This window comes from Rhinatrema bivittatum, chromosome 9 (genome assembly GCF_901001135.1).
Source record: "Rhinatrema bivittatum chromosome 9, aRhiBiv1.1, whole genome shotgun sequence".
NCBI classification, from domain to species: Eukaryota; Metazoa; Chordata; class Amphibia; order Gymnophiona; family Rhinatrematidae; genus Rhinatrema; species Rhinatrema bivittatum.
Window position 1 is genome coordinate 187,612,783 of NC_042623.1, and position 71,656 is coordinate 187,684,438.

Below are 71,656 nucleotides of genomic sequence, written 5' to 3' on the forward strand. Positions count from 1 at the left end.
CCAGATAAGTACTGACTTATCCGTCTATCTGGCACAGGTCACTGCTACTTACCCGGATAAAGTAGTTATGACCCACGCAAAATAGACAAATAAGTACTAACTTCTCTGGCTATCTGGCAGCTGCTTTCTGCTGCCAGATAGAGGGATAAATTGGTATTTTTTATGGCTAAGATAAAACCATAGCTGTCAGAGACAATGCCCCCCCCCCCCCTTCCTGTTTTAAAATGTGCATTCAGCCTGTGCCAAACACACATTTTAAAGTTTTTGAGCATTTTTTTGCATAAATGCATTTGCATAACATTAGCTTACTGCAATGGGGCTTAGAAAAAACATTTTACCTGAACATTAAAAATGTGCACTGGAAACCAGCATAGTTTTTTTTCTTAACACTTAGCTTATTGCATCGGCCTGTTAGTCAGTACAGTATTTATTTTTAGAGAGGTAGCAAAGAAGTCATCTATATTTAATTGCTTATCTGAGTCAGCGATCATTAATAGTTTTTCAGTTTTCTAAGATCAGAATCAGTCAGTGATAGCTCCTTATATTGCCATGCCAAAATCTTCTGGGGTACACCCTGGTTGTTGCACCAGGAAGTGGACCCTTGGCCTTGTGCAGGATTGTTAGGCTCCCTGGTCGGACTCAGAGAGCACCTGCTACCAGGAGGCGGAGCACAGGAGGAGACAGAGGCTAGCTGCAGCTTCACCAATAGCAACCCGGGGTTCCCTCAGGTTGAGTCCTTGGTTACCCAGGCCATCTGGTCTTAGGTGGGCCTCGCAGGGTCTCCAACAGATAAAGTTCAGAAGTGTGCCCACCACGAACAAGAGTGCTCAGTCGATGTTCAAGTCAGGTCAGGGAGTCCAGGAGCCAGAGAAGGCCAGAACAGATTCTCAGAATGAAGAGCGAGGATCAAGGCCAGAGTCAAGGATAGTGTGGTCAGCTAAAGCAGGGGTCAATACCAGTGCTCAGTCCATGGATGGTCAGTCAGGCAAAGGTCAGGTTCCAGGCGGCGGTCAGACATGGTCAGTGGACAGGCAGAGGTCAGTTCCAGGCAGCAAACAATAAGGTCACGACTGGCAGAGGTCAATATCAATAAAGGTCAGCTGAGGACAGTGAAAAACGGAGCCGAGGGGAAACTCACCCACGGAGGAAGGGAGAAGTTGCTAAGGTGACTCCTGAGGGCCAGGAGCTGCCTTATATAGCTATCTGGGGCTAACATCATGTGGAGGAGCCAGCAGTCCTGTCGTGCCGCGGGCTCTTTAAGAGGAGGGCAAGAGCATCCTGCCCTGGGAGAATCAGTGGAGGTGTCTCTGCCGTGAAGGAAAGGCCTGTAGCAGGAGGGCCGGTTGGACGCACCTGGAGGCTCTCTGAAGCGCCTCCCCCTTCCTGCTCTGGAGCAGGGCTAGCTCCGGAACGGCGCGGGAGGGGAGGTAAGACGGGCCGGTCGCGAGTCCTGCGACCGGCCATCGCAACAGTACCCCCTCCTCAAGGGCCCTCTCTGGAGGGTTTGAGAAGACTGGATGCACATCAAGTTGGGGTTCTTGTATATATGGAAAGTGATCCTGCTTGGAGTGCTGAGTTACATCCCTCTCAGAGTGGTCATGAGGAATGACTGGAGTCCCTGGCAGTTCTGAAGGGGCTGTGGAGACGCGTCTCTTCTGTCCCTCCAAATGTAACCGAGTATGCAGATTCAGGTTCTCCTCTTCCTTATAAGCAAGGAGAGACACAAAGCCTTTTATGGTCTACTTGTGTCCCCTTTCGAGCATTTCAATCTCGGATGTCTTTTGAGTTAGTTGCTCCCTCAAATGGTTGAAGACTGTGCCTAAGACATTCCTTTGAGGGGAGGAAGGTCGGGCTTGAGTCTCCTGCGACCTTTTTCCGGGAAGGAGTGGATTTGGAAGAACTGTAGCCATGGTTAAGGTCTGGGATGGTACCACCAGCTTCAAACAAGACTCCGAACATTGCAGTCCCCAAAGAACCGGACTACCGGTGATCCAGTCAAAGTACGGTTGATGTTTCTGCAGCTAAGGTAAGCCCAGAATTACAGGGCTTACTGCTGTAGGTAGGACGTGGAAGGAGATATGCTCCGTGTGATCCGGTCCTTAGTAAGAGGAGTCATAATCTGAGTCACCAAACCCGGAAGAACTTCCCCATGAACCAAGGAGAGTGTTACTGGTGAAGTCAGCGGACATGTAGGGATCACGTACCAATCAACGAGATCTTGCTGGATAAAGTTTGCACCAGCACCAGAGTCCACTAGCACTTGAGTGGAAAAGCTGGTAGTGGGAAGTTCCAAGGAAGCGGTTAGTTGGAGCAAGGATGTTGTCGGTGTAGTAAGACCAAGCATTACCTTCGTGGGCATTCTCTGAGGCAAAATTCATTCTTTCCTCTTGGGGCACTGGGACAAGAAGTGTGTGGAGTTCCCACAATACAGACACAGACCACCCTGAAGGCGACAAGATCTCTCAGCTGCCATGAGACAGCCATAGTCAAGTTGCATTGGTTCCTCCACGGCTAAATTGGTCTCATCCTTCAGGAAGAGTAGTTCCTTGGCGTGGCTCCACTGGGAGGGACCCCTCTCCCTGGCTCGCTCTTGAAGCCGGCGATCAATCTTCCCAGTGAGGTCAATAAGCCCTTCCAGGGAGGTAGGCAGCTCTCGGGCTGCTAGCTCATCCTTTATTCGAGACGCGAGCCCCTCCAAAAAAATGGTGTTCAAACTTGCCCCCTGCCAGTTTAGCTCTGATGCCAGGGTTTGAAACTCTATAAAGTAATTGTTCAGGGCCTGGGAACCTTGATGCAGGTGGAGGAGGTCGGCACCCATGATAAGAGATCTTCCTGGTTCCTTGAAAACTTGCTTGAAGGCGTACGAACTGTGGAAGGTTTGACAATAGAGGATCGGTGTGCTCCCACAGGGGGGGAGGCCCATGCCAGGCCCTTGCCATCCAATAGGGATAGGATAAATGTCGTCTTGACGTGGTCGTCAGGAAAAAGTGCCGGGTGAAGTGCATTTGGCATTGGTTGAGAAAACCCCTGACATTGTTTAGGGTTTCCCGAATAGGAAGGCGGTGCTGGCAAAGGAATGACCGGCCGTACAGGGCCAGGAGCTGGGGGTATGGGCTCCGCCGATGTGGGTAGTGGATTGCTAAGCCGATGGAAGAAGTCTTGTCGGGTAGCAAGGCAGTTCATGTCCGTTACTATCTGTTCCAGAGTTGACTGGAGCTTCTGGATGGCCCTGGGGTAGGAATCCAGTTGACTTTGCAGATGCTCCAAGGAGGAGGCCAGGGCCTCAAGGCATCACTGCTGCTCTAGTATCTTGGATGCCAAACCAGGAATGGCCTGTAGCGGGGCGGACTCCGCTGAATCCATGGCTTTAGCAACCTGTTGCGCCAGGAGGTGGACCCTTGGCCTGGTGCAGGATTGGTAGGCTCCCTGGTCGGACCCAGAGAGCGCCTGCCACCAGGAGGCGGAGCACAGGAGGAGACAGAGGCTAGCTGGAGCTTCACCAATAGCAATCCAGGGTTCTCTCAGGTTGAGCCCTTGGTTACCCGGGCCACGTGGGCCTTGCAGGATCTCCAAGGTTGGGCCCACCACGAACAAGGGTGCGGAGTCGATGTTCAGGTCAGGGAGTCCAGGAGCCAGAGAAGGCCAGAACAGAGTCTCAGAATGAAGAGTGAGGATCAAGGCCAGAATCAAGGATAGCGTGGTCAGCCAAAGCAGGGGCCAATACCAGTGGTCAGTCCATGGATGGTCAGTCAGGCAAAGGTCAGGTTCCAGGCGGCGGTCAGAAGTGGTCAGTGGACAGGCAGAGGTCAGTTCCAGGCAGCAAACAATAAGGTCACGACTGGCAGAGGTCAATACCAATGAAGGTCAGCTGAGGACAGTGAAAAACGGAGCCGAGGGGCAACTCACCCACGGAGGAAGGGAGAAGTTGCTAAGGCGACTCCTGAGTGCCAGGAGCTACCTTATATAGTTATCTGGGGCTGACGTCATGTGGAAGAGCCAGTCCTGTCGCGCCGCGGGCCCTTTAAGAGGAGGGCAGGGGTGCACGTACCTAAGGGCCTGCCCCGGGAGAATCGGCGGCGTCTCTGCCGCAAGGGAAAGGCCTTTAGCAGGAGGGCCGGCCGGACGCGCCCGGAGGCTCTGCAAAGCGCCTCTTCCTGCCCCGGAGCAGGGCTAGCTCCAGAACGGCGCAGGAGGGAAGTCGGGCCGGTCGCGAGCCCTGCGACCGACCCTCGCAACACTGGCCAATCTAGTTTTCAAGCTCAGTATACGTGAAATACATTTGCGTACATAAGCCTGGTTCCTATAAATACATCTTACACACATTTATTACAGGCAGCCTCAAAGCCAGACTGAAAGCTGGATTCAGAATCATCGCCCTAGGGTTTTCACTTCTTGAATGAATTTTGCAATAGTTATTTTTAAAACAAGTGCCGGTACCTACTCATAAACCGTAAGCGAATCATTTTAGGAATGTGTAATCTAAGCTTTTCTGTGTGAATGATCGGCAGTCTCTGGAGAATTAATTATAATTTTAGACCTGTATGTAACTCGTTAAACTTGGGAAGAAGCCCCATGCAGTGAACAAGGACGACTCTATGTGTGGAACATTTGCTTGTGAGGCCAGGAGGTGGTGCTGTCGCCACACAGCGGTGAGGCGGGAGACGTGCAAGGGGAGACCACCTTAAATCAAATCGTGAGCCATGAAATTGCATTGACTTTCACCTTCTGATCACCCATCAAACCTCCCTCCTCTCACCACTCCACCCCTTCACCCTATCACTGGAATGCCTATTAGGGTTCACTTATTGCAGACGCACTGCTGTACATTTCCTGGCAAATGCCACGTTTTTGCTCACTTGAATTCTGTCCTGAAAAAGAGAACATTAACCCCTGAAAACTAGTCAGCAATGTATTAAGCTAGTCCAATAAAAAAAAAGTGACAACCTTAGATATTGGTTTTTTTGTTACCCTTTCTGTCTCTTTGCTGTGGTCTCTTAGCATTGCAAGCCCTGTGCCTTTTTTCTCTAGAGTCTGGTTCACAATAAATGAGGTTTTCAAGAAATCTCAAAGCTGTTCCCTAAACCACAAAAGTGAACTTAGAAGGGAGGGGCTTCTCCATTTTGGCTGGGAGCAAGAAGTCGGTTAACTGTGTCACCTTGTAATTTCGAGTTTTACTGCCGATTATACTTCTAAACACAAAAAGTGGAAAATAAATAACATAAATTAGCTCTGTTGAAATTACAAAAAAAAAAAAAAAACCTAAACAAAACTTCAAAAGAATGAACTGTGTGCTTAAAGAAGCAACCTACCCTATAACACCAAAGCCCCTCCTTTACCACTCAGGAGTTCCTTTTTTTTTTTCCCAGAGACTATTAAAGTTGCAGGGAGACGAGTCCTTTATTCCCAGAGACTTCTAGAGTTTGGGGGAAGGTAAGTCCTATATTCCCATCGCCTACTGGAGTCATTGGGAGATGACGCTCCTTTTTCTGGACTCTTCTAATATATTCCAAATCCATGAGCATTTGCCCCCACGTCCGAACAAACTGGAGCAAATATGGGTTTTTTTTTTTTTCTTCTTCTGCTTAAAGAAATTCCAGTCAAAGCAGGTCAAAGCTGACTCTGATTATCCAAGTAATTCTGAGGCAAGGATTTGATGATGTGCACCCCCCGAATGTGAACTGCTTGAGGCAAAGGACTCATCCTTCCCTCGTGCAGAATCAGTGCCCAGCTCCCTGGTGCAAGTAGTCACCAGGACGGAGAGCGTAGGACGGGGAGAGAGCACACAGAGGGAGGGCAAAGGGGGGGTCAATGTTCTGAGATCTTGCAAAAGGTCACCCACAGTTTTATATTATTTTAAATAATTATGCCTTTACAATTTCATGTAAGAGGGTTCCCCCTATGGAAGCAAATCCCCACCCCTCCAGACAGGAGATCTGTCCAGGTTTCCAGTTCCCGCCGTGAGACACAAGAGTCAGAGCTGAGCTCCTTCAGTACGAGGGAAGGAGTGGATAATCCTTCAATGCACAAAGTAAATAGGCAAAAATCAAAACATTTCATTCTGTTTTTAATTTTACTTTTTTGATACGTGTTGGGTGGTGTTTTTTTTTTTTTTTTTTTTGTTTGTTGCTTTTGTTTGATTGTCAGTGCCAGCCTCTTGGCTAGGTGAGCGCCTGGCACCAGTAGACGGAGGAGGCACGAGTCTTGGGAAAGCAGCTGCCAATAGTCTGTCTGGTTCTTTCCCAGCCTATTGCAGAGGAGTTGCATCTACCAGCTATGACCGCAGGCTTGCTAACTGCGCTCTCGTAAAGCCGCTGTATCCATCCATCTAGCTAGCAGGGCATCCCTGCGTTATGACAATGCAGAAGGAAACCTCAAGGATTTTTTTTATTGGACTAACTCAATACGTCTGTGACTAGCTTTTGGGAACTAGAATCCCTTCCTTGCCAGAGAGGCACCCTAAGCTTGTGCCAAGGATGTAAAAATTTGGGGGAAAGCAGGCTGCCTTGGAATCGGGAAAGGCAGGAAGCCGTGTTCTTGATTTGGGAACAACTGTCTTTTGTGGCACCGGCGTTTTGTCCTGACCCCCCCCCCTCCCTGCAGCATGAATCTGTCCATGAAAGAAAAACGAAAAGAGGAAGCAACTATCACTGATAAACCCGGTTCACTTTTGTTTAAAGGCAGTTTCTTCAAGAAGAAAAAAAAAAGAAATTGAGAGGAAGCACCCTGCTAATGTGTGACCCACTGGGAAATAGAATAAAATGCCAAAAATGCCTGGTGACTTTTCTGAGGAAAGGAGGGTAAAGCTTCCATGCTTTTGGAAGGGCCAAGATGCCTGGTGTCAGAGCGCTTAGTTTGCAGATCCAGCACCAATGTCTCTGAGGCAAACGGAGGCGCCAGTGATGTACAAGCTCACATAGACTCCTGGAAGCACAAGAAGTCTGTCCAAGGAGAGCCCGCACCTTCAGAAGTAATAGATTTTTTTGTAAACCTTTGCAGCAAAATGGAAGCAGCAATATCTGCAAATTGACGGTGTTTTTGCATTGCATACGGTGATGCATCACAACAGTAATAGGTCAATGGACTGCACGTGCGTCTTTCTGTTCTCTTCAGAAATAGCCAGAAAATCGTCGCGCGCCCGGAAAAAAAGACTGAAGAAAGTGTTTACTGTGTCGTAAAAGCACCGGAAACCACAGCCCTGGACGGCAGCAATCACGGTGCTGCCAAACCTGTTCCATTGGGAATATAATATTTTTGGCCAGAAAATGCTGGTTTAGCAGACTCCAGAGCGCCCCCCAGTGACACTGCAGATCCTTCACTGGCAAAGAACCCCGGGGAGCCTTGAACCCATGGGCCAGGTCTTCACCATGTGCAGCCACCATCTCCTCCACGTGCTCTTTATCTAAAGCTAAGCTATGGACGGGTTATCGTTTCTGTTGAGTATTAAACGGAAAAACCTGCTGCTCGTTATTTGTAGATGAGACCGTAAGAGTTAATGCAAGCTGCACTTGCTTTGTTAAATAAAAAAGAATATGCGCGCAAACCCGTTGCGTGAGCTCATTCCCTGGAAGGGTCCTCTTTCTGGAACATGGTAGAGCCGGCCGGTAGCTTTACAGGCAGGCATCCTCAAGCCCTGGCTGAAGTTGTACTATTCAAACGGGTGCAACTGTGCTGGGTCCTGAAGGGAGCGGAGCTCTTTGCTGGTCGCAGATGTGCAATAGAAAAAGGTCTCTCCTACAGCTTGTTTATTGCCCCTTATTTCTACTTAATGAAACAAACAATTCATTAGAGCCTGTTTTTTTTTCCACAGTTCTCTAAGTTCCCTATGACAAGGTGTTGATTAATGCCTTGCGGGCATGTATCCAGAGATGTTAGAAAAACCTTCGCCTGCCCCCAAGAAGCTTCTGTATTTCTTTCCTCTCCCTGATTGTTTTGTACAAGTTATACAAAACGCTGCCGCCAGAACTGAGACAGGCCAAAGCATGCAGGAATACATAACTCCCACGCTTGCTGCTTACCACTTTGTTATCGGACTGCGTTTAAGATCATGACGTGGGTACCCAGGATGCCCTCCTCCTTCCCGCCACCCTCCTTACAATGACACCCCAGCAAAAGACATACATACACACACACACACACACACACACACACAAATACACACACACACACACACCCACACAGTTCCTCTCGGGATCAAAAGGCCACAGCTTTATCAACAAGATGACAAGCCAACAAACATCTAGTTATACGTACCTGAGCTCGGAAAGCAAAGACTAGGCCGGGTGGTCATCCACCGACCCCTAGCAAGATGCAACCAGCCCACAGGCCTGTAGGCTCAATGACAGCACCAGCTGTCCCCAAAAAGCAGTCCCTGTCACAGCCCAGCAAGGACCCCCCCCCGTGACTGAACTCAGTTGCAGCAAAGAAGCCAAACATCATCTCTGACCAGCCAACCATCCCAGCTGCTTGCTCTGCAACCCAAGCTCAGATAACCCGCTCCCCACCAGCTGTGGCAACCCCATCTCCCCATATACAATAACAAAACAATCAGAGGGCAGAAAGCTGCCCTGCCGCCGATTGAAGCCCCCCCCAGAGGACCAATGGACAAACCTTACCCTCCCCCCTCACCTCACAAAACTAACACCTTCCTTCCCCTTTTTCACCTTCAAAATAACCCCCTATCAGGGCAGTCAGGGCAGTCAGGCTGGCAGCAAAAGGCGGCAAGTGGCCCCCATGCCACCCAGGCCAGTCACGGACTATGCCATGACTGATCTGCCCCATTCCCTGTGTGACTCACTCAAGTTTCTTTCACAGCTGAGTGAGTAGATGGTGCTGCTCATTCTTTTAAAGTATTTGAAAGTCTTTGCACGCGTTTTTAAAAAAAATAAAATGCTCCAAAATATGTGTAGTTGAAGCTTTTCTTTCAGAGATGATGTGACTAGAGTGCATCTTATCAATTGGCTTGCCAAAATCTGTTTTTAAATCGCTCCCTCTGGCAATGTCCCAGTTTAGCGCTGGGACAGTCAGATAGCCTTTGGATGGCTGCTATGAATTTACCTCTCACCCACACTTCAGTGGCAAGTTAAAATCCCTTTCCCATCCACTTTGTTTTTGAGATGATAATAATAATCTTACGTGCTAGAAGAAAGACATTTTGGGTAGTCAAAAGCAGAGTCCAGAACAAAATTCCTTTTTCCTCCTAAAACATAGTAACTAAAACATAGTAACATAATAATGACGACAAAAAAAGGACCAAATGGTCCATCCAGTCTGCCCAGCAAGTAGGGTAGCAACTGCCAGGGATGGGCATTCTAGAGAAACAAAATATGAAATTAGATGAAATTTCCTATTTCATTTCATTTCGTTATCAAAACGAAATGACTGAAAATTCAATGAAATTTCTTTGGTTTCCCAGAGGACGGTGTCAGTTGGCTTCAAGAGCCGAAGAAAGAAGAGGAGTGGTCCGAGGCCTGAGTTCCAAGGCCTGGGCTGAGGCACCGGTGTCAGGACCCGGTCTCTGGACTGGGTTGCAGTGTTGGGCCTGGACCCAGACCCCGGCCTAGTCCAAGTTCCAGACATTGGGGCCTGACCTCTTGAGTCGGGTCCCAGAGTCGGGCCAAGATCCCAGTGCTTCCTGGTCTCCAGAATGGGTTGCGGAGTCTGGCCTAGGCCCAGGCCTCAGGTCTAGGCCTTAAAGCTTGGATCTTGCACATGGCATAGGCTGAGGTTGAAGTGACTACCAAGGCCTAGGCCTACGCAAGACCGAGGCTTCAGCCTGGGCTTAGGCGTCGGGGACCAACGTAAGGCTTTCTTTGATTTTGGCATTTCTAGCAGCTTTTCTTCATTTTTTTCTCTGATCTCTGATGAGTTTTTCACTAAAATGTCAAATTCTCTTGCAGCTACAAAATTATTGGCCTCCTTTTCACATTCTGTAACCTTCAGTTTCAATGAAGCGGTGTAAGATGCTCTCTTTTTCTTCTCAGCGCTCATTTTCCTGCGAGCAAGATGCCATTATTCTTATGGCTGTCCCTGCTTTTTGAATCCTTCCTTCCCTCCCTCCCTCATGTCTGTCCCTACTTTCTGAATCCTTCCCTCCCTCCCTCATGTCTGTCCCTGCTGTCAGAATCCTTCCCTCCCTCCCTCATGGCTGTCTCCCCTGAATCCTTCCCCCCTCCGATTCCTTAACTCACCTGCTGCTGTCTGGACAAGATGGCACTTGCATTTTCTCAGGAATGTCCTTCCTCCTCCTCCGTGGTGTCCCAGTGTAGCAGTAGGTCAGCTTCTCCCCACAACGCCTCTGGATCCCTTAACTCGAACACTCACTGCTGCTATGAGGACGACAACGAACTTCCAGTCGGGTCCCAGTGGCAAGCTTTGAACCAAGTGGTTCTAACTACGTCAATCAGACCCTGGTTTGGGAGGAGGGAGGACATGCCTGAGCAGCTCCAAGTGCCAACGTTGTCCTCATAAGAACATAAGAAATTACCATACTGGGTCAGACCAAGGGTCCATTAAGCCCAACATCTTGTTTCCAACAGAGGCCAAACCAGGCCACAAGAACCTGGCAATTACCCAAACACTAAGAAGATCCCATGTTACTGATGCAATTAATAGCAGTGGCTATTCTCTAAGTAAAATTGATTAATAGCAGTTAATGGACTTCTCCTCCAAGAACTTATCCAAACCTTTTTTAAACCCAGCTACACTAACTGCACTAACCACATCCTCTGGCAACAAATTCCAGAGTTTGTGCGTTGAGTAAAAAAGAATTTTCTCTGATTAGTTTTAAATGTGCTACTTGCTAACTTCAAGGAGTGCCCCCTAGTCCTTGTATTATCCGAAAGAGTATATAATCGATTCACATTTACCTGTTCTAGACCTCTCATGATTTTAAACACCTCTATCACATCCCCCTCAGCCGTCTCTTCTCCAAGCTGAAAAGTCCTAACCTCTTTAGTCTTTCCTCATAGGGGAGTTGTTCCATTCCCTTTATCATTTTGGTTGCCCTTCTCTGTACCTTCTCCATTGCAACTATATCTTTTTTGAGATGCAGCGACCAGAATTGCACACAGTACTCAAGGTGCGATCTCACCATGGAGCGATAGAAAGGCATTATGACATTTTCCGTTTTATTCACCATTCCCTTCCTAATAATTCCCAACATTCTGTTTGCTTTTTTGACTGCTGCAGCACACTGAGCCGACGATTTCAGTGTACTATCCACTATGATGCCTGGATCTCTTTCTTGGGTGGCAACTCCTAATCTGGAACCTAACATTGTATAAGTATTGCAAGGGTTATTTTTCCCTATATACATCACCTTGCACTTATCGACATTAAATTTTATCTGCCATTTGGATGCCCAATCTTTCAGTCCTGTAAGGTCCTCCTGCTGTTTATCATAATCCACTTGTGATTTAACTACTCTGAACAATTTGGTATCATCTGCAAATTTGATTACCTCACTCACCTTATTTCTTTCCAGATCATTTATAAATATATTGAAAAGCACCTGGTGAGTTAAAGGATCGGGAGGAGGAGAGTGTGAATGATTCATTATGCATCTTGAATTATGGTACAAGAATTATATGTATTGACCCTGCGATTTTAAGGACCAGTTTTGAGGGTAACATTTTTCGACTTATACACGAGTATATGTGGCAAATGAACTGCCTGGTTCTTTCCAAAACCAATGTTGCAACCTTGTAATAGATGGCATGCAGAACGAGGTTGCTGATGATGATAAAAGTCTTGCTAACTTGATTTTCACTTGAAATACTCAGCGCCTTTGGGCTTTAAGGTTCTCGTGCTGAAATGCTCAAGGCAAAGTAGCTCGGTCCCACACTTAAAATGTAAATCTAATCCTCTGCCATCAGGTCACTGGAACCCAAGCGGGCTCATTTCTCTGGCTGGGATGTGGTCACTGGCCTCATCATTGATCCTCTGCTCCTCCTTCGCAGCCTTTCAATGGGGTTCCAACGTCTGTGGGATCAGTATACTAAGGGTGCATTCAAAGTAATGGGTGGCCGTGTCCGATGGTCCCCTCCATACACGCACTCAAACACACATTTTATAAAACTGGGCTATCCTCCTGTGCCAGCATATTAAATGTTAATGTTCTAATTAGTCATTAGTGCACTCTGCAGAACTGAGTACCAGAGCAGAGGCTAAATTTAGGGCCTGATGTACTAAGCATTGTTTTCATAGACACAGAAATGAGGAAAAGCCTTAGTGAATCAGGCCCTCAAAATGCTTTTTTTTTTTTAGCTCTTAACATGTACTTTCTGTCAGGAATAGAAGTTAACTGTTAGTGTGCTGGTCAGGCATCTGGCCTTACGAGGGGGGGGGGGGCTCAAAACGGAGGCCCCTGCTAGATGAGATCAGAACATCGCTGGATACCAGGCCGGTAGAGGTTTGGTATTAGGATAATTCAGGGAGAGGTCTTAGGGAGTTATTGAGGGAGGGGGAGTGAGTCACAGTGCATTTTCCTTAGTCTGCTATATTTGCATTTTGATAAACCCCTTATGAGAGGCAATGTCCTATTTTGGACTGGCGACAGGTTAAAAAAATGTAAGAACCAGAGAACAGCGGTAAATGGGTCACCATGGAGAGAGGTGGAGTGCTGCCGAGCTGAGTAAAGGGAAGAGAGGGGAAGAGAGGGGAAGTGAAACGTTCTCATTCACTCCCTTCCCTCCCTTTTACTGCCCTGCCTCCTCCTCTTCCTCCTCTCGGGGATTCCCCAACTCTCACGGGCACACCATTAAAACCGTGCCACTGGTTTCAGGCCTGAATGCGGGGTGAAGAGGCCATGGCAGGGGCGTTCGGGGGGGGGGGGGGGGAGCACACTTTGCCACGCCCCTAAAACTCGGCGCGAGGCGGCCTGAGGCAGCCGCCTCGCGCCGCCAAACATAGAGCCTGCCCCCCCCTGCACGACGCATTCTTCCTGGCTTCCCACGCCACCTGCTGAAAAGTAGTGGTGTCTTAGACCGCAAGGGGTGTCCTGCTGTGTGCAGGGGGGGGGGGGGAACGTGTATTGAGAAGACACGGGGAGGGGGCTTTTTGAGCTGCCCGAGTGGAGATTAAAGTCTGCGGACGTATTGTACACATAGACCGTGCAAGCTCGCATAAGTCGGTTTTGCATATCCTCGGGTCTAATTGGACGAGCGCATACGCAGAGGGCGTTAGACGTTTACACTTACAAGCAGGCTTTTTTTTTTTGGCACCATGTCTCTGTTCGGTGCACATAAAGGTGAATGGGTGAAACTGGGTTACGTGAGCCTTTTTTTTTTTTTTTACCAGCGCTGAGCCCGGGCCGATTCTAGAACAGCTGTTTACAAGCATAAAACTGGGCCTGCACGCCTGTGCGGGTACCGCAGAGGCCTTTGAAAGTGATTCCCTTTAACCTTTCCTGACAATGCAATAATCAGGACTGGTTGACTCAGCCCACACGGGTTACCTGGCACAGGGACGTTCAAACCCAGTCCTCAGCCGGGAGATGCACAGCAAACCCGCACGAGATGGATTCGCCCGCGCTGCCTCCGTTATATGCCAATCGTCTCGCGCATATTCATCACGAGGGCCCTGCAAACCGGACTGGGCCGAGAACCTCACTGAACCTATAGAATTCAGGCAGCTGGGCCTGTTTGAGCGATGGCAGCGAGGGGCTCCGGTGCTCATGTTTCTTTCCCGTGACCCTGTGGAGTCAGAGTATCTGATGCACAAGTCAGGCCCAGTTTTGAAAGCGGCTCGGTGCAGCCTCCAACGGAAGACCAACCTTCAGATAGGCTTTGGCTGGGCACCACTAGACCAGTTTCAGGATGTTCTGTGATGCTGCTGCTCTGCAGCCCTTAGCCACTATTTTCTGTTGAGCCGTAGCCTACGTATCGGGGGAATCTTCAGAGGGATGGTGTGGAGTAGCAGAAATGACAGGAGGTGAGTGGCACCTTATAGACTAAGCAATTTATCTAAGCACGAGCTTTTGAGCACTGGATTGTGGATAGTTATAGTTACTGCTCACTCATCTAAAGGCAATCACACCACTGCTAATTAACAAAGCACAGGCAGTAGTTTGGGGTTGGTTTTTTTTATTGGTTCAATGCTAAGCTATTTGGAGTACATGAGCTTTAGAGACCACGGATGTCCCTTCTGCAATTGCTCCTCTGTGGTCTCCGATGCTCATTGGCTAAGGCAGTTTAGGCTTTGGCCTAGCTGTCATGCAAAGCAAACAGAATCTGCAGACCCAAGGTTTCTCCAAGAACAAGAAGGCCACTAGAGCTCTTTGCTTCTTACTCATACAGCATACACAGAAAAAGGGGGCCAAGCAAAGGAAATTGGTTCTTACCTGCTAATTTTTGTTCCTGTAATAGCACAGAGCAGTCCAGACAAGTGGGTTTTGCATCCTTACCAGCAGACGGAGGCAGAGAACAAAACCTTTGAGGCACTGCTACATAACCAAGAGTGCCACCTGCAGTCCCTCGCTATTGACCTGTACCCAAGTCAAAAAGTAGACAACATTCCCCCTTTTCAGGGAAAACAGGGTTGGAACCCCCTGAACTGGAAAATAAAATACTTCTAGGCAAAAAGCTTGCTAATCGCTTAACCCAGCGAAAGAAATACAACTTTCAAACAGTGTAAAAAATAATCTGATTCAGTGTCTAAAATTCACCAGGAAATTCAGACTTTTGGCAGCAACAATGGGGCAGGTCTCTGGACTGATCTGTGGTATAAAAGGAATGAAAATTAGGGGGAACCAATTTTCCTTTCCTGAACATACCCACATTGGTCCAGACAAGTGGGATGTTTCCAAACATCCTAGACAGAGTGGGCACCTGAAAGACCCACTCTTAACACACTCTCACCAAAAGTTGCATCCTCCTGCACTCGAACATCCAAATGGTAATATTTTGTGGCCCTACATATCTCCTGGGGGAACACCAACTGACACTCCGCCCAAGAGGCTGCCTGTGCTCTAGTCTAATGCACCTTGAGACCCATTGGGATTTCGTGACCCTTACAAATATTGACTGAACAAATGGTCTTCAGCCATCTAGAAATCATAGCCTTAGAGGCTTTCTCCCCTTTCTTCACTCCACCGAACAAGACAAAGAGATGATCCGAGCGCCGAAAGCTATTAGTAATCTTCAAATAATGCAACAGAGTGCGACGCACATCCAGGAGATGCAGATCTCTATCCTGTGGAGACTCGCAAGACCATTCCGGAAAAGCTGGAAGGTCAACTGTCTGATTCACATGAAAAGAAGACATTACTTTCAGCCAAAAGGAGAGAGCCATACGCAATGTCACCCTGTCATCAGCAATACGCAAAAAAGAATCCTAACAAGAAAGAGCCTGAAGCTCGAAAATCCACCTAGCTGAACATATAGCAACCAGGAAAATAGTCTTCAACATCAAGTCCTTCAATGATGCTTGTTTTAAAAGCTTAATGGGTGTGCCACATAGAAACTCCCATCAACAGCAGTTTCAGTCTCTGTTGCAGACACCAGGCTTCAAACACCTTCAAAATCCTACCATACGCCAGAGACATTGAAGGCCTCCTAGCCTGAAGCATAGTGGAGATTACTGGTTCAGAATATCCCTTCCGTCGCAAACGCTGCCTTTCAAAAGCCAAGCCATGAGACAAAAGCGATCCTTCCGACCTGAAAATATGGGTCCTAGTCACAATAGACCTGGCAGGTGAGCCAAGCGAAGAGAGCCGTCTATCATCAGATACACCAGATCCATGACCCACGGACATCACGGCAACTCTGGACCACCAGCACCATTTTCCCGGGTTGCAATTCTATGCACTGCAACACTTGACCAATGAGTGACCACTGAGGAAACACAAACAGAAGAATCCTGGTTGGCACAGACACATCAAAGCATCTAGCCCCACTGAACCGGACTTTGCATTGGCCCATGTCGCCATGAGGTCCAATTGAGGAACACCCCATCTGGAACAAATGTGATTCCAGGCTTCCAGGGACAATTCCCACTCCCCGAGATCTAGCTGTTGCCTGCTGAGGAAATCTGCCTGCACGTTATCCACTCCCACGACATGTGAGGCTACAGTCTCCTAGAGATGACGCTCCACCCACACAAACAACAGCTGAGTCTCCCGAGCCACAGCGCAACTCCTCATCCCTCCTTGTCAATTGATGTACACCACCGTTGTCGCATTGTCTGAAAACACTCGAACCATCTGTCCCTGGGTCAATGCAGGAACACTTTCAGAGCTCTGGGTACTGCCCTCATCTTCAAGCAATTGATCGACCAGGACACCTCCACTGTTGACCAAAAGCCCTGGGCAGAACAACCCAGGCATATCGCCTCCCAGCCCTTGAGGCTGACATCTGTGGTCACTTCCACCTAGTCGATGCCTCCAGATCCACTCCCTTTTCCAGGTTGCACCTTGATAGCCACCATGAAAGACTGGACCTGGATTATCCTAAAAGAGGCAATGGCAGATGATACTCCTCCGACAATGGATGCCACCTGGACAAAAGCTCCTTTTGCAATGGATGTATGTGAGCAAAGGCCCACGGCACCAAATTCAATGTTGAGCCCATGGAGCCCAGTACCTGTAAGTAGATCCAGCCATTTGGCACTGATAGATACAAGAGCCGTGTCACCTACACTTGCAACTTTGTCAACCTGTCTGCAGTCAGAAACACCCTGCCCTTCTGGGGATCGAAGCGGGTGCCTAGATACTCAAATGACTGAGAGGGGACCAGGTGACTCTTTGCCACCCAACCCAGAGAACAGAGGGTGTTCAACACTCGTTGAACAAACTGACCACACTCCTCCTCTGACTTTGCCCGAATAAGCCAATCGTCCAGATATGGACGCACCTGGATCTCTTCCCATCTCAAGGCTGCTGCCACTATCACCATCACCTTTGTGAAGGTTTGGGAGCCATAGCCAACCCAAAGGGAAGAGTCCGAAACTGGAAGTGCCGTCCCAGCACCATGAAACTTCTGATGATCCTTTCGAATGGGAATATGGAGGTAGGCTTCAGTCAGATTCAAGGACTCTAGGAACTCTCCTTTGCGGACCGCTGGAAACGCTGTACGTGCAAAGCTACGTTTGCCTTTTGCAAAACCAAAATGGGATGGAAGATGCCCTCCTTTTTGGGCACCACAAAATAAATGAAATACCTCCCCAGTCCCTGCTCGCTCAGTGGAACCAGAATGATGGCTTCTAAACTTAGCAGCCTTTACAGAGTCCCCTCTACTGCATCCAGTTTGCTTCGAGATGAGCAGTGGGACTCCAGAAAGGTTTCCCTGACCAGATGCAAAACTTCTAAGGCGTAACCATCTCCAGAACCCACCAGTCTGAGATGACCTTGATTCACGCCTCATAAAAACAGGACAACCTGTCCCCTACTGCTTCCAGTGAGAAGTGGACGAGCCTGACTTCATTGAGCGGCCTTAACCCTCCGGTCCCCTGACTGGAACCGCCTCTGGAGGAGCTGCTGGTATCCCAAAAGGGCTGCTGATGTCCTGACAACTACATTGACCCGGAGAGGTTGTGGCCCCTCTTCTGCGACAAAACCTCCTTGAATCCCAAAAATGGGACTGGGGTTGGAAGATCTTCTTAGCGCTCTTCTTATCCTCTGGCAGTCTGTTTCCTTTGGATTCCGCTAGGGACTTTATCAGCTGATCCAGTTCCTCCCTGAATAGCAGTTTCCCCTTAAAAGGAAGATTGCACAGCTGGGCCTTGGATCACATGTCTGCCAACCAATTGCATAACCACAGAAGCCTGCGCACAGTCCCCGCCGAGGCCATACTCCTGGCAGACGTACGCATCAAATCATAGAATGCATCAGCCACATAGGCTACACCAGCCTCCAGCCAGGCCAACTGAACGGAGCTGGTTGACCCGATAGACACCTGCTCTTGAGCCTTCTGAACTCAGCACAAGCATCATGCTGGTACACACTGCGACTTGAAGGCTTAAGGCCGACACCTCAACCATGTGCTTCATCTGAATCTCCAACTTGCAGTCCTGACCATCCTTAAGCGCAGCCGAACCCTCAACCAGGAACGTGGTCTTCTTTATCACTACTGAGACTGCCGCATCCACCATAGGCGTATTCAGGCTATTCAAATGCTCCTCCATCCAAAGATACAGCTTTGCCATAGCCCTACCGACCTTCAAGCCCAGTTCTGGGAAATCCCACTCTTGGCTGATCAGCTTCTGTATCTTCTTACGCAATGGAAAGGCAGTAGGAGGACCCCGCAGTCCAACCAGGACTGGATTGACATCTTCATTAACTGACCCTTCCTGAGTCCACTTAGCCCCCAATTCCTCCAACACCTGAGGAATGAGAGGGTGCAGCTCCTCTTTCTTAAACAGCTGGATCACCCCAGGGTCATCTCCCTCAGGCACAGGACTCTCTTCGAGATCCAGATCATCTTTGTTTAAAACAGGCTCAGGAATTTGACCCCCCATCTGGATCCCCATCCGGGTTCGCCCCCTGCGGTGACGCAGGCTCCAGCATCTCATCTGAGTCATCCAGGACCCTGGGGTCTCCGTCCGCACCTGCACGACACAACCCCAGGCGCTTTAAGTAAATCCCCAGAACCACCCGCCGTTTCCATCCTAGGTCTTTTGGGCGAGACTAGCCGATGCTCCCTGGTTCTTTTTACTCCTGCACCCTTCCTAGCCAGGAAGGTTCTGTGTAACAGAAGGAAAATTCTGGATAAAACTCCTCTAGATCATTGGACCCCTGTGCGAGGAGACTGTCCCCTCGAGTCTGCTATCTCCTCTTGGCCATCCTCAGCATCCTGTACCTCAGGAGAGAGTGGAGGAGGAGAATCGCCGGAGTACCGGCCAGTAGCAATCCCCTGGCTGCGATCCTCCACAGGCCCAGCTGAAAGGGAGGTCTCCCCCTGTACCACCGGTGCAGCCCCCAAGTCATGGGAGGCCCTCCTGGCCTTTGCACCCCACGTGGATGATCCCTGTGCAGAGGAAGCAGGAATCAAGTCGGGCCGACCAGAGCCCGCAGGCCCTGCAAGCCGCCAAGTGCGGTTGCGCCGCCTCAAAGAAGGCCGCACTACAAGGGAAGCCCTCCGGCACCGCGTGACCACAAGTGGTACACAGGAAGTTGTGGCAAGCCGAGTGACACTTGCCAAAGAAAGAAATTCTAGCCGCACAGCGCAAGTTTCCACGCTGGGGAAAAACCAACACGCAGCACCCCTCCCCCTCCCCCTCTTGCCGACCCAGACAGCTCCTGCTGTCCGACCGCCCCAGTCACTCAGCCGCTGACCAAATCTCCTGGCTCACATCTACTGCCTGCTCTGTCTTAAAACAGAGGAAACAAAAGGGTACTTCCCTTTACCAAGACAGCAGCTGGCAAGAAGGGATTAAGGAGCCCAAGAGGGAGCCAGTCCCCTGGCTATCAAGGTCTCCAGCACCGCGTGCTCTGCAGTCAGGTATTTCCAACCACCCATTGGGATGGCCCACAAAGGAACCTAACGCCTTGGGGAGCTGACCCAAAGTCTCTTCTCCAAACACCAACTTTCAGTCAGACCTGCAGGTTTGCACCTCTTCCATCTGCTGGAGACAGACAAATACTGAGGGACTGCAGGTGACACTCTCGGCTATGTAGCAGTGCCTGAAAGATTTTGTTCTCTGCCTCCATCTAGTGGTAGGAATGCAAAACCCACTTGTCTGGACTGATCTGGGTATGTTCAGGAAAATGGTGCAACTGTTAATATAAAAAGAATATATATATATATATATATACATACATACACACACATACATACATATACACACTACACCACGGATGAGGGATTAACAAATGTATTTTGGATATCTACATGTGGCAGTGTTGATTATAAATAGTGACTTATACATCAAGCTATAGTATTGTTTAAGGGTTACACAGTATTATCATGTGGATACGTATATAAGTTATTTAACATAGTGTGGTGTTTTCTGATATAAAAGACCAACAACACTTAAAATCAGATGATCAGAAATGCAAAGTATTTCAGGGATAGATCGAGGTTAGGAGTAGAATAGTGTTGAGGGCTATTAACAGTTGGGTTAAGGGTGATATGGTTTTTGGAAAGTTGTTAAGGTGTTTGTATGAAATAACAAGCAATATATATCATCACAAGGGATTAACAAATATGATTGGCTTTATGTAAAAAATATTGGGAAAAAAGTTATTGTTTTAATGTATTTGCAATAAATACATTGATTTTAGTTAAAATACAAAATTAGATTTATGGTATGGTTTGCTTGAAAGCCCAAGTGCTTTTTTTCTTTTTTCTCCAATAATTTGTTTTAGGGGGATTCTTTTGTGTGTAATACGAGAAAGCACAAGTGAAATACATATACATTGCCTTTATTTTTTATATATTTTTATTTATATATTTTTTTTAAATGTAAAAAAAACTTGAGCCAAAAAGGTGTGTTCCTACACAAAACAAAACATGGTTCATAGACCATTCACATTTTGAGATATCAATGTAATCATTACACCTACCTTAGAAAACGAGGGGGGGGGGGGTTAAGAAACTTTTTAAATTCTTCAATACAAAAACAAAAAAAAAATAAAAAATCTTTCAAAAACTTTGTCTGCTTATTGATAACACAACAATAATTTTTGTTTTTCAGCCATTGCTGCTTGCATCTTACAGAGATATGGAAAATGCAGTCACCGATGACGACAGGGGTGGTTCTATCATTAGGGAGGGTGAGGAAGGAGGCAACCACCTCAGCAGGCAACATTTTAAAGCGGCAAAAAAAGTGTCCCCTAAAACACCTCTGCGGCAGTTGTCTTACCCTGTATTCAAATACAAAAGACCCGCAGGCAGAAAGAATGCACCAGCAGCTCGGAGGTACGGCACAGTCAGCAGCAATGACAGTGCATATTTATGATGTAACTGAGGGGATCCTAGGCCCCTGCAAGTAGGAAGAAGACGACCAACGGCATCGACATCGATTCATGACGTGCTCAAGGGGTTCCAGCCCCCGCACGAAGAAGGTAGCAGCGGAGGCGGCACAGATTTATGACGCGCCCGCAGGGATCCCAGGCCCCCATGGGAAGGAGACGACGGCAGCAGCAGCTGGACATGCCTGCGGAGATCCCGGGCCGGCGCTGGATTTTGACGTGCCTGCGGGGATCCCACATCCCACAGGGCAGGAAGAAAGAAGAGACCTGGTGTGGTGGGGTGTAAGGGAGGGGAGGGAGCAGGTGAGTGAGATGCAATGGGTGGGGAGAGTATGAGAGAGAGGGAATGGAAGGGAAAGGATTGAGTGTAAAGGGTGGAGAGAAGAGGGGGAGCAAAGGGAGAAGGTAAGGAGTGTTTGAGAAGAGGGAGAGAAGGAAAGAAAAGGGGGTGAAAGGGAACAGAAGGCATGAGTGAGAAGGGAAAAGGGAGCATGTGAGATACTCTGCATGTCAGCACGTGTGTGTGTCTGTGAGAATAAGCATGTGAGTGAGCTTATAAGAGTGTGTTTATGAGCAAGTTTGTATGTGAAAGACCATGTGAGTGAGTGTGTGAGGACATGTGAATATGAGTGAACTTCTGTGTGAGAATGAGCAAATGTGTTAGAAAGTGTGTGTATATGAGAGAGAATGGATAAAGTTGTGTGTAGTTCTCACCCCTTCCCCTGCTAATCCAGGACAATTTCAGGCTGACTGGAAATCAAAGCTCCCAGTTATGGAAAGCTGGACTTTTTTTTATTCTTATTAATTTTAATTATTATTGAATGTTATTTGATGTTTCTGTTGTTTTGACATATTTTATTGGTTTTTGGAACTTTTAAAATTTAATGAATTAATATGAATTTAATTTTAGAATGTTATTCTGTTTGTCAGCTGTCTTGAAATGTTGTTTTTTTTTTTATTAGTATGGTTTATTATTATGACCGATGTTTTATATTTCCTGATTTTGTTTTATGAGGAATGGTGATATTTCTGTTTTTCCATTGTTATTCTGCATGCAGGGTCTGAATTTTTGCAATTTCCAATTCAGTTTGTCTGCATATTTCTATTTTTACTTTATGGTCACTTTATTCTGTATTTGGTGAATGTCTGTGTTCTAATGCGTGATGGAAGGGTTGTATTCTGCTATTGTGTAATTTCTATTTAGGGATCTATAACAACCTGGATTGTTCTGTTTTCTTAATAGGGGATGTATTGGGTTTTTTAGGGCTAGGTGTAATATTTGAATTATTGCATTTTCATGGGTAGGGTTCTTACTTTTTGAGTGCTGGATGTTAGTGCAGTTTTGGTAAGGGAGGATTACTGTATTATAATTGTAATTCAGTTTATTCATGGCTTTCTTGAGGACTCAGCCCAAACCAAACACATTTTTACAATAGGCCTAATACCATATGGCCTTCAAGTGTCTTTTTTTGCAGCATCTCCTCACTGGCATCACAGCAGTGCCATGTTGTTATAAATGATATTTTTACATCAGAAGACTGTACTTTGAAAGTCTTTTTTTTCATGCAAAAATCTGTTATCATGGATAGTTTTTAATTGTGTGTGGCGAGAGCTTGGGGTGGGACAGAGCAGGGCTGTAAGGTTCACCTAATACTTTTGCATTGGCCATGAGAGAGAGAGTGCACCATGCATAGACCCTGACCAGTCATCCATCTCTCCCACTTCCCCAGGGTGCACAATGCTGGGAAGTGCGGCAGGATTGCCAGCTTCTTAGAAATATCCCCCGACACTCCTATCTGCCACACCCCATCCGGGAACTCTCATCCCTGCCTGTGCACTTCCCCACCATCGAGAGGACGGGACACCACCTCCTTGCTATCTCAGTGGTTTAAACCTGCCCTGCACCGTGCTTCTGGGTGGGGGGTGAGCGCCCTCTCTGCCCCTCGCCTCAGGCATCAGATTGCCTTGAGCCGGCCCTGGCTGATGAGCTCCTGGCTCCTCTCCAGTCACCGGCAGCACATAGCTTAACTCTCTTCCTATAACATCTGTTGCTTTCTAGTGCTCGGCGGAGACAAATGGGGCCTCTTTCCATCCTCTTGGCTGTGTGCCATATAAAAAAAACTTGGCCTCTACCATGGGCTGGCATCTTCTGATCAAACCTGTAATCTGCATCTCAGCCCTGCAGGTTAGAAAGTGAGGATTTGATAAGTAGGCGACTTCCTTCTCTGTCGGTTTCTGCGTGCAATGCAGCATTTTACTTGCTGTATTGGTCACGGAGAAACACTGGAAGTTACAATACCTTGTATTAAAGTCATCTTAAAAAATAAATACAAGGATGAGGTTGTGTGTGTGAGTTTTCAAGAGCACCTGGTTTCCTTGTGCAAGCAGCATCCACGAGGGGAGCCTCCAGAATACCATCTATTTATAAATCGCATGCCGAACACAAAGCATGGGTTAAGCCACAGGAACGAGAGTGGCCTGAATGTGTTCATCCTATTTTCTGAACTACAAGCAGAAACTCTAACCCCCCCCCCCCCCCCCCCCCAAATCTTAATCAGATTCAATTGCAGTCCTAGAAAAATAAATAAATAAACTGACCATCAAGAACAAGCACATTATTCTGCATTTTAGCACTGCAAAAAACGTGCAACTGAACCCTCGCTGCGAACAGGTTGCGAATTTACCAAAATAAAGCACCTGGCAAGAGAGAGCGGTTTCTTTTCCTCGTTTTATTCTGGTACAGCTATAGTTTTACAACGTGTTAATGCAGTTCAGACACAGCCCAAACCCTGTCTCCCGATTAATGAGAACACGAGCGGAACAGAAGCATAGAACAGACAGAAGCATTCCCATAGAGCTGAGTGGATGCCTGGGGCCAGGCTGTACCTGTTCAGAGCAGACTGAATTTCCATAGCAAGGCACCGTGAGTATTGTACATATATACAAACTTAAAACTAGAAATAACTAGTACATATTTCCTTCTGTAGCTTTTGTTTGTCTTAAATGTTTTGTTTTTTTAATACACACTGTAAATTGTAAACCTCCACTTGCAAATGAAAAACAAAACAAAACAAAAAAAAAAAAAATTACGAATACACAGACGCAGATAGACAAAAATATTTTCTTACTTATACGGATCAAATACTCTTAAAATATTTTGTAAGAGCTCTTTCACAATAAAGAATCTCCGATTGGCGTCTGCCTGCAGATACAATCAATCCTTATTTTTTTAGAATTTTGTGTTCATAATATATCTATAATTATCTATATATATTTATATTTATATATATATATATTTATATAATTTCTATTTACAACTCTGCCCTATATTCCTTTGCCTTTGGTTCAAACAAAAGTTAAAGCACTCTCAGAATCATATAGCATTCTTTATTTTTTCATCATCTCTTTTTCTCTTTATAAAAAAATAAAAATCAAAGATTCCACATTTTGCTTTTCTTTTTTTTTTTTTTTTTTGAGATAAAAGTCAGTTCCTGTGCAACAATACAATTCTTCCTCTCCGTAGTAAGCGCTGTTGTGGGGGGGGTCCGATGTCCAAAGCTTTCCGTACACACTCTGCCCCCTCCCGCCCCTCCCCCCTCCTCCCCATGGACTTCTCTTATGTACAATAATGGACTCCGGTCGGGTTTCACAGAACTACAGGGACAAAAAAGCCGGCCCAGCCCGCTCTCGTCCGTGCTTTGGGTAACACTCCTCTCGCCAGCGGCCACCGCCTCCCATGTGATGCGGCGGGAGTGTCCCGGCCATCCCTGGCCAGAGCTGATCAAGCAGCAGGAGGGGAGGGGAAAAAAAAAAAAAACCGCCATAAAACCAAATCACAACACACACCAGGAAGTCCGTGCTCAGCAGGTCTTGGGGATGTCGGGCGGCAGCTCCGCGGCAGACACGCGGTACTGCACCTTGGTGTTGGTGATGGCGCCGTGCTTCTGCCGGAGGTGGAGCCGCAGCTGGCTTTTGTGACGGAAGTGCAGGTTACACTTCTCGCACTAGAGAGAGAGAGAGAGAGAGAGGGGAAAAGAAAATGAGAAAAAACGGAAAGACCCCATTAGCATCGGCCACATGATTTGCATCTGTCTGGTTATCGGATCGGGGGACGATTTTTCAAATGGGTCGCGAAGCTGCGAACCGTGCGGCGGCTTTTAGTGCACGCGCTCAACGCGCACGACCCACGCGGTTTCCCCCCCTTTTTAAAAAAATTAGCAACCGTAGAGGACGCACGCTGAAGGAGTCCATGTGTGTGGGGGGGTGGGCTACTCCCCTAACCTCAACGTGCCCAGAGGAAACACCTATTTGTAATGTAGTTGACGGCCCGCCCACGCCACAGCTGCCAACGGATGATTTTTAACCACGGTTTTTTCAACCGGCGAATGTTACTCCAGCGAGCACCTCGTTTATAAATGCCCTTGGAAATACACATGCAGCCATCTCAGAGGTGCCGTGTTTGGCTACTAGTTTTGATCTATATGACTGCTTCCAAAGGAAAAAAACCATAAAAAGACTAAGGATTGGCCAAGGGCACACACAAAGTAAGACTTGCATGTCAGACTCCATAGTCTTCTCATCTCCTAATTTAAATGTTAAAGTCGTGGGCTCGCACCTCCTCCCGCCTTCCCTTTTGTGACCAAAGCAATTCCACGCCACTATCTCAGCAGAGAGGTGCATGGGACACACAAAACCTTTCCAGGTGGGTTTCTTTTTTCTAAAAAAAGCCGGCGGCGAATTGAAGACCGCGCGCAGGGGCTGCGATCACGGGCGGCATGCAAGGACCGGCAACGTTAGCCCGCTGTGGATTTTCAAGACGCAGTGTGCAGGCACACGCGGTGAAAGCCACTGCGTTCGCTAGCGAAGCCATCAATGACATGACTCGCGCCGGCATAAACCAACGAAAAGCACGGCTTTATTTTGGCTTTTTTTTTTTTTTTTTTTGCTCACGTTTCCGCCATCGAACCGAAAACAGGTCACCAAGATGGAGTAATAAAAACATAAAACAACTAAAATAAGAACCCGCGGCTTCAATGACCTTTAGGCTGCAGGGCGTTAGTGAGGTCATCTGTGACATCACTAGCACACAAAATGGCTCCCTCGGTACTACGTGGTCCATTAAAACATTTCAGAAAGTCATGAGAGATCAGACAAAAAAAAAAACAGCCCAATAATTTAAACTGTAAAATGACCCATCTTACTTTCTATAACCAGTTACTACTTTTATTTCTACAGCGCTATTAAACAAACCCAAGATAGTAACAGATGAAGCCACGAGTAACAAATTGAAAAAATTTAAAAGGAGGATCTCAATGCTGGAATGTATCCATTTTTAGTTTGCCAAACTCCTGGAGATCCAATAACATGAACTTAACAGAGGAGCTTCGCTCCCCATAGGCTGAAGGCCCAAGGAGCTGTTTTAGCCCGGATCTTAAGAGCGGAAACTCACGTGATAAGGTTTTTCTCCCGTGTGGATCCGGAGGTGGCTCTTCAGTGTCTGCAGGTGTCTGAAGCGTGTCCCGCAGATCTCGCACGGGTAGGGCTTCTCCCCCGTGTGAATGAGCACGTGCGCACGAAGGTGGGCCACCTGGGCAAGAGAGAGAAAATGGGTGAGGAGGAGCACACACACACACACACACACACCCCTGAACTCCGGGGATTCTTGGTTTACAGTCACCTTTGTCTGCACTACGTAGGCAGAAAGCTCACACTGGTGACCAGATATTGGCAATCCTTTTTAAAGAGCGGTATCTAAATCTAGCCAAGCACCCTTGAGGTAATCACATGTGCTTTACTGAAGGGCTGGATTGCACCATGCATTGGAATAATATTTGGATGAAGAGTGCCGAGTAAATCTGTGCACATTATTTACTGTTTGAGCACAGTATGCTTTTATTTTTTTTTAGTTTTATTTTTTTACCTTGCAACCAAAGGCAAGCCTTTACCTGTACGAAGCGCGCTCCACATGTCTCGCACTTGTAAGGCTTCTCCCCTGAATGGATCCTCGTGTGAGTTTTCAGGTTCGCAGGCCTGTTGAACTGAGCCCCACAGATGTTACACCGGTAGGGCTTCTCTCCTTTAGTCCAAAAGAGAAAGAAAAAAAAAAAAAAAAGTTTAATTCCTAGATCAATGATTCAAGAGCCACACCCGAGTCTTTGAGAATCTGGAAGATTAAAAAAAAACGGGCGGTCAGAGGTGTGTTTCGGACGGGCTAGACTTACGTCCGATGCAATACCGGGTTCAGCACGTCCCAACCAGTGCTCGTCACGTGTAAATTACACGTAGATAAGGCTATTAGAGTTATTACCCCTCAGTACCAAAAACTGCCATGCGGCAAAGGCACGCATTTTAACGCGGCAAATTTAAACGCCTGCCCGGGAGCTGGTGTTAGCGCCAACCACACTCGAGGGTTCACAAAAAAAAAAAAAAAAACCTACTTTCTGTGATCCCTCATAAGGGGAACCACAGAAAGCAGCATCACCAAGGTCGAGCCCAATTGGACCCCCCCCCCCCCTGCCAGCAACAAGCGAGTGAAAGAGTGAATAAATGAATATTAAGTGTCAGGCACTTATTAATTTATTCACTCCTTCACTTACTGCTGATTGGTCCATTCACCGTCACATGTCAGTGAAAAGGACCAAATAGGGAACAGCCCTGCCAGGGGCTGGGAGGAAGGAGCTCTGGCCAGGCTGTTGTGGCCACACAGCCACATCTCCCGGGCACCCGATGCAGAGTGCCAGGGACACACAAATTACCCATCCCTTTTAGCCTGCCAGCTCATTGGCCTATTGCATGGAGCACAGAGGAGAGGTGGATGGATGTGTGCGCACGCTTTTTACGAGATGGAACTGCATCAGCCTGATAGCAAGCAGAGAGTCAGGGGAGTACTGGAACAGAGCGACACTCGGTTTTATTGCCCGACGGCGCAGAGTGACAAGTGAAGTACAGATTGTCAGCCTGCATGGTGTTAAAACTGATCGTTTACTATAAAAAAAAAAGATCACGCTTTAAAAAAAAAAAAAAAATTAAAATTAAACCCACAAAACTAAATTCTTTTCAAAATCAGTTGACGGGAAAATCAAAGATTTCAGCCAAATGTCCAGTTTTCTATCGGGTTCCTGAGGCAGAGACAGAGAGAAGGTGACTGGCCCAAGGTCACAGACCTCCAATGGCAGAGCTGGGATTAGAACTCTTCCAAAATCTGAAAAAGACGCAGATGCGTTTCTCTGGAGGCGCCGGAAAAAAGGATAAAATCCCTGCGCTTCCAGTGCCGGGTTGCGCTCAGCCTTGTGCTGACGGTGCCAGATGCTGAAAGAGACGCTACTGGCTTTACCCTACGCAGATTAGCTCAGATCCGATCTTTACACTCTGCATCCACGGGGCAGTAGCCGAGTGAGGCAGAAGGCGCGAAAGCTACAGAGCTGCCGTGCAAGGGCAACCTGAAGGGCCTACAGGCTCTCTCCCCCTACCAGAAGCGAGCCAAGTGCTCCTGGTGCATCCTGTTACTTGACATGTGGCCAAGAAACCTACCTGTGTGGACTGTTTTGTGGCTGGCTAGGTTGCCCTTGTAGCGGAAGGAGGCCTGGCAGCGATCGCACTTGTAGGGCTTATCGCTGTGCATCTGGAGGGTGTGCCTCTTTAGCGAGCCTTCCTCAGAGAATCTGGAGTCACATTCATTGCAGAAAAAAGTTCCATTCTCTGTTGGAAGAAATACAAGGCAGAGGAGTGAGAGAGAGTCCCGAAGTAAAGCGAAAAGGGAGCAAAAAAAAAAAAAAAGCCCACGGCTGGGGCCAACGCCACTCCGTGCCACAGCCCAGGAGCTCTGCGTTCAGACCTGCCAGCCAAGTCAGGCCGCGGCGTGCTGAGGCCCGGGGAGAGGGAGGCAGCCGCTGCTAGGGTGGCAGCGCCCCCAACCCAGTGACACGGAGGTGGGGAGGGGTGCTTCTCAGGCCAGCAAAGGCCACCTGCACAGACCATCTGGGGAGAGATGGGGGGGTGGCAAAGGCCATGGAGGGAAGGACCACTGGGCTGGTCACACAATACAACAGGTAATATATAGGAAGCGGTGTGAAAGTTAAAGTCCGTACTAGAAATTCATCAATAATCTTCAGAACATGGCAGTCTGGTTATACAAACTTTGGGTCCCTTAGTATAGGAGAGAAAGGCACCAATATATGAAAGCACTGCACTTTCACTCGCTTAGGAAATGCAATGCTTGTTCAGATTTCTCCTAGCTTGACAAACATAAAATGTGCTAATATTATACTCCCTTATGTATCTTATGAACATAAGACAGTTGCACAGTTAGGCAGTCAGAAGGAACTGAAGTGGCCACCAGAGCTATCGAGGGCGGCTTGGCTGCCACCCAGCACATCCAAGGCTTAGGGCGGGTCGTTCTCAGAAGGCACTTCTGCAGGTAAAACGGCACTTAACCCACATCCATGGCCCCTTTAGAAAAAGCTGCGTGACTGACATGCGCGTGAACCTGCAGCATGCGCGCGCTTTAAGCGCACGGGCGGTAGGTGTTCCAGGGGGGTGGAGTCTGGGGAGTGTTGGGTCTTGCACACCTACCAAGAAGCATTGCTCGTAAACCTCTCGGCTGAAACAGGCGCACCGCGCAGCGGGTGGAACTGTGACCGCGCGGAGATTTGCCCGGGTAAATCTGTTTTGAAAGTTTGTGCAACTTATGTTGCATATTTGCTGGCTAACTTATGCATGATCTTACCAAAAGGTTACTACAAACCCCCTCCCCCCCCCCCACCAAGAGAGTCCATTGAAAGTGGACTATTAAGACACCTCCCCCAGTTTTGGCCATCCAATTGTTTATGTTTAATGTTTAGTACTGAAGGTTTGGAGAGAGCTGAACATTGGCAATTAACACCACAGGAGAGGAGAGCAGCAGAGCAGCCTGGAACTTGACATTAGAGGAAAGATGGAGATCGCAGGCAGGCGTCTCTACGGAGGCTGGAAAACGTATGCGTCCGGGTGGTATGCCACCCTACTCCGTGCCCACCTCTTCCCTCTCATCATGCCGTACCGTGCAGTAGCCCGAGCGAGGAAGACAGCCCCCCGCGTGACAAAGGCCAGCGGGACGAATCGGACGTAATATCGGAACAAATGGTTGCTTCCTCTGGTTGCAGTGTGTGCCCTCTCACCATTACAGGGGAAGAAGCAAAAGAGAAATAAAAAAAAAAAAAGGAGAGGCCCAGGCCTTACCGCAGCTGGAGTCTGAATAATCCGACTGTGTTTCGGCCATCTCCTCGCCGAAAGTAGAGCCGGGTGTGTGAGGACATAGCTCGAAGTGCGGCGGGGACTGGGACCCGCAGGAACTGTATTTGGGGGTGTGCAAATATAGTGGGGAATGCCCCTCACTGCTTCGAGAGGATTCATCCAGCGACCTGTGAACAAGAAACAGACTGCATTAGGCTAGAGGCTTTCCATTCCCACGAGCCGTGAAATATTACAGTTCAAGGCGATGTATCAGCCAAGGAGTGTACAGAAATACTCTTACAGCAATATGAAGGTAGGTTTTAGAAAGTTTACAATATGCATTCCCCAGCACTTTTGTCCACTATCAACCGAACCAGGATGCTACAGATCCTTGCATTCTGATTGGCTGTTGCCTTAGAGCTCATTCTCCCCCCCCCCCCCCCCCCATTCCCTCAAAAAACATGGCTCCCCAAGCTTCCGCAGAAAAAGGAAAAAAAAAGGTAGAGGGCACAGAGTGGAGGTCTTACAGTTTGTAAGGCATCTTTGTTATCGGAGCCAAGAGAAAGCAATATGAAACCATCTTTTATTTCTTAGCATCTAGTATCTCCGTTTTCTGGTGAATTACCAGCGTAGAGCGTTGTCAGTATGGAAAGAAATCCCTTCTCCTGCAGTGATTTGTTGTAATGCATCTCACTCCCACCTTACACGTACTGTGGAGCTGCATTTTCAAGGGTCCCCCCATGTATGATATGGCCACGGCAAGGACCATTTTATTTCCGTTCATAATCCCAAAAGGCTTTTCCCTCTTGGACAAAAAGTTAACCGAATCTCTTTAGGGAGTGTGTTCAAGAGGAGCTCCTGCAGGGGCGCAGTAGCACATCTGGAATTAATGCATTGGTGCGGTCTCCACAGAGCTTCCCCCCCAACAATACTGCACATCAGGACCTCCTACACCGTCTTTGTGGAGTTCTCTCTAGACTGTGAACACAACAAACCTTAAACCCCCTTATATCTCTGTCCCACTCTATAGCCAAGTTTAGGATCCTAGCTAACTTTCATGTTCACCACAAGAACACCAAACTCCATGGACCAGGATCTTGATTGGGTCCTCTCCGAATCTTGCTCTGTCAGTTCCGTGTCTCCACGCCTGAATTTTGTTCACAGTCTTCCTCATCATCCTATGAGCAGACTACCCCCTTTATAACTTTGATAGCCATAATATTTCCAAATAAGTTGCAAGGCATTTTTACTTTCCCTTTCTAATGATATGCACTTTTGACCTTTCCTCATTTTCAACCTTATGTCCCCTCCACCTCTTGTTTCCCCACAAATTCAACCCTCAGTCTGACTATTCTGTCTTCCAATCAGTTCTTTTCCATTCTAACCTCATCTCCCAGGCCTTCAGCAATGCTTGTTCACTCTTCAGCATCCGTAATTCTTCTTCAGCCTGCTTACCGACAAACCCCTTTCACAGATTTTTATTGACAAAAATGAACACCATCTGCTCATCAGTTCCTCCCACCCAGTTATCTAATTATAGTCCCACGCCTTCCTGTGAGAATACCATTCTTTCCTTCCAACTGAGAAATCCAAGATCTACTTTTAGCCTGTAAACTCGCCATAGCTCCAGATGATCTCTTACCTGCCCGCTTTCCCTCTCCAACCTGAATTTCTTGCTTCCTTGTGTTCTCGCCTTTTTCAGACGCCTTGCTTTCCTCTGGCCTCCCCCCCAAGTCTAACATTATCCTATGTCCCATCCTGAGAGGTGGGGGGGGGGGGGGGGAAATAACTATTTGGATTCCCAGTCCTCGGGGAATTGCTGGTATTTTCCTACTTCCATTCTTCTCCAAGGTCCTTGGACAAGCTCTTCACCATCAACTCTTATTTTCCTCTTTTGCACTAGACTGGGTCAGTCCGCTTTAGTTCACCAAATATATCAGGACATTTTTGGTGGACTATTGCTTAAAGCACCTTCTTCCTATTTTCCCCTATCTTTCTTCCAAGTTTAAACACCATGGATTTCGCCATCCTTCTCTATTGTCTTCCACTATTGTCTCAGGATGTGCACTGTTTTCTTCTCTACTGGTCCCTTTTTTGTTTCTGCAAATGGAACTCCATCGCATCCTCCTCCAGTATGAATAGGAGTCACCCTTCTGCTTGGTCCCCTATTTATCATACCGATCTCAATTCACTTAGTTTGCTGACGACACCAAGCTTTCTCTCCTCGTCTCCATCTTTCATTCTCTCAGCATTTTCTGCTTCCCCTGTCTTATAGTTGTAGCCACTTGGATGTGTTCTTGGTTGTCTTTCTTTCCTATCAACATGCTTACCCTCTGCCCCATTCCCAAGTCTCTCTCCATTAAATCTTCTCAGAGTAGCAGTCTGCCTTCTTTCCCTCACACATTTACAAGCAATGGGCACCAAACTATTTAATGTTCTCTGATGGGTGCCACTTGCTATTTCAGGCACTCTTTGCACCTTGCTCAATTATTCTAACACTCTTCTTCCTGGCTTATCTTCTCTTCATACTCTTCAGGTCCTCCAAAACTCTGCAGTTCGCTTGGTTTTCCATTTTCCCCCCAGATACACCCACGCCTCTTAACTCAGTTCCTTAGGCTGGCTAAAGGTCAAGTTACAGTGCCCTTATATTTTTAAATGTTTTACATCACCTCGCTCCTCCCTACCTCTCCTGTCATGATGATCCCCTCTTACACTGGCTCTGCTTTCCAACTGTACACGTCCTACAGTCCCACAAGCTTCTAAGTCCACCCCTCTCACCTTCATGGTCTCTCTCTTTGCCCCTTGCCTGTACAATAGCCTGCGGTATGATATCCAGGAGATCACACAATGATGTAAACCAACAAATCATGCCTTCACTTAAACCCAATGTTATTCCATTATATTCTGCACCACTGTTTTAAAAATTTGTAAAGGTACCATATACCATGCTGTATAAAAAAAAAAAAGGAGAGCAGAGCAGAAAACACGATTGCAAGCGTCACTTTAGAAATCCTCTTTCAGTACCTGTTGACGATGTTGTTCAGCCTGCTGGCTTGGGGCACCGTGGAGTCTTCACTGCTGACGCTCATCTTTGTTGGGCTCTGGACATTCAGGTTTTCAGGCTCGATAGGCTGTTGGCAAGCCGACGTGGAGATGTAGGACTGAGGGGAGAGATTCCCCATCTCATTCTGGCTGGTGCTGCCTTCCTTCGCGCTCTGGTTCAGGGAGTTGAGCACGATGAATTTGTACTTCTTCCAGTTGCAGGCTTTGGGGTCAGTGGGGCTCTTGGCCGTTGGCGAGCCGGATCCTTGACCGATGCAGGCGTTCTTGCTGCTGCTGGACTCGGTTGGGGAGTTCGGCTGGCAGTCTGACTTCTGGGGACTCTGAGGGCTGACCAGCCCCTTGCGGTTCGCCGGCGCGTTGGTTGGCTTAAAGTGTTGGCTTATCTCATCTTCCGAAGAGGTCCTCTCCTCCTCTTTGCCTACCTTTTCACAGGGAAAGAAAGGGTTACTTTTACCTGCCGGGGTGGCAGATTTTGAACCTGGAGCCAGGCTGCAGTGTGAGTCGCTTGCCATCTTTTCCTGGGGAAGCTCTTTTGGAGAATAGACGGTGGGGTGGCACATGTTGGGAGAGAGATCTGGGGCGGCCCTCCTGTAATCCGTGAGGACCGTCCTGATGTTGTCACAGGGCAATACGCTTTCTTTCTGGTACCGACTGGCCCGGGCTACTTCCGACATGGGCATTCTCACTTCTCTTGCCTCTTCGTCTGGGAAGAGGAAGCCATGCACCGGGATGTGGCTGTACATGGGGTAGGTGGCGGGTGATCCAGGCATGCTATTGTACAAGGCGGGCCCGAAGCTTCTTCCATCACAAATCGTCGTGTTGCGCAGGGGCATGCCGTTCTCCGACATTTCCCGATTCCTGTATGTCATGACGTCTGCAGGCAGCATCACTCTTCCGGGTAAGAATTCCTCTCGCGGGGGTTTTGCAGCAGACACCATTTCTTCGCTGAAAAAAAAATTTTAAAAATAAAAAAAAAAAAGAGGCAAATATACAAAACAACTGTCATACAATTATTCGGCAAGAAAGGACGGTTTAATAGACATGTTTGTTCACGGACAGCTTTGCTTTGATGGTATTTGTCATCTGTCTTTTGATAAGCCACCCTGGATAATACCACAACTTGCTAAAAAGAAAGTCACAGATTCCAGGATTAGAATGCCAAGTCCTTCCAATCAGTCCCACTCGCTCGCCCTTCCCCTCCGTGAAAGGCGCAGGAGCAACGGCACTGGACTTGGAAGCTGTGTTTGCTTGCAGGAAACAAGTACAATATTGGCGCTGGCAGTGCAAGCTTCCCTGCACTGCTCAGGTCCCAACCCTGACCTGGAGGGACCCAGCTGAAGTGAGGGCATCAGTCAATTCCCATTCCCACTTAATCCAGGACCTCTCTGCCAGTTACGGAGATAATGTTATAGTAATGTCCATACTGGTCTATTGAGACAAGTCATCTCTTCCCAGAGGCCACCAAAAAGCTTTCAGATGCCAGTGATTATAGACAGCCAAAAAAAAAAAAAATTCTGCATCCCGGTACCTACGGCAGCAGAGAGAGAATCAAAGCCGTCCATCTCGCCACGTACGTACCCTCCAGTAATGTCCAGACCAGGGTCCTCGCCACCATTCAGAAGTGCTGAGCAACCTGTTCCCATCCCCAAAAACTAAGAGAGGGTTCCAGAAAGGCCTCCCAGGGGCAGAGATGCGGCTCACCTGGCTTTGAGGAACCTCCGGCAGGTATCTACAACGTGCTCCATCTGCAGGTAGAGAGCTGCGTTCATAACCGCCAGAATGCTGCTCTCCCGAAGGTTGAGGCGGGACGTGTACATGAATTCCAGCAGGATCCGGAACCCTTCCGGACTGATCTCGGGATCCAGATTGATAACGTTCAGGTTGCACTTCATCTGGTCAGTGAAGATAGTGTAGAAGAGGCCGCTGCGGACACAGGGGGGGGGGGGGGGAGAGATGAAACTGAAGCCCGCACACAGCGCTCTCTCGTCACTTACTGCTTGCTAAAATGGAAAGAAGCATTTCTAAGAAGTCTACCAGTGCATTTGATAGAGCCTTCTGGTAAACCCATGTGATCACAGTTAGCCAATCGCAATGCTGCGGTTCTGGCCAACTTTTAAAATTTCCCGATGCCTACTGGGAGTTGCAGTTCTACTGCCCGTCCTCCTCGCAGAACAAGACCGTGGCATAAATACACACAGTTCCTTCTAGGACTCGGCTATAATTAGGCTTATTCAGCTCTTACTACCTCACGCGCTTTGTAATTATCCAGCAAATCCTTGGAATAACCCCGTGTGTCACACCTACCTGCAGGCCATCAGGACTGTTTTGTGAGCCCGAAAGTGCTCTCGATTTGCCACGATGATAACATCCGTGAGAATGTCCCGGCTCCGAAGACGGTTCAGGTTCAAGAGAACATCACTGGCGTGGCGGGTGAACTGGATGCAGCTGTCTGCAGAGGAAGCCATCCTGCCGGTACCTGAACAGGAGGATCACAGTCATCAAGAGAGCTGCAAAGCATCTAGCCAACGGATATTCAGACGGTTACTCTGATGAGGGGGGGGGGGGGGGGGGGGAATTCCTTCTTTGAGTCAGCATTGATTTAGGAAACAAACTGAACAGAGCGCAGTAGAACAGCAGGGTTACAGCTTCCACTTTTTTTCTGGTGATTTAGTGAAGTACGTGTCATTATGAAAGAGGGAAGCGGGATGGCGAGGCAAGGCAGCTTGGGCCATCCTCGGGGATGGAATGAGAATCGTTACTTTCGCGCGGCTCTTCATCACGCTGAAAGAACAAGTGCTGGCAAAAAAAAGCAGGAGCCCGGCGCGTGCCCCTGGAGTCCCCAGCTCCCATCCCACTCTGGGCCTGATCTGTCAGGGGCCCGTCCTCCATTCAGCGCCAATGGAGAGAAACCCTTAGCTCAGTCAACCATTTGTCCCTCCTGTCCCACACTGAAACAGCATAAAACTCCCAACTACTTACCCAAAACTCAGAATCCCAAAGTCTCTTCAAAACCTTAAAAACACAAAAAAAACAAGCACAGGATCGTTAATATTTATAGGCTGAAAACAAAGGATTGTTTAGTGCTAATGACAGCAGTGCGCGCACACACAGAGAGCAATAATTGGAACTTACTAGAAAGAAAACCACCAGGTAAGAAGCAGCAGCTCTAAGGCCGCTTAAGATGACTCCCAAAGCCGCTTGGAGAGATTTTGCTTTTGCAAAAAGGTGCCGCACACCTACGAATGTGGACACGCCCTCACCCACTTTCCCAGCCAAGAGCATATGCCAAGGTCTACGCTGCACCAGCTCCACCTCCTCAGGACAAATCCCTGCACTTGTTTAACCTCTCAGAAAAAAGCACTTCCCGCATGCTGACAAAAGACTTCTCTCCCAATTATCATCTGCTCGTTCATCCCAAATGCAATGCCTTCCATGTCGTAATGCAGGTCCCATGACTTCACCCAGCTGCAAGAACTGGGCACTTGTCCGTGATTGCTGGTTACAGGACGAACATCCCGGCCAGTCCACACGGACTGATTAGGATCACGTGGGCAGCGTGAAACCTGCTGCCCACATAACAAAAAACACCAACTGGGGTCCACAGCCTGCCCCAGACTGGGTTAAGTTACCACTTAGCAATGTTCTGTTTCCAGCTTCCAGCTCGAAACTCAAAAAAACTGAATCCCTGTTTCCCAACAGCACAGTGCCTTCAGGTCTTTTCCGTAGGACGCCTGCTCTGCGCAGTCCGGCCAGCCTCAAGCACTCTCCAGGCGGCCTCATTAGAGCTGCCCCTCTCTGTTTAAGCTGTACACACCGGCATGGGTAAACATAATCATTAAAAAAAAGTGTGCAACACTTAAACCATCAGCGGTGGTAGGAATATGACGCTCACTCTCTCCCCCCCCCCCCCCCCCCCACACCAAACTCCAGCCTAGTCAAAGCTTATTCTGCTTTGGCCATTTTACATGAGCTGGAGAAGCTGCCGTCTGCTATCCTGAACTGCCTGGCAGGAAACCTGCTTCATCCACAGGCAAAGTGGGCTCAGGCTTTAAAATGTGAATTGGGAAAAAAAAAAACCAAGACGTATATTGTGAAGGGGGGCCAGTGGGATGCCAGGTTCAGTGCTCTGTGAGTATCGCTTATTCTCATATGTTAAGTTATAGAAACAAAAGTTAAGAGCCAAGCAAACACAGGGGGGAGAGAGAGAGAGAGAGAGGAGGAGGAAGCACAGACCATAGGGCCCAGTTTGTTTCCTGGTGGATGCCATACACCACCCCTCCCCCACCCCCGGCCCACTTATCTCTGGCCTTCCCGACTGAGGGGGCGAGGGTTTCCTGTACTCAGTACCACCGTCTCACGCAGCCACCGCCCTTCCCACCTAACAGCTGATGCCCCCGACACGACAGGTGGGAAGAGAGAGAGAGACGGGTGTCCGTCCCCCCGTCCCCCCCGGGGAGTTTCGGCAGTCACAGAACTGAATAATTGCAGCCCAAATCAGAAAGCCCCCCCCCCCCCGGAAGCAAGGGCCTTGCTGGCCCCGCTCGGTGGATCTCCTCCTGGCCGGCACCTGGCACGCTGGCTTCCATTTCTCCAGCTCTGAAGAACCGTAGCGCGGGTGCCAGTTGAATGCATGGAAATCAATATAAATACAAGGTGATAACTTTTGCTGGACCGAGAGCGCATTTCCCGATGAAGCTTTTGTGAGCCAGCTCTCGTTTTCTTCGGAAAGCACAATATGCAAGACAGGAGAGACTATCTTTAAAGTTTAAGGAAGGGATAATTCCTACAAATAAAAAACGTCCCCTCCCTCCCCCTGAATTCAACCACATAATGAAGTGAAATGCAAACCCACCAGCATCAATGGAGAAAGCTGGAGCAGGGTTTGGTCACCTTAATAGCCAGGGTCTCCTTTCCCTGCGGAAGATCCGGTCCTACCTCCGGTTTTCCCAAATGACACAAGGCCCAACTTGGGGGAAGCTGCCCTCTGCCACTCTCGCTCTGTCCTTCCTAAACCCGCACAGGCTCTGGCATGAATGAAGTGCAACAGATACCCTGTGAGTGCCCTTTTTTTTTGTGTGTGTGTGTTTGTTTTTAAATTCCCCTTGCATAGACATCGCATGTGCGTTTTACTGCAGTACAGTAGGAGGTGGGGGGAACACCACAGCCCTGTTATTCTGGGAAATATTCAGCTGAGCGCAGACATGTTTCAGAGAAAAGCCCTCAAACACCAGCAGAAGACGCGCGCTCTGGAGCTTAACTTTCCAGGAACCCTGCCGCGGGCTCCCGGGCTCCCCCCGGCTCTCTCGCCGGGCCCCTTCGGCTCCCGTATCAGGTCCCCCAAGGGTGCAGGACTGCCCCGACGAGTGCTGAAAGAGGCAGGGGAGCTTTGCAGGATGCAGCGTAAGATAAAGAGACGGGGGGGGGGGGGGGGGGGGGGGGGAGGTGGGAACCGCTCTTCCCATCTCGCTCCTGAGCATCTGGCCAAGAATGCTAAGTGTGGGGCAGGTCAGATCTGGGGGGGGGGGGGAGGAGAAGGCCTCGCACAGGTCAAAACGCCAGCGGCTGCCCCAACACTGGTGAAAAGAGCAGAGGTTCAGCAAATGCATGAGAGAGGAGGAGGGAGGCAGGTTACAAGGGCTGCACCTCGCTGGGTACCACACAAATTTAGCAAAATCAGCTGCACGCCCCTTGCTATGCAGAATGACGTCAGGAGCTTCTTCCAAAAGTGGAAAAAAAAATATGTTTATTTCTACGTTTTAATAGCCTTAGTGATGGGGGCGGGGAGTGCAACTACCACCACATCAAACAGGGCCCATCCAGACAAGCAGCCAGCCAGTGCCGCCTCGCATGCAACGATCTGCCCTCTTTTTTTTTTTTTCAGAAAGCAGCTGCCCGCTATCAGATGGCCTGGTTTCTCAGTTCCTGCCACCGACTGGGGAGAAGAGGCGCTGCTCTTCCTATACACAGGGCGCAGGGGAGAGGCGGGGGCAGGAGAGAAGGGAAGTCCCTGACTCACCCCTTCCTCGGGTGGAAGGATTCCCCCTACTGCTCTGGGAGGGGGGGGGTGCTCGAGCCCAAGATCTCACATCCAAGGGCTCTCCCGACCCTCGGGTGGAAGGATTCCCCCTGACTGCTCTGGTGGGGGGGGGGGGGGTTTGCTCGAGCCCCAAGATCTCACATCCAAGGGCTCTCCCGACCCTCGGGTGGAAGGATTCCCCCTGACTGCTCTGGCGGGGTTGCTCGAGCCCCAAGATCTCACATCCAAGGGCTCTCCCGACCCTCGGGTGGAAGGATTCCCCCTGACTGCTCTGGGGGGGTTGCTCGAGCCCCAAGATCTCACATCCAAAGGCTCTCCCGACCCTCGGGTGGAAGGATTCCCCCTGACTGCTCTGGGGGGTTGCTCGAGCCCCAAGATCTCACATCCAAGGGCTCTCCCGACCCTCACCCCTTCCTCGGGTGGAAGGATTCCCCCTGACTGCTCTGGGAGGGGGGGCGGTGCTCGAGCCCAAGATCTCACATCCAAGGGCTCTCCCGACCCTCACTTCTCAAACGTTGCTCATTCCTAGACCCGGATTCCTTTTCCTGTTTGCCAATAATCATTGGGTTTGGGTTTTGTTTTGGTTTTTTTTTTTCCTGCTTAACACTACCATGGGTGCAGAAAGCGAGGGCCCAAGCCCTTTCTCGGTATTATCCAAAAGCAAAAAGCTTCTCATTAGTAATAGCGAAATTGCTCTTTTCTTTTCGGAACTGCAGAATAAATTCGGCCCCTTTTTTGGTGGGGGGGGGGGGGCGGCGCAGCTCCACGTGCGTAACCTATCATTTTTCCTTGTATGCAGTAAAGTCTTCCATGGTTTGAACTCTTGCGCTGAAGAGTGGCCGGGTTTTCTTTGTTTACTCCGAGGTGACTTCCGGTAACGGGGCAGTAACGTGCAAACTCTTAATGCAGCATCGCAAGGAAAAGGGATCAGAAACCAGAATGCTCCCGAAGGGGGGGGAGAATCCAGCCGGCACTTTTTTCTTTAATGTCGCGTTTGCGGCCGCTAGATGGCGCGCTGCAACAACTTATGAAGGTTGCGGAAAGCCTCTTCGGGTTTCTTTTGGCAGAGGAGTCCATCCAGCCGGTTCCGACTCTTCTCGCATAAGGGCGGAAAGCTCTGGCAACTTTTTTTCCTCAATCTCCTCTGGCTGCACTTGCCGTTACATAAGTGTGGCGAGAGCAAGATTCTCACTGATCGTATGAAAGAACTATAAGATCAAGTAAGAACATACAAGAACCAAAACTGCTGCGATGTTATGCAGACCAGCACCACTAAAGCACTTTAAAAATTTTTTTTATAGTTTTCGGTCTTGCATTATCTTAAATTCACTGTATTGGGAAAAACTAAAGAGGTTTCTAACCCCCGGATATTCTTAGAATGTTATTCATCACGCTGGATGGATGTTCCCAGCACACAGTAGTCCTGCCAACTCCAGCAAGCAAATACTGCTCGCAGAGAAATAATAATTTTTTAAAAACTCCTTCCCTTTCTAACTGGGGAAATGAAATGTCTTTAAAGGTCATCTGATGGAACGTTTCAAACAGGCGACCCCCTATGGAACATTATAGTGCTACTGGAGGCCAGCGTTGCACTCGCTCAGCATCCCATAGGTAAACTCTGGCTGCACAGGATTTCGTCAGCTCTTATACAGACAACAACATAAAATGAATGGAAATTTCCTTTGTAGGCAAAGGAAACTGCTAAACTAGTAAAGCACGTTACTCGCAGTGTGGAGGAGGCGGGACAAGTGGAGTCCTTGGGGCTTTTCCACCTCTAGAAATAAAATATTTAGTGCTACCGGAGCTTGGGCTCCGTCCCGCCCCTGCCGGCGAGCACGAGACACTGCAACACACGGGTGGGGGGGGGGGGGGAACGACCTTGCTGCTCATTTCTCACGAGCCCTGCTTCAATATTTGTTCTGCGCCTTTGTAAATAAAAGCACTTTAAGGTTTTGTTTTTTTTTTTCCCATGTAAGTTTTTCAAAAAGTGCAGTGGCTAATTTTGTTAGAATTGCAGTTTCTCGCGGGCGGACCAGAACCGATGCGCGCTGTGCATTTACAGCACACATTATTGGTCTCTTGCCTGAGGAGAAAGACACTTCATATGAACTTGCTTCACCTAGCAACGCTGTACTTGACCGCAGGCATGAATACAATCTAAACAGTATAGAAGCATAATCGAGTTATTTAAAGGAGGAGAGCACAACTGCTACATACTTGTCCTCTGCTATTCTAGCCAAGCCCTCCCGTGCACTTGTAATTACAGCATTTACACGATAGCTTAGGGTTGCAAGACATAAGGTAATAATAACCCTATTTTCTCGATTAACGAAATTTCGGTGGCTAAACGATTCGCCAGCACAATTAAAAGCACGCATCTGACGGATGAAAAAAAAGCTTTTTTTTTTTAAATAAAACGTCCAGATTTTCGAGATGGACGAAGACTTATTTACATAAGAAAGCAACCCACTAACACTGAATCTTTTGGAAAATGCATTCTAACATTTCAGCTGCACGTTCTGCAGGGAAGCCGGGGCCCTGTCCCAGTTTTGCCCACGTCCTGCTGTATTTTAGGTTGCATTTATTATTCCGAAACTATTCCGACTTGACTGGAAGAAGTCAACAGAAGACACAATTGCGACATTTCACCGCTAGATGGCAACGTTTCTTTATTTTGGCAAATAAGAGACTCCCGTTGGCCAAGGGAAGTGGAATGTTGGCTGGAGAGTGAAGAAGCAATAATTTTTTACTGATGATATCCTGTTTTTCACTTTAAAAAAAAAAAAAGCCCGTCTGAGAAACATTTTTTTACGAGCTTTCCATACTATTCCAACACGACCTGTTTGTGCCGAGTAGTCCCGATACACCGACAGGAGAGGAAACCTGCCAACAGATGACATCCAGCCCCAGCTCTGCCCATGGCAAGAAATACGGCGAGGATGGTATTTCATGACTTGGCCGAGAATAAGGGACTCCGAGCCCTGGGCACAGAGTCACAAATCAAAGCCAACCTGTTCCCCTCCTCCTGTCAAAACTGGGGCTATGGAACGTCCCGGGGCATTCTAGCTCCCCCTGACACCATCCCGAACACGTTTTGCACATCTACAGACCTCAGTAGAGCAAGAGAACATCCTAAAAATAAAAAAAAGTGAAAGACTGCAGCCGTGAAGTTACACGGAGCCTGCCCTAAATTTATAGGGCCAGACGTCTGCAATAAATCAGGCTGATGGGGCTACCTGATCGAGCAGAGCCCCATCGGCGGCACCGGCCTCTGTAATCGATCCTGGCAAGAAGGCGAGCTGGAAGGACAAACAGGTTTCCAAAGAAGCTTTCGGGCTGAAATCCCTCTCCCTCCCTTTTCAGAATATTGTACCTTTTTCTCGGACCTTTATTATGATTTTTTTTTAATAATAATAAACACCATGGCAAGCGATACAGCTGCATAAACCATTAAAAAAATAAGAACCCCCACATTTAATGACTGTCATAATTACTATTTCGACACTTCTGCCGTTCAGGGAGCTACGGTCAATGAAAATAAAATAAAAAAAAAAAAACAAAACACACACAACACACAAAAAACTTCCAGACATCAGACAGAGGAGTGTCCCGCCCCTCCCCCAGCATACTAACTTCTGGCAGCTCTTCCCCAGTGCAGAATACATTGTGCTGCTGCTGATAATAATAATAATAATAATAATCTCCAGCTACATGCACAGACATTTTTGCTTCCATATAGAAGCACGCAGGTCCCCACTGTAATCCTTTTCTCGCTTTGCACTCCATAAAAATAGATCCGCGTCATCTCGACAACAAGATCATCTGCATGAAGTGGGCCACAGCTGTTCCTAGCCTGACGGGCGACTTGTTTTACTGTCACAGCCCCCCCCCCCCCCACCCCCTCCAGCAGACGTAGTGGCTATGAGCCCGCAGATACCTCCAGGAATAGCGTGTGGCCCCGGGCCAGCTGAACTTCAACTTTGCACTGGAGATTTACGAACCCCCTGGCACCACGTCAAGCCCTCCACTAGTAAATAGTGTGAAAGCTCGGGCGGCCCCTGGAAATCCCGCTTCTACATTTATCTATCTAAAAAGACCCAACAATAACCTGCGCCCCCCCCCCCCCCCCCCCCAAAACCCCAACCCGGGCTCTCCGGTTAACTTTCTGGGCAATCGGTGTTCCCCCAGTCTGTGCCACTGGAGATCAGCGATTCCCGGAAAAAAAAAGTGTCTGCATTTCATCTGGCTTGGAGGGGAGAGTAGTGTTACAAATCAATCACAAGCGAAAGAAAAAAATAAATAAAACAAAACAAAACCACAAAAGGTACAAAGTTTAACCCTCGTTTCCAGGCGCTTTCTGCGCGTACATTCAAACTAGGTCACCCCGCCAGCCTGCTCTGTCTGGAGTGTGTCAAAACTCTTCTCGCCTTGTTTTTTTCCCTGCAACAGTCCCGCCACCCCCACAGAATTGAACATTCAGATCAAGTCTCCCCCTGACCCACTCTGCTTGTGAGAAAAACCCAGTGCAAAATCAGGAAGCTAAAATGTATTGCAAGGCAACAAAATCAAGTTAGAGCCACAGAGTTTAATAGTCAGAATGTCAACACTGTCAGCGAACATCAGCATCGCCTTCGTTCACGTTACGGAAAGTCCGCGCGCTCCGGGACCCGATTCTATCAGCCTCTCCCCCCCCCTGCCGCCGTCTCGGCCACCGATCGCTCCCACGGCCGCTTCCCAAATCACATTTTATTGTCTAAGGAGGCGCGATCGTCGCTCCAGCGCTCGTTCTGAAGCTAAAAATAGAGCCCTGCTTCCCCCCCTCCCTCCCTCCCCTGCAATCCGGCTGTCTGGGTCTGCAAAGCCTCGCGCCTGCAACGCCGCACGCTCCGGGCTCTGTGCAGACAGTCGGATCGCCCCCCCCCAAGAGAAATACATGGAAGAATAATACAGGTGCGAAGCAAAAGCGCCTCCCCAGTCCGAGCCGTTTCGCCGGCACCCCCCTTCTCATAAAAGCAAACACGAGCTTCGAGATCTCCGACTCGGGAGGGAAAATGCGCCGCGATCGCTGAAGAGCGAGCGTGCAGTTCCCCTAGACGGACTGCGGAGCCGCTAAAAAAAAAAAAAAAGAGAAAGAGAAAAAAAATCTCCCTCCTGCCCATCCACCCCTCCCCGGAGCAAAAAGCAAAGAAGCCAAGCCGAGCACGCTCAGGATCTGTCTGACATGCAGGAGGCAGCTGCCCGCGGGACAGAGCCCAGATCTCAGCCCCGGACACTTTACGCGACTTCCAAGAAAGCAAAACACAATTAAGCGCTTTCCTTCCCCCCACCCCCCTCCCCAATCAGCGAATCATGGCAAACACCCCCCTTGCAAGTCCCGCAAGCACCACTGCACAGAAACGCCGGGCTTTATTCTTATTATTTAACACCTGCTAGGAAACAGACACATAGAGCAAAAAAAAAAAAAAAAAAAAAAGCTATGAAACTTCGCGCCAGGCAATTGGCAAAGAAAAAAAAAAAGAATTAAAAGAAAAAAAATCACCTGGTAGGGCTTTCCTAGAAAATCCTTGCATCACCACTTCTAAGAACCCCAGTTCTAAGAATCAACAGAGCTCAATTCTCGGAATTTGAGCTTCTGATCTTTCCATTTTCCCCGAGCGGGGGAGGACCGCGCGTCAGCCCCCCAGCCCCCAATCCCTTGCCGGACCCCCCATGCCCCGCCGGGCGTCGGTCCCGTCACGCCACCCGCCCGCCGCCCCCCCAGGGAAACCGGCGGCGGCGAAAAAACGTTTCTTTTCGCCCCGGAGAGGGCGCGGGGGAGGGGGCGGCGGCGGCCGGCTCCCCCGCGCGCTTGGTGCGGTCCGGGCCCGGCGGTCACGTGGTGCCCTGGCTGGCGCTGACGTAGGCGCTCTCCAGCCCAAAGCCCGGCCCCGAAATTCTGAGAACTCATTTGCCATTCCGTGACATAAGAGCCAGGGCTCCGGGGCCGCGCGCCCGGGCCGCAAAGTCTTAAAGCACGTGAACGCACCAAAGCACACACGGCATGAGGGGGGGGAACTGTTAACAGTGCAGACAGGGAGGGATAGTGCCACCCCCCCACCCACCAAAATAATCTGCTAGCTGGCAGGGGGGGGGGGCAGAGAAAACCCGCAGTTTGTTTCTTTTCTAGAGACGTCCTTTTGTGGGGGGTTTGTGTTGGGTTTTTTTTTGTTGCTTCTGCTGATCCATTCTTCGCTGTGACTTAAAGTTTTCGCAGTGCCCGGATTCGGCCGGAGCTCTTTGGATTTCTGCAGGGCTTTTATTTATTTTCTCCCCTTCCGTTTGCACAGTGTAATAGATTCTTTTTGGGGTTTTTTCCCTGCTGCGTATTCTTTTTTTTCTCTTGGAGGCCTTGCTTTTTTTTTTTTTTTTGCAATAACCTTCTCTTGAAAATTCGCTTAAAGGACTCTCTTAGATTTTTGCCAAGGACTTGTAAGTGGTGTTTTCTTACTTGGTCTGTAATCTTTATCTGTCTGGAGAGTGGATTTCCGTGTGGGTCTGTGTGTGTGTGCGTGTCTTGCCATACTGACAGTGACTGGCTTGTTGTCCATTTTGATTTCTTTTTTTTCTGTAACAATTTTGTATTCTGTGGCGAAGACCTTTGCTTTGTGTTCACTGTGCCCCCTTCTTGTGGGTCTGGGGCAGACATTCTGCAGGGATGAGAAAGGAGCAGGTTTCGGGGGGGGGGGGGGGTTCATTTCTGAATCAGGCCAGGGACAAGGGAAGGAGGGAGAAATCCAAGGCCTTCCTGCTTTCGCAAGCAGCCGGAGACTGCAGAAACGTGCGCTTTGCTCAGTGGCTGTCATGGGGCTGTCAAGGGGCGGGGAGGGCACGGATTCCTGAAAAGATGATCTCCGGGACGAAGCATTTTGCCCTGTCTTCCCGGCTGGAACACTTTATGGGCAAGGGGGAGGAGGGCGGGTGGCAGGATCCCGGACGGAGTCGTTCCCGTGGTTTGTTTACGTGCAGAACCGGAAAGGGGCTGCGGCGTTCCCTCCCCCTCCCCCCCCCCCCCCCCCCCCCCCGTGCCTCTGGCTAGACGGAGCGCGGACGCTTCCCCCCGGGGGCTCTGCAGCATTGCTCCGAGTGGAGCCGATTTATAGTTAAAGAGGCCCCGAAATGAATCCGATAAAGGTGCAGGAGCTTTTATTGGGAAGGGGGTGGCGCTTATTTGCAATCGTGTATGGATCCCGCATGCAAGGCACCGTGCCCTCTATGCCCATGCCCTGTTAGATCTGGGGGTCTCCTTCTGTGGGCCCCCCCCAGCCCTAAGGATGTTAAAGGGCCCTAGTGAAGGTGTCGCATGCCCCGACCCGGACCCACGGAGCCGTCCGTGCCGGTCTAACCGGAGCTCGGCTCGCCGTGGGTGGTGGTGGTGGTGGTGCTGATGCTGCGCTCCCTGACGTTTCTGTCTCCTCCGTCCCTTCGGCCTCCTTTGGCGTGATCACAGCGGGGGCCGGGGGCCGGGGTCTGGGATTTCGTCGGGAAACCGAAAGGAAATAACAGGAGGCAGATGAGATCCCGACAGGAGCCCTGCATGCGGGTTTTATTCAGGCAGCTCCTTTTGTAAGATTGTGTTTGGGTTTTGCTAGTCAGTGGGAGATTTTGAATCTTTCGGGGGGGAAAAAACAAAAATACAATGAAATCCAAGCCAAGTTGATGTTTGCAATTCAGTTTATTTGAATAAACAAGGATGCCAGCTCCCCCCTTGTATATCTGGGGCTCCTTCGTCGTGGTTTACACCCTCTCTCTATGCTGGGGGCAGATGCAAACCGATCCCCACCCCCGGTCCCCTTTGAATCCCATTAAGCAGCGCTTCGAAGCGCCTCCGATTCGTGGCTCCGACTGGAAAGTGGGAAAACCTGATTTGCCGGCGGCTCTGCTGCCTGCTCCACGCCCCCGTGCACCTGACTGCACCGAGGCGGCTCGGAGCCGACCCCAGGCCGAGCCCCGGAGGGCACGGGAGCAGCGCCCGTACTTTTCCATGCATTGCAAACCACTTTCCCTTTCCCGGGGGGGGGGGGCTTTTTCGTCCGCAGTTGTCATTGAAATAATAAAAAAAATGCGCAGGTCCCCCCCCCCCCCCCCAGGGCCAGCGGGACAGTCATGGCTTTCCCCTCCCCCACCATTCCCCTGCATCGGTAGACAGACAGCCCAGGAACCTGCATGCGCTCTGTCCCTCTCTCTATATAATGTATAGAATATAATATATCTCTGACATCACAGACGGGGGTCTGCTTCTAGAGACAGCATCAGACCTCTGCGTGATTTCCATATAAAAGAGTCCGGGACACGGAGGGGCGCACGGTCCACCTCCTGACAGCGTTTGAATCCATGGTTTTTTTTAAGCAGCCGCAGAGCAAAGTCGTAACCTTTAAAAAAAAAAAAAAAAAAAAAAAGTGAATTCCTACACTGGCCCAGCAGCTCTAGTGGCCGCAGTGGCCCCGGAGCCACGGGTGGGCTGTGATGCCTTTCAAAGGAGGAGCAGCAGCAGCAGCAGGATGTGGGTGCAGGAAGCCGTGTGGCCTGGAAAGCTGCTGGACGTGGTGTCAGTAGTGGGATCAGCGCTTTCATAAGGGATTCCAGCGCCGTCCGCAGTGCCCACGTCCATCACGGCCCCCCCAGGGCTGAGAGGGAAGGCAGGCCCGTCTCCCACCCACACGTGCTTTCCTTTGCACCTTCCACCCGCTTGCAAAGTAGCTCAGCATTGACCCCCGTTCCACGCGATTCCCATTTCCTGCAGTCCATTTTTATTTATTTATTTTTTTTGGGGGGGAAGGGTCCTGCTGAATCTTCCAGCGCTGTTAAGCCTCCCGGCTGTAAGCAGCACCTGCAAGCAGGTCGTGGGGGGAGGGGGAGCAGTTCTTGAAAAGCCAAGGTCTTAGGGTGAGGTGTCCGTGTGTCCGTGGGATGGGCTGGCCGGACAGGTGACGGACCGTCCGCCTCCAGGTCTCATTCCCTGATGCCCAGGGTGGGCTCTCTGGAGTCAAAAAAAAAAAAAAGTGACTCAAGCAGGCTAGGGTAATGGGAATCTGCTTCCAATCCAACTGAGATTTAATTCAATAAATGCAAATGGAAAACCACGAAGGAAAGGAAAAAAAAAAAAAGATAAACGCGGGAATTCAACTCTATCAAAAGTTTTTTTTTTTTATTATTATGGCTCGCGATCATGCTGGGATTTAGTGAACTACAATGAAATTTATTTAATCAAGAATTTATCAAGTTCATTCCTTCCAAAGGACGAAAAAAAACAAAAACAAAAACCCAACAACAACAACTCCTAACCATTTTACTGAAGGGACTGGCTGGGGTTGCAGTAATTGCTGCTTAAAAGACCGATTTTTAAAAAGAGAGGGTAAAAAATAAAGGGGAGGTCGGCTTTTAAATACGCTCGTTCTCTGGTTTCACAGTCCTCATTTCTAAGGGAGCGTTATTCGCTGTTTCCTTGTAACGCTGACCTGCCCGGGAATGCACGTGGCTCTTTAATCTCAGGGCTGTGCGATGGGGGTTGCGTGGGCCGGCGCTGGCTTGGGCAGCGTGGAATTTCCCACCCGTGACCTCCTCGCAGCTGAACCCCGAGCCCTTCACTCCTCATCTGACCTGGCGGCTCCTGCTTGTCCGCCCCCCCCCCAGCTCTCCAGCTTCCTACTCGGCAGTGCCCCCCCCCCCCCCCCAAGCGTGGAGAAGGAGGGTAGGGGGCAGCCCGTGGAAAAGAGAGATCCGGGCCCCCATTTGTTTGGTTTTGGGGTTTGTGTTTTTCCACACGGGAGGCCGTCACTGTGCTGGATCCTACACCCTTGCATCAAGGATGCAGCTTTCAGGCTTTTCCTCAAATAAAGTTGATCGTTTTTGTTTTCTTTATAAATTAACAACAACAACAACAACAAAAAAACCCCCCAAAACAAAACACCTTCTCTTGCTTTACTCTCTGTAAAGCTGGGCTTTTTGCAAAATAAAAATAATAGAGTTAGTCAGAGGAGGGGGACCCAGAAGGCAGGAGCAAGGGGGCCGGATCCCAAACCTGACACCCCCCTCCCCCCCCCCCCCCAGTTTAAGGCTGCTCCAGCTGGGGCAGGTCGCCTTCCCCTCAGATGGAAGGATTTGCTATTCCATAATAAGGGGGAGTCGTGTTATTTGGGCTCCGGCAGGCGGGAGACCGGTTCCGATCATTTTCGTTTGTATCTTCCACTTCCACTGGTGACATTTTCCTTGCCTCTCCTCCTCCTTCAGTACTGGAAGTGGATGTTACAATGGACATTTGGTTCCCAAGACCGGGACCCCCCCCCCCCCCCCCCCCCCCCAGCAGTTCTGTCCGCTCGCAGGCGTCAGAAGTCCCGAGGCTGCTGCTGCCTTGCTTTGGGTGCACGGGACGCCGAGCAGGAAGCCTGCTTTTTTTTTTGCTAAATTATACCCCCGTGACATGCCCACTCCCCCTCCTGAAATGCATTTCTGGCAGAAATATCCCGAGTGGAGAGAGCAGAAATTAGGGCAAGAGCTCTTTTTGAATAAAATAAACCCGGGCAGTGGGGGTGCAGCGCGTGCTGGAGTGGGGAAGGGACATTGCCAGGTTGCGGTTCCGATTCCGTGTCGTCCCCCCGTCCCCCCCTTCACGCCCATCCCCCATCCCATGGCTGCACCCGCGTGTTTATGTAACTAGTGCTAACACTGGAAGTTTATTTGATGTTCTGGTTAATTATATAAAACCAGTTTGGCTTGCCAGAGAAACTCCCTCGGACGGATGTTGACACTTTGTGCTTGAAAAGGGGTGGCTGGAGGGGGAGCGCCCGGTGCCAGCGCCACTTCCACGGGGGGGGGGGGGGGGGAAACCCATTCGGGCCGGGCTGCCTGGCTCCTGTTTGCATTTGATTTCTCGGCCCCCCCCCCCCCAACCCCTTTTTAAGGTCTGCTGAGCGTTAAATCGGGCGTCACACCTCTTCCACCTCCCTCCTTCAACAGCAGTTCCGCCTTGACCAAAGAATAGGCGGCCAGAATAAGGGGGAAAATATTATTTGCTAGAACCCTGACTTTTTTTTTTTCTCATGTAAACCATGTAAACCATGTAAACCATTTTTCTCATGTAAACCATTTTTCTCATGTAAACCATTTTTCTCATGTAAACCATTTTACCAGCCCTTGAACGAGATGTATATATATATATACATCTCGTTCTCCCTAATTGCCTTTCTGCAATTACTGAAATTATGTTAAAATATAAAATCAGCTCGTAGCGCGTTCTCTAATCTTGCTGCTGCTGTTGCCTATTACCTGCGTTTGTAATAATAATAATACACGTTGCACGGATAAATTCGGTGCACAGCAGCGATTCGATTGGAGTCCACCGAAGGGACGTCGTGCAGTTATCAAGCATCGCCTCACTGCCCTTTGATAGCCGCACTAATCACGGATTACTGAAAATTTCGGAAAGCAGTAAAGATATGGGGGTTTTTTTTTTGACAATATTTAGCCAAATATGCAGTGACAATTGGTTTGGAATTTTGTTTGATTTCTTCGCTTATTTTTATGTTTGCTTTACTGGGTATTATTTGATTGTTACTTTGTTTTATATGTTTTAAATTTATGAGTGTGCTTTTATTGTATTGCCGCTTGGGTAACATGCTTTACAAGGGCGTTATTACGTTGTAAGAAATGAAATGAAATGCACTAAATGGTTGTAATGACAATTCACAATTGTACATTATGGCTTATCTTTTTCACATGGTCATAACTTACTAACTTTTTTTTTTCTGAGTTTTACCACAACAAATGGAATTGGATCTGCACATTTTAAGGATGGTATAGTTAAAAAAAACAAAAACAAACAAACAAAAAACCCAACAATAATATAAATTCCAATATACTAACGCTAATAACAGAAGATGATCAGAAGTAGAGCACAATATCGGTAGCTGGCTAAACACAAGTCACAAGAAGTAGAGTTCATGGTGTCACAAGGCTTCAAATAACCCGAGAAGGGAGATGGCTCCGACATCTCACATTTATTTCACTTATTGCCTTCTTTATTTGATCTGGCAAATAAGCCCCTAATACTGGTGTGAATCAATAACTAGCCCGACCACCAGAAGAATCTGATCTAATTGCAAAGGGCAATAAATACCTCATTTTACTAAAAAAAAAATGTGTAAGAGAGAGAGAGTGTATGTGTGTGTTTCAATGTTTATTAAAATTATTACATAATTATATATATATATATATATATATATATATATATATATATATATATATATATATATATATATATATGCATTCAAATGTCATGATATCAAAGCCTTTATTGGAACAATTCTAAAATAAAATGATTTGCCAACGGAGCTCACATGGAAAAAAAACCCTTTAATTTTGCAAAGGTACTGTTGTGTTATAACAGGGAAAGGGGATGCTTTACTGAAGGTAAGCACTACTGCACCCATAACACTGAAGGGAGTGCACACTGCACTGATAACCCTGAAACGGTACTGATTTACCAAAGGAGTGCACACTGCACTGATAACCCTGAAACGGCACTGATGATTTATCAAAGAAATACACCTTGCACCAATGATACTGTAAGAAACTTTAGCCCAAGACGTGCATAAAATAAAATTTACTCCAATTCAGCACTAAAATTCCTGTTAGGACAGAAATCATTTCTGATAACGTATTCAGAACTATGAAAACAAAAGCAGGGTTGAACAGTGCTTTAATTAAAAAAACAAAACCTGAGTACCCTGCAAGGGGCAGCAGATTCTGAAGGGACATTTCCAGGATGCTGTTCAGATTTCCTGTCCCCCTTCACACCTATTCCCCCATTGCACGGTTACACCACCAAGCTTATATAATTATGAACATGGTTTGTAATGACAAATAACAATACTTTCATAAAACTGATTCCAGTGCCAGCTGTAAGATATAAAAACGTGCATCACTAACACCTTGGGAGGTGCAGGGAGCTAAACCTGTTCTTAAAATGCACATCCCACTACTTCCTAACATATTGTCAGTGCCTCGTCGCGTCCTTTCGGCTTTTATTTTTCCTGGGAATTTCAATGCTAGAGGGGAGGGGAAAAAAAATCAGTGGAAATGACTTTGTTACAACCCACAGGAGAAAAAATCAGCGGAGAAGTCTTTTTTTTTTTTCACTGATTGGTTTGTTATAACATTGAAATTCCCTAGAAAAATAAAAATAACTGAAAACAAAGATCCCTAACTCATCACCTACCTAGCAAGATTGTATATTTAAACCCCAAAGATCTTTTTTTTTTTTTTTTTTAAAGGGATAGCACCCACAAAAGGAACTCAGCTGCAAGCAAACGGTCTCTGTCCCGCCAGAAGTTTTGAATCAAAGGCAAGGACATTTAATGAGAGCTTCTTCCAAACACCAGTCATGAGGGGACTGTGCCTTTGGAAATTCGAATTTTTAAAATAATTTCTCAAATGTTTTTTGGTTTTTTTTTCCTGGAGCTAGTTTCTCCTGTCAGATTGGTTCTTCTGAACTGCTTGGAGTAAGTCCCACAAAAATACAATTCGGGTAAAGAAACCCACTGAAGTAATTAGCTGGAGACCCTCTTCTTTATTGCCCTGAAGAAAGCATCCAACAACCAGCGGTTCCCAACATCTGTTGTCTTTTCACAGTCTCTGGAGCACCTCTGCAAAACTCCATTATTGGGTCCCTTTCATTTGATTTCACAGCTGATTGGCCAATATGAAATGTTGCATTTCTACACCTGGGGTGAGGGCAGAGCAGGAGGCTGTTATAGGGGGGGGGGGGGGGGACGACGACACCTGTCGGTCCAGATACACTTGCACTTTCGCGTCTGCCATTTCCAGAAGCAAGTGAAAAAAAAAAAGGCTCAAAGTAAATCAATCAAGTCATAAAACGTTAAGCGATGCTGCATGGGATCGCAGGAGCCTGGAGCTCATTCGTCTGAATTTCCTGCTTTGTAGCGCCCTTGCACCACCTCGGTGGCTGCTCCACAAAAATCTGTAGCATTGCATATGTCAAATGTCTGACTCCGTGAGGAGCAACGTTTCTGACCACTGCAGGCAGAAAAAGCACTAGAGTTCATTTGTTTGCCTCGTGGCATGACTTTTTGTTCCCTGCTGCTGTGGCAGCCCTGTCGGGTGATAAGTGGAGGGCAGTGTGCATGAAAGATACCCCAAGCACACTCAGAACAAGAACTAGATTTTCATCTTTTGTCAACACAGGCACTCTTGTCTTAATCCATAATTTTGGAAGCTATGGGAGAAGAGGAGAATTGCATGCATTTTCATTAACTTGCTGCTTTGGCTTGTATTCTGCCCCAGATACCGAGTGACGTGCATTTTCCCCCCATTACTTCTAAATCACTTATGGGTCTGCAGTTTGCAAAATTCCTGAGTCACATGAACCACTAAATCTCTGGAGATCTTCATCCCATGACATTTTCTTCCTCATGCGGCAGGCTGGCTCCAGGGGATATTCAGTTCTGGCCTGCAAAGATGTATTCATCTGCATAATATTTTTTTTTTGCTCACTTTCGTAGAATAGCATCCTTAATTTTATATGAGTTTATTTTATTTTAAAGGGTTTTTTTTTATATTGAATAAGGTTTTGTAAGCGGTGCACAGAATGGTGATACTTTTACTGTCCTACGCCTGTTTGCTTAGTTGTTATAGGGTCATAATGTGAGTGAGTAACATTGTTCCTGTGTCCTTTCAAAGCTTTGCTACAGTCTGAGCATGTTGCATGTTACTGTGCTGCCATTTTATTCACCCCAAGAGTGGCTGCACCTATGTTTTCATGTATTTAACTACAATGCTTCCTGGCATCCTGTTTTACTGAAAGGTGTTCTGTAGATCAAAATCAATATATTATGGCCACCATGGAAAGTTAATAGAAAGAATCCCTGCTTTAAATGCAGTTTTTTGGACAGTGCAAGTCAACGAACCAGCATTGTAGGTTTTAAACATGCAAAGAATAATGAATCTTATGCTGAAGAGAGCTGTAGACCAGGACAGAAGTTACTGTTTTCCCCTCTTTCTGTTGACATAACTTTAATCACGGCCCCACCACTGCACGTTCTCTTGGAATGGCAGTCTAAGTCTATCGACTGATGTCACCTGATGCACCACCCTGTCCTGTGCATCTGGAGTCACATAGGCCATCTTTACACGCAGCCTGATGTTGCGTGTCTAATTAGGCTAATCAGTTGATTGATTACAGGGTCCTCCAAGAAATGACATATTCCAAAGCTTGTTCACATTAGGCATTTTTACATTAATCTTCTGGGACTATCCGATGGAAGCATGCAACACCGTCTTGGAGTGGAATTTGCAACACGATTGATTTGCAAGTGGTTACCTGAGCTAACGGGAGCAAGCACTATTCCCCTTTGGCATGTCTGACCCCCATGAGAGAAGTCAATACTCTGTTGCTTGTGCTCTAGTAGCGAGACCCTACTTCTGCTCTCTGCTCCCTGTGGAGTACAAGCTTCATCAAAAGCATTCTAATTTTGTGCCATGGCCTCTGGCTTAAACTAAAGAGCCAAAGAAATAGATCCCAGAAGAAGTCCAATATTTACAGAACCTTCATGAAACAGAGGTCACCCTGAGCTCGGGCAATGGCTGTGTTTCAGAGATTCGCCCTCATGCAGATTTACTCCTGTACGGAATTTTTTTGCACACTTCCAAAGTTTTCCATATAGAGATTAATATGAAATTGTTTGGGAGCATTTTCTTTTTTTTTATTATTATTATTGGTTCAGTTCACCGAGTTTGACATTCCTGCAGCCTGCGATCACCCAGTTACAGTGCAAAAACAGAGGTGGATGGGAGGAGGGCACGTAAGAAAAGTACCAGAAACAAATCTGAGGACGTAGGAGCCCGAGCACGGGAGAAAACTTCCCTCCACCTGGACAACGCAGTAGTATCAGCTCCATGGTCAGAAATATTCCCCTACAATATTTTCCAAGAAAAACCTTGATTCACCAAACTGTTTACATCTCCAGGAGCTGTAAAGTATAGAAACACTAACTTGAAATAACAGTAACTCCCTCTAGAAATGACAATTATTGTCAGTCAAAGGGCTTGGTAATTAGGGATTATTAAGTAGAAGGCAACTGTCTTTTATTCCAGTTGGTACGGTAAGCCTGCCAAAATTAGTGGCAATAGCATCTGCCTGTCATATATAATATGGCAGGAGATGGAGACTGCAAGCCTCATCCAGTCTGCCTGTTCCTGATGCAGTACTGCAGCGTCTGCCCAGTCTCGGGCTGTATCCTCACCTTCTCATGTATAAGGGTCCTCTGGGATTATCTCAGATTTTTTTATTTTTTTATTTTTTTTACTATTTTAGCTTCTATTGCCTTTGCTGGGAACTGTTCCATGCATCTGTCACCCTTTCCGTGAAGATATATTTCCTTAAGGTATTGCTGAATCTACTCCTTGGAGCCTGACAGACTGACCTCTTGTTCTAGAACATCTTTTCCACTGAAAAATGTTTGCTTCTTGTGCATCATTTATATCTTTGAAGTATTTAAATGTCTTTTTCATAGCCCCCTTTCTCTCCTCTAGGGTATACATTTTTATGTCCTTAAGGAATCTATGCAGTTAGGCAATGTGTGCCTGCTAAGGTTAAGAACTTAAGAACATGCCATACTGGGTCAGACCAAGGGTCCAACAAGCCCAGTATCCTGTTGCCAATCCAGGCCATAAGAACCTGGCAATTATCCAAACATTAAATAGATCCCATGCTACTAATGCCAACAAGTAGCAGCTATTCCCTATTGATTAATAGCAGTTTACAGACTTTTCCTTCAGGAACTTATCCAAACCTTTTTTAAACCCAGCTACACTAACTGCCTTAACCACATCCTCTGGCAATGAATTCCAGAGCTTAATTATTCATTGAGTGAAAAAGAATTTTCTCCGATTTGTTTTAAATTTGCTTCTTGCTAACTTCATAGAGTTCCCTCTTGTATATAATCTGAAAGAGCAAATAGCCAATTCACATTTATCCATTCAAGACCTTTTGTGATTTTATATACCTTTATCATATGCCCCCTTCAACCATCTCTTCTCCAAGCTGAACCGCCATAACCTCTTAAGACTTTACTCACAGGGGCATATGCAGATGACATGTGCTAAAAATAAGACACTTCATTAGCATATACATGCTAAACTTAGCTTTACTTCACCTGTTATGCCAAAAATATAACTCCTGCCACGGACCAGGTATTAACATTTTAGCGTGCACATTACTGAAAGGGTACAACTACCATCAAGAATTGTTGTGGCTAAAGGGTGAACGTGCTGTAACGCTCCATACTGCAGAGGACAGAAGGCTTTCATTCTGTCGAATAATTTCACAAGCTGGAATCTTTCTGATGACCGTTGCTGCTCTGGATGTGGGTAGTCTGGTCAAGGACCAGAGTCTTGATCCAGAATAGTGATGATTTGGGGGTTGAAAGCTTCTTTGAAGTCTACAGTTCATTTTGTTTGAGCAGAGCGCTCTTCAGAAACCTTCGAGGCTCTTCTAGATGGTGCTGCCCTGCTGTTCTGCCTGCAAGTAGGCCTGGCACCTGATTGTTTCCATGCAGTCCCTAAGGCTAGAGACACCGCATTTCATCATATTCCCTGCACAGAGCACCACAAGACCAAGGCTATCTTTGGCCCCAACACTACAAAATACTTGGATGAATTCAGGTATCCTCTAGAGTCAGGGCTGGTGTTTTGCCTCCTTGGCATCAAGGGGATAGATGTGACAGGCTGAGATGCTTTTGGGGGTGACAGACGGAGAAGATGTGACTGCTGCAATAGGAAGTGTTAAGGGGGAATGTGGAGTAGAGAAGAGATAACAAAGAGAAGAGGAGGTGACAGAGGAAAGACACCAACATACACTTAAGCACTTCAAAAAATCCATGCATTTATTAACTCAACACACATGTATTTCCAGTTAGAGGACAAAGGTCTTTGCTGTCATTGGCATGGTTAGAATGGCCAACAACTACAGCAGGCTTTCTGAAATTGGGCTTTAAAGGCATCACACTTGTTTTGGTTTGAGTGCAAGGCTGTTTTCTTTCAGCTTTCCATTTCTATTTTAGGCTTATATACACCTTTCTTCCCAAAAAGGAGATCCAAAATGATGTACATAAAAAGGCATCAACCTAACATAATAAATTCACAATAACATAATACATCAAAAAGAATACATAAGTATAAGAATAATAAAATAAATAATAGTAATAATAATAATAATAAATCACTGATAGAACCAACCCATCTCCTACTCTCACTAGGAAAATGAAAGGCCATATCAGATTCCTTCCATAAAACCCCAACATCATTTCATATCATAAATATAAAAATACAAAGTATCTAAAATTACCAATTACAATATTAATACAGTTCTAATCATAGTCTTCCAGTGGGGAATAATAGGGAAGGAAGTGCCAGTGGGGAGAAAAATACCCCAAACGCCACTGCTTAGGATGTCCCAGCATGCTCCTCTTTCACTGCAGACAGCAGGCCTTTAACAGAGTGCTTCCGGGTGCTTAGAGGCCCTGGCAGACTGTCATCCAGCCAGTGAGACGTTTATGGCAGAAGCCAACTGAGTCACGTTGGACAGATTCTTCCTTGGTTGCCCCCTTCCGTGTTCTCTTCTCTTACCAACTGTGTTCTTTCGTGCCACTCTTTCGAGACCCTTACTGATACAGAAGTCAAATGGGATGATACAGGCACTCACAGCTGGTTTATTCTCTCCTGGAATTCTCAGTTCTCTCCTCTCCAGGGGTCTGGTAGTTGTCCACGTTTTTCCAGCAGTGACAAGCAACCCTATGTACTGGCCTTACTTTGACCCAGTTTCGAAGCCAGGTGCTGGAAACAGAAGGAAAAGAGAACTGAGCATGCTCAATTTAGCATGCGCATAGTATTTAGCTTTCTCAATGCTATACAATGTTCTCTTGCTATTTAGAGATTGCATGTCTTAGTTAGCATGTAGGCTAATAGCATGGATGCACTGTCAAGGCAATGTTCTCCTGTGTGTGCTGTGCACACACAGGAGAACATTTATTGTATTTTGTATTAATTGGAAAAGGGACCTTGGGGTGATATGTGGCAAAACAATGCGACAAGGCGATAACTAAAGCCAGAATGCTGAGATGCATAGAGAGAGGAATATCGAGTAAGAAAAAGGAGATGATGATCCCCTTGTACAGGTCATTGGTGAGGCCTCACCTGGAATACTGTGTTCAGTTCTGGAGCCCATATCTCAAAAAGGATAGAGACAGGATGGAGGTGGTCAGAGAAGGGCGACCAAAATGGTGGGGGGGTCTGTACGAGAAGACCTATGAGGACAGGTTGAAGGATCTGAATATGTACACCCTGGAAGAGAGGAGGTGCAGGGGAGACATGATACAGACCTTCAGGTACCTGAAAGGTTTTAATGATGCACAATTGTCAAAACCTTTTCTGATGGAAAGGAAACAGTAGAACCAGGGGTCATTTAATGAAACTTCAGGGGGGATGACACAGAGCCAACCTGGAGAACTATTTCCTCATGGAGAGGGTGGTGGATGCCTGGAATGCCCTTCCAGAAGAGGTGGTGAGAACTCAAAAGGCCATGGGGTAAACACTGTGGATCCCTGAAGAGAAATGAAGAAAAGGGTGCATGGGGGTAACCTGCATAAAGAGGAAGTTACTACCCTTCACAGAAGGCGTGGGGATTACTACCATTAATCAATTAGCTTTGATGCTCTTGACACAACTGGGTCATTGTTCTGTGCTTGGATAGCAGGAGCAAAAGGCAAAAAAAGGGAAACTCGATTCAGCACCAACACTGGGCCCCGACCTTTTTTGGGTTCAGAGTGCCGACCCGCTGACATTAGGGATAAAGCAGAGGACGGCATCTTCAGCCAAGTCCAAGGCACCTTCAAGCAGCAGCAGCAGCAGCATTGCCTGAATTATCCAGAAGGCTGCTCACCCTGTAAAAACATTGCTCGCAGTACTTTTGTTATAGGTTTGACAGTTGCTTGGTTTTGATTGTTAATGTTACTGCCCTTAATATAAAGCTTGGGGGTAATGTGCATGAAACGGCGGTTACTGCCATTAGAAGTTTGCTGGGCAGACTGGAAGGACCATTTGCTCCTTTATGTTATGTTATGGTTATATTAGCATGGGCATTCGATTTTTACCAACTTGCATACAAAAAACCTTTCTAGCAAGAGTTTTGTTGCGTAGACTCCTTAAAATCATTTCAAAGGGCTTTCGGTGCAGTCTTTAATTTTTTGGTAGGACTATCTATATCCTTGTTGGGGGTACGACCTCCTGAAGTGGACACAAAATACTCCAGTACATTCATTCTGCAGCCCCTTCGTTACCTCTTCTGTCTCCCTGCATCCCCTCTTCGTGAACTCTGCTCACCGGGCAGGTCTCGCCTATGTATGCCCTGCTCCTCCATCTCTGTGTTTTCCCACCTGGTTACCCCTGTATACCTGGAACAGACCTCCTGAGTTAGGTGTCATGCTCCTTCTCTGGCCTCATTCAATTCCAGCCTAAAACCCACCTTCATCAGGCTGCTTTTAAGATTTAAAGCCTCTGATTCTCCTGACAATACCCATTGTCAACTGTAATCATTTTCCATAATAAGTGAATCTCCCAAAGCCTCTTCTTTGTCCATTTTATCTGTCTTAAATGGCATGTTAGCTCTATGGGGCAGGGATATCTCTTATGGCTAATAACGCTAGCCCCGATCTATCTACCTATGAGATCCTCCACGCTGTATGTATGTAGCTATAGCAATCTATCCATGCCACAGTATGCATGTGTCTATCTGTAAAGATGTCAAAAATATATTTAATACATTTATAAATAGCTATTAAAAACCCGATGAACCGCCAGCATCTGTAAAACATTTATTTTTGTGTGTAAATTCCCTTCTTCCAATTGTTTGCGTCCGTCTCCATAGCACAGCCCAGTCAGCTCTCTACCTCTGCTGCCACTTAAAATCCGTACAAAGCCCTCGAAGTTTTTCAAGCACAAAACAATCCCCGGCATTTTGGGTTTTCCTTATTGGCTGCTGTAAAGAACGTTGTCAGTGCAGTGACTTCATGAGGACAATTGATGCTTCTGTGCTTTTCAGAGCCAATTTCTGAGAGTAAAGGTAAAGTGGGAAAACATTAATATCAAATACCCTCATTTTAATGAAGAAAAAAGAAAACGCACATCGGGACCTGCGTCCGAGAAGTGAGAACAGTTTCCCCATTACCAATCAGGAGCACAGCAGGTACCCGTCGCTCACAAGGAAGATGGAGACGTCTTTATATCACCTCCCGTTCTCCTGCACCGCGCCTTCTTAGGGAATAATTGTTCAGCGTGCACTCTTTACAGATTATAATTAAACCATGAAACAGACAGCAAGTCTGCGTCCATTAAAGTAGCATATGGGAGCTCAGCCATGTGCCCTAATAGGAGTTTTGTTCCAGTCAAAGGCACTGGAAGGAAAGTTCACAATTACCACCCAAATAAACTCCCATTGTATTTTGTGATTAGCAAAATACATTACAGGAGAGGTCCCGGGCTTCAGGCGATTCAAAGTCACAGCCTTTCTAAACTGACACCCGTTATCTAACTTACAATCAGGTTGATCCAAAAAAAAAAATCAGCTCGGAGAACGGGCGCGCAGCGTTGAGCGCCCGCGTTCCTAACGCGCGCCCAGCCACCTCTCCTGGACGCGTGATCGAATAATTAAATGAAGGGTTGCGCTGCCAAGGAGGCGCTAGGGACAAATGTGCACCCCTAGCGCCTCCGCGGCAGCAGGCGCCCAGGAGAGGTGGCTGTCAGCGGGTTAGGAAAAACGGACGCTCTATTTTACGTAGTTTTTTTTTTTTCTGGGATCGGGGAAAATAGCTAATAGCCTCATCTACATGCATTTGCATGTGATTAGCGCTATCAGTTTCACAGGGTGGGGAGGGGGTTGCACATGTGTTTTGGACGCGCTAATCCTCTTATAGAATAAGGGGTTGTGGACACGCGTCCAAAACCCGCGTCCAACCATGGGTTAAACAGCGCGCTCGGCAGAGCACACGGTATCGGATCGGCCTGAAAGCTGGCTTTGATGTGAGACAGCCAAGCACCCCCTGGCAGGCACGCATTGGTGCACTGATAACCGTGATGCTTTTAGGGTGACATCATCAGGAAGAGTGCTGTGTCTCTCCTGTCCTCAGAACAATGTTAGCGCAGTGACCTCCAGGCATGCCTTGGCACGTTCTTCTTCATACATAAAAAAAAGGTATTATTTATTTAAAACATTTCTAGACCGCTCTATCCCCATGTTCTAGGCATCTTAAAAAAAAAATTACATTCATAAAAATGTATAAAAACAAGCATAAAAGCATATACAAATAATACAACACAACCACAGGTTACATTATTTTGACAGATTCGCAAACACACAAGATGATATGATTGCTAAGGAAAGAATAATAAACCGTCAGAACAAAATATTCATAACTGACTGCCTTTATAGGATTTCTGATTACCGGTATATAGCTTAATAAAAAGCTATTGTAAGAAGATGAACAGTTTTGAATATTTTGCTGCATTCCTGTTTCTGAAGAATGACAGGGAGTTGGTTCCACAGTAAGGCATGAGCAAACGTTCTCTTGACTCAGAAAGATGAATATTCTTGTGGCTGGGGACATTTAGATCTTACATTTCTGACTGGCCGATGCAACTTATGTATTTATTTACTTACTGTATTTATATTCTATGCATTTCAGAAGACCATGGCGGATTCAAGGGAAAATGTATAGGCATAATAAAAATGTCTAAAAAAATAAAACGTAAAATGATAAAACCAATTAAAAACCATAAAAATAAAAGAAATTAAAACTAATGTAACAAAGTATAGTTGACAAGCACACATAAAAAGCATGACTGCATAAAAGTATCACGTATGTCCCATATGTCAGCCTAGAATGGAATAGCAAATATTTTGAATCTCAGTTTTCACCGAACATGCTTAAATAAATACGTTTTTAAGGCTTTTTAAAATATTGCTGGTCAGCCATCAGGCACAATTGTTCCGGCAGCTTGTTCCAAAATGCTGGACCAGCAACTGAAAAGGCATGCTCATGAGAGATCACTAAATGTACAGATTTATATGACGGTACCTCAGGAATATTTTTCTCAGTGGAGAGCAGTGAATGACCAGGAACGTAGGTCAGTAGAATGGCCCCAATCCAAGGGGCAATCTCATTGTTTTTAATCAATTTGTGTATCAGCATAGACATTTTATATTCTCTCTGCCATCCCATGGGCACCCAGTCAATGGTGGGCTGTGGCCCACCCACTTTGTGCTCAAGCCCACCTACTCAGAGTTACCCAGCGCTTGAGAAGAGAGGCCTGATACAGGGTCATCGCAAAACTCATCCCGTGTGGCCTGAGACCTGACCTTCGCAGGGCCGTCGCGAAGCTCATCCCACGTGGCCTGAGAAGAGAGGCCTGACCATCTCAGTGCTGTCGCGGAGCTTAACACACATGACCAGAGAAGAGGCCTAGCAGCAAGGAGGTCCGGAAGAGAGAGAGAGAGGCCCTAATAGAATGTGTGTGTGTGTGTTTGTGAATGTATGAGAGAGACAGAGACAGAATGGGAGTGAGAAGCATCTGTGTGTGCATTTGTGTGAAAGAGCATGGGAGTGAGAAGCCAGTGTGTGTGTGTGTGTGTGTGTTTGTGTGTGTGTATGTATGTATGTATGTATGAGAGAGCATGGAAGTGAGAAGCCTGTGTGTGTTTGTATGAGAGCATGGGAGTAAGAAGCCTGGGGGTGTGTGTGTGTGAATGAAAGAGAGCAGTCTGTGTGTGTATGTATGAGAGCATGGGAGTGGAGAGCCTGTGTGTGTATGTATTAAAGAAAACATATGAGTGAGAGAAACAGTTGGTATGAGAGAGAGAGCATGTGGGAGTGGAAGCCTGCATGTGGGAGAGAGAATGTAAGAGAACCTGTGTGTGTGGAGGGGGGGGGGGAGGGATAGAAACCTTCATGTGAGATTGGGGACCTGTGTATGTGTGTGTGTGTGGGAGTGGGAATCTGTGAGTGAGAGCATATGACAGTGAGAGCCTGCATGTGAGAGAGAGAGCATATGAGAGTAGGAGCATGAGTGGGAGCCTGTGTGTATGTGAGAGAGAGCATGCAAGAGTGGGAATTTGTGAGAGAGAAAAAATGTGTTTGAGAGAGTGCATGTGAGAGAGAATCCGTGTGTGTGTATGAAGGAGGAAGGAAAAAAAGACAAGAGGAGAAAGAAGCAACAAGAATAAAAGAGACTAAAAAAGGAATTAGGAAAAGACAGACAAAGGGAACAAAGACTGGGACCAACCGTTTAGCAAAATAAGATCAGACAACAAAGGTAAAACAAATATATTTTGACTTTCAGCAATTGGAATATGTCATCCTTGGGAATGTGCATTTCTTATATAATTTGCATTGTGCTGTTTCTTCAGTATTCCAGTGTTCACAGAGTCCGGTTTCTCAGGCTTTCCATTTCAGTTTTGTCTGTATGTTTGTTTCTAATTTGTAGTCCCTTATTCTATATCAGGTAAGGCTCTGTCTGTGTTGCACATGTGTGACAGTACTTTGGCTAGTGTGTAATTTCTCTGTAGGGATTTGTAGCAGTTCGGTTGTTCTGTTTGCCCAGTATGTAGTGTATTAGTATTCTAGGGCTTGGCGTAATGTTTGCCTGTGCTGCCTTTTTTTAGATAAGGTTGCTGCTGTTTGAGTGCTGAGAGTTACTGCTGTTATGGTATGGCTTGGGAAGGTTCTCGGTGGGGTTTTCTTTGTAGGGATTTGTCTTACTTCACAAACGTGTTTTGCATTGGAGGGAGTTTGTTTTGCTGTCCTAGTTCTGTTCTGCACCTGTTGCAAATCTTATGTTCTTACGATGAGTATTATGATTATTGCTGTTTATTGTAGATATGATATTCTCTACATTTTTAGAAAGAGGATTCATAAAAGAATACATTTATATTTGTTTGATTACATCTGATTTTTTTGTTCTGTTACTTTTTACGTGATGTGTATTTACAAATTGCAATTCATATAAAATAAATTAATATAGATTAATAAGGAATTTTTAATGCTGGCAAGTGCTTGAAATAATAGAAGTAAAATATTTTAAAGCATCACTCATGATGAAACTACTCAGAAATCCATTGTCAGGTGCACTCTAAGGAGTACAACTAGAAGGGCCTAGACCTGTAGGTCAACTGCCCACCCATGTTAATCTTGGGCCCCCTCAACAATTCAGTTCTGGCTACACCACTGCACCCAGTGAAGGGCATTCAAATCTGGAGTAATGTCTTGAAATCGTGACATGCCCATGAATAAACGCGCTGCGGAATTTTGTAAAATCTGTAAAGATTTCCACAAAGACACGGGCAAACTCAGAAGCACAGAATTGCAATAATCAATGCCATTTAACCCTAGTGCCTGTAATACCGAACGAAAATCGTCAGCATGTAAAAGAGGCTTCCGCAGCTTTCCGATTTTGAAAAAAAAAAAAAAGAAGATTTAATAATATCTTTGATCTGAGGCTTCATAGAAAGCTCGCTGTCAAAAACCACACCAAGGCTTGTGACTTCAGAAGAGACTGGAACCGTAGTGCCACCAACAGAAAATGAAGAAGCTGCATTGTTCGAGAGAATTATCTCTGTTTTACTGAGGCTTAATACAAGTCTATAATGGGACAGCCATGACCTAATGAAAGGAATGGAAAGATCCAGTAAATCCGGAGTAGATTGCCTTGTTGCTTGCTTCGGGATCATCCGCATGCAACCTACAACGTTACACAGACGGAGACACATTGGACTCTGTTAGGTAAATAAGAAGCAAACCAGTCCAGCACCCAAAAATACCAATTTGCCAAAGATGTGACAATAAACTGGAGTGGTTTAAGGTGTCAAACGCTGCTGAGATATCTAGCAGCACCAACACAACACATTTGCCAAGTCTCAGTTTCTTCTAATAAAATCAGTGCTAGTGAGCAGTAAAATCCAGGTGCTATAAAACCTCATGAAACCAAACTGATATTGGTAAATCATTATTTAAAGCATTGTGGATCATTGTGAAAACCCTGTATTGTATGCGAAATTCAACAGCCTCCTAATGGGAGGCTATTAACACCAGGGTAATATGTTCAAATCTGAAGGTCCCAGTTAAAATTCTGGCTGCAGAATTTTGAATAAGATGGAAGGCCCAGAAAAAGGGAATGAATAATCTGTGCTAATGAAAACCAGAGATCGGACCACTAACTGAAAATCTGCACCATCAAAGTAAGGTTTTTAAATGATGCAACATTCATAGTTTCCAGCATGACCTCTGCACTTGGATGGTAACTTTCAAATGGGCACATGGGTGCACCTATACCCGTGTGCGTCAGCGTGCACGCAGAGACGCAGCCATTTATAACGCGCGCGCATGTATGCACACGTTGTAAAGTAGCCTAGGCCTGCACATGTATGTATGCACCTATGTCTCAGCTTGTGCAATGCCCAGCAGTTTAGGTCGGCTTACAGGTGCACAGCTGGCTGCAGTTTAAAAACAGACGCACGTCCAGCCGAGGACCACTTTCACTAGTCCGTCCACCGTTTCTCCTAGGTTCTCCCCAAAAGCCCCCCCCCCCCCCCCCCGGTTATATAGCCTGCACTCTCCCCGGGTCCCCCAAACCCTCACAGATGACTGCATTTTTTTTTTTATTTACACCTCCTCCACAGCAGAAGTAAAGTTACATGGCACTGGAGCTGGGCACGCGCCCAGGCGTATAGGTACTTGCGTGCACGTCTCTTTGCCTGGCCCCAGAATGCACACACACACCCCCCCCACACACACACACACACACCACACCCGCGCCACGCCCCTTTTCTTTTGCTGCGAGATGCGTGCGCATCTGCCCACTTTATAAAACAGGGTGATCACGCGCTAGGGTTAGATGCACGCACACCAATCTCTCGATTTCAGCACGCACCCAGCTTTTAAAAGTCACCTCTAAGAATTTAGTGCGTGCTTTGAAAATGTCAATTTTGAATCAGATATCACCCCTAGGTTTTGGACTTCCTGAACAATTGGGGGTAGAATGATCGAAGGAAAAGGATTCTCACTCTTCCTGCTAAGAAAAATGATCTCAGTTTTGTTTAAATTTAAAGTAAGTATTTTTTTTTTTTTAGGATAGCCCCCTTTTAATAAATAAACTGAAAATAAACCAAGAGTACTCTGCGTGTCAGAGAGGCAAGGGAAGCAAAACTGAATGTCATCAGGGTAGGCACAGAGTAGTTCAATGCGAGCCAGAAAGGAGTTTGCATAGTGGTCTGAGATAAATATTGAAAAGAACGCAGAAAGGGATGAATCCAGTATGCAGAAGAAACCAGTCGCAGATCGAAGGGCTGCATTTTATTTGCTGCATTCTATTTGAAAGGTAGGAAGAAAATCAATTTAGTAGTGTCCCACCAATACCAATCAGCCCGAGGCGGATACATAGTATTTTGTGGCCTATGGTATGAAATGCTGAAGAGAGGTCTAGACGGACAAGTAAAAAAAAAAACTAGAATGTCCATCGAACCCACAATGAATTGCATCTGAACTAGATCTAAGGAGCAACTCTATACTATGCTTTTTACGGAATCCAAACTGAAAGTTATCTAGGGCGTGCTTGTCATTCAAAAAAATGCGTAGTTGCTTCAGAGCAGCGCCCTCCGTAAGTTACCCTTGCTGGAAACAGTATGGATGAGATTTATATGTGCTTTGTTAGATTACTGACATCATCCATTGTTTTGTTTTTTTTTGAGGAGAGGACAAATCAATGCTTGCTTAAGTGGAGGAGGTAACCTTCCATGTGAAAGAGGCAAATTGACTAATCTAGAGAGTGGCTCACTAATATCATCTACCAAAGCTCACGTGATGGCAGTACTGCAGGGATAAAGTGGTGGAGTTCATGCTTTTAGCTATGGTGACAATATCTCCCCTACTGATTTCCTCAAAAGAAGGTCAACGTGAGTCATCACCATCAATGAGAAGATCACCTGGCTTAGGAAGTTGTGATAACTGGGAATCCAAATCGGCAATTTTCTTTTGAAAACAGGCAGAAAACTGAGTTGGAGAGAGATCAGAAGAGCAAACTTTAAAGACCTTATTACTGTAAGTGAGTCTAGCCACAGTAAAAACGAATCCCTTGGAATTGTTGACTGAATAGATTTACCGATGTGGAGGGTTTTGTTTTTTTTAAAATTAATGACAGATTCTCTGCAGGCATTTAACACGTATGACATTCGCGTCATCGACGTTCATCTTTGCGTGATGATGCCTTGTACTGCTTCGGATCAGGCGTAAATCATGGGGGCTCTATGACAACGCCTGACAGAAAAATGAATTAAGAGGAGAAATGGTATCTAAAATAACAAAAAAAAAAAGTTATTCCAATTGTTGATTTTATCTGAAAGATCACGGCAGTTTGTGACGCCGATTTTGGGGAGCCCAAATATCATAAAAGTTTGTCTCTGTCAGTTGGGCCTTGTTTAACTATAAATCACCTTAAGGGCGGGAAAGTGTTCAGGGTTCCAAGGAACTATAATTCGAAAAGTAAAGTAAAAAGTGATCACTCCAAGGTATTTCTTTGCAGGATACATGAGGAAAACCTTGTGCTTTCATAGACTTACTAATGAAAAGTAGACCTAAAATATGACCGTCACAATGAGTGGGTCCCATGACCTTTTGCTCCCAGCCCAGTGCATGCATGGAAGGTAAAATATTTCCACAGGAAGGAAATGGGGGCACTAACCTCAACGTGCAGGCTGAAATCACCTAACACTACGATGTTGCTTTAAAATGTGTCCATGCTCTTTACAGTAGAAAATATATTGCTAAATTCCAGGTTATTTTGGTGAAAGTAGGGTACAGGGCCCTGGTGCTTATTGGAAAATTGATTTTGACTTAACAACGTTTCAACTTAGGGTTTGGTTTGCAGGATCCAATTGTATATTGAGAATCGTATACATAAGAATTGCTGAACTGGGTTAGACCGAGAGTCCATCGAGCCCTGTCTCCAACAGAGGCCAATCCAGGTCACAAGAGTACCTGGCAAGATCCCAAACAGTAAATAGATCCCATGCTGCAATCACACACTGATAAAATAATGGCTATTCCCAGGGACAGTAACTTTCAAATGGGTGCATGTGTGCGCATCGGCGAGCGCCCAAAGACGCACCAGTCTATAGTTTCCTGGTTCACCCCTAGAGCCCTTTTTAAAGATCGGAGTTACTTTGGCCACCCTTCAGATACACTACACAATTTTAATAATAGGTTACACATTACTAATAGATATGCAGTTTCATTTTTTTAATTCTTTCAGAACTCTGGGATGTATACCATCTGGTCCGGGCAATTTGCTAAACTTTAGTTTGTCAATCTGCCCAATTACATTTTCCAGCTTCAGCATGATTTGTTTCAGTTTTTCTGAACCATCACCATTTTTTTCCCGCTTTTCCAAGCTACTTTTTCTGTTCAGCAGTAGGTTGTTTTTTTTAATAGTTAAAAGTTTAAGGGCTAATTTTAAAAGCCCTGTGCTCATGAAATCTGGGAGACACGTGCGTGGGGACTTTCAAATGCCCGTAGCCACACGCGTATCTCCCGGTACGTGAAGAAGAAGGGGTTCCTGAAAAATGGGCGGGCCAGAGATGGGGGTCTAGTCAGGTCATGGATGGGGCATGGGCGGGCTGGGGCAGCGCCATTAAGGCACTGTCCCGCTGAAGCGCGTGCCGGGAACAACGGACCCACGGAAGTTGCTGCTGCCTCAGAGAACACTTAAGTATAAAAAAAAAAAATAGGGTAGGCAGGGGTCGAGGTTAGTAGGGGAAAAGGGAGGCAGATTAGGTAGGGGGTTTAAGACGTTCCCTCCCAGTCTGGCCCTTTACTGGGATCTGGGCCTATCGCGTTGCCGTGCATGTTGTAAAATCCCCCCTTACGCACGCGAGTTGGCATTCGCGCGCACACGTGCGCATCGATATAAAATTGTGTGTGCATGTGCGCATGGGTAGCGGATTTTATAACATGCACGTGTCGACACGCGCATGTTATAAAATTGCTGCATCCATGTGTGCGCCGGCAATCGCGCGCGCATGGATATCCGCGCGTGTCTTAAAATTTACCTTTGTGTTACTGTGCCTGAGTATACATCTTTATAATATCTAACAGGATACAGTTCTCGGTACGTGTTTTCAAAGGTATGGATTATGCTTTCATGGTGTTTCCTTTCTATAGAATTTGCAAATGCTATTTAATATTCATTTTTTATTTCTAATGTTCTCACCGATTTATTTCAGTACCTGAATGTAATCTGCTTTGATGTACCAGAAAGGCAGAATATAATTTACATAAATAAACAAATTATTTAGTTATTTTCTCATGACTATTGCTGTTTTACATACTCTTAAGTCTGAATGAGAAGCTACAAGTTTTACGCTGAAGAGGGCCAAGATTTAAATTATTTTATCAAGGATAACAATGTTAGTCATATTAATTATTAAAATTTTTGCTTTCTTTTTCAAATAACAGCAAACTCCTTCAGATTCTTAGAAATTGTTATCCCAGGATGAATGGATGTTTTGTAAATCACCACTATATCAGTACTAGTATAGTGCACTCTGCAACGTATAGAAGTTTATTTATTTGTAGCTTTTTTATACCGACATTCATTTAGTAACATCACATCGGTTTCAATTTAACATAACGGATAGCAACAGCGCTTTACAACTGAACAGTTGAGATAGAATAATAAACAAGCTAGTTAACTCTAAAGAACAATTGGGATACTTATATAATCAAAACACATAAATATTGCGAGATAAAATACAAGTTGAAAACATGAACAAAAAATTGAAGATATGTAAAACAGGAGGGAGATTATCAAGAAGTTTGAAAATAACAAGCTAGTTAAATCTAAAGAACAATTGGGATACTTATATATTCAAAATACATAATAAATATTGTGAGATAAAATATTGTGTATAATTGCATAATTGTGCGCCTTGATTTTGGAGGGGGCAGATTTAACTGAAGCCAAAAAGTGTGGAATCTAGGCTGCTTTTCTGGGTCTGAGAAAAAATAAACCCTTTATTTCTGGCTTTGTACCTATTGGGGGTGAGGCTGATTGAATTGCCTGGCCATAAGACTATTGGGTTGATGAAGAGCAGAGTCTTCTGTCTGGCTTCCAGAATTGCTAAGTGAACTTTTACTGTTTAAAAGATATTATAGAAGTTGTGTATAATTTTGGAGGGGGCAGATTTAACTGAAACCAAAAAGTGTGGAATCTAGACTGTTTTTCTGGGTTTGAGGAAAAAACTCAGAATAAAGTGCATGCCAAGGAATATTTTGGTCTCTGATAATCTCAACTGTTAAAAGCCATCCCTCCCTACCCCTCTCTGCCCAACCACCCCAGAGGTTGTTCTTCTAATATAGTTTTGCTGGGATACATAATTGGTAACAAGATAATTTGCTCTTTTTTTTTTTTATATCAGATTAAATGAGTTCTCTATCAAATCAAATGAACAAGATGACTCTTATTCAGTGTAACAACTGTGGAGCCTTTATCTTCAGGCAAACCATTTGTTCACAACTTTCCTCAATGATAATGGAGTTAGCTCACCTTAAAGCTGAATTAGCTACAATAAAAAAAGGAATTAGCAACCTCCAAGGAAGCCTCCCCTAATCTTACAGCATTCAGGAATCCCCCCCCCCCCCCCACCACCACCACAGAAGATTCAACTCAGGTAGGAAAAGACCTGTGACCCAAAGACACCCATTCTTCACAATAGCACAGCCCAGATGCCCTCCTCCTCCACTTACACAGAGCATCCAGAAACCCAAGAATAAAGGGATTACAGTGGGCTTTGGTAGGATAAGACCTGTGGATGCAAAGACACGCACGCTCTCAAGTGACACAAGTACGTATTATGCCTTCTTTGTATTGGAAAATGGAGAAGCTCTAGCAATGGAGACTCGTGTGGGATTGGAAAGGAAAGAAGAAACCCAATGCGCATAGAAATTCCATAACACAACCAAAAACCATTTGAAGCTGCTCATTGAGCTGGGAGATTCAGTCATCAGAGGCATTGATATGGGAACCCTTTTTGAAAGGGAACACTATTTTTAGATAGTCAATGCCATCAATGAAGAAAGTAAGGACTCTGAAGTTGACCTTATCATCCATCTTGGAACCAATGACCTTGCTAGAAACAACATCCAAGTGGTACAGAGAGATTTCCAGACTCTGGAGAAGCAGATTAGGTACATGGCAAATTCTATTGCCTTAAGAACATAAGAAATTGCCCTACTGGGTTAGACCAAGGATCCATCAAACCCAGCATCCTGTTTCCTAAGGTGATTAATCCA

The 71,656-nt window shown here is 46.8% G+C and overlaps 1 protein-coding gene across 3 annotated transcripts; it reads right to left on the minus strand.

Moving 5' to 3' along the window:
* Positions 1–24,318: 24,318 nt before the first annotated feature.
* BCL6 (BCL6 transcription repressor) lies at positions 24,319–44,856 on the minus strand. 3 transcript variants are annotated; one of them, XM_029615870.1, is made up of 10 exons: positions 44,755–44,856; positions 36,158–36,190; positions 35,483–35,654; positions 34,880–35,101; positions 33,140–34,123; positions 30,122–30,303; positions 28,436–28,603; positions 26,851–26,981; positions 26,355–26,492; positions 24,319–24,909 (listed from the first exon to the last, which is right to left on the minus strand). In XM_029615870.1, exons 3-10 carry the CDS (start codon positions 35,641–35,643, stop codon positions 24,766–24,768), a joined length of 2,130 nt encoding a protein of 709 aa, XP_029471730.1. In that variant the 5' UTR covers positions 35,644–35,654; positions 36,158–36,190; positions 44,755–44,856; the 3' UTR covers positions 24,319–24,765. The 3 variants fall into 3 exon arrangements, with proteins under 3 accessions (XP_029471730.1, XP_029471731.1, XP_029471732.1); XM_029615871.1 differs by lacking the exon at positions 44,755–44,856 and adding an exon at positions 36,311–37,058; XM_029615872.1 differs by lacking the exon at positions 28,436–28,603.
* Positions 44,857–71,656: the final 26,800 nt, after the last annotated feature.

What these genes read in the sequence shown, in the direction of transcription:
- BCL6 (XM_029615870.1), bottom strand. Translation starts at nt 35,643, where the DNA reads ATGGCTTCCTCTGCAGACAGCTGCATCCAGTTCACCCGCCACGCCAGT. An exon ending in CCACAAAACAGTCCACACAG is followed by an intron (nt 26,982 to 28,435) that starts GTAGGTTTCTTG and finishes TTTGGACTAAAG; the next exon opens with GAGAGAAGCCCTACCGGTGT. An exon ending in CGGGAGAAAAACCTTATCAC is followed by an intron (nt 24,910 to 26,354) that starts GTGAGTTTCCGC and finishes CTCTCTCTCTAG; the next exon opens with TGCGAGAAGTGTAACCTGCA.